The sequence below is a fragment of the Oncorhynchus masou genome, unplaced genomic scaffold, assembly GCF_036934945.1.
Source record: "Oncorhynchus masou masou isolate Uvic2021 unplaced genomic scaffold, UVic_Omas_1.1 unplaced_scaffold_2097, whole genome shotgun sequence".
NCBI lineage: Eukaryota > Metazoa > Chordata > Actinopteri > Salmoniformes > Salmonidae > Oncorhynchus > Oncorhynchus masou.
In genome coordinates, this window is record NW_027008576.1 from 1 (window position 1) to 72089 (window position 72089).

A 72089-nucleotide genomic window follows, 5' to 3' on the forward strand; every position below is an offset into this window, starting at 1 on the left:
CTGAAAATAAAAATAAAGAGAGCCGCACACTCTTGGAGCTCAGATGCAAAAATTGAATACCAACGTTTTCGACAGCCAAGCTGTCTTCATCAGGGTATAATCACAAACACTGCGGGATGACTCATTTTTATATAGTGTCAACGGACACAGGTGTCTGTAATCATGGCCATGAGTGGCCTAATATCATTGGTTAATAATCAAATATTAAAATGTCATACAAAGAACAGCATACAAACAAATGGATAGCATACGATCATAATTAATTTGACTATACAAGTTTACACACAATTACAATGGCAAAGTCACAATAATCACAAGAATGGCTTCAGATCAAAGTCTACGTTGAGACCCGAAGGGCGCAAGGGTCTTTAAATTAAAGATCCAGGCAGCCTCTCGTTTTAACAATAAATTATCAAGGTCACCCCTCTCCTAGGGAGGGTGACATGTTCGATGCCAATATAACGCAGAGCGAAATCAGTGGCCTGCCTCAGAAGTGTCCAAGATTGTCAGATCACCAACATATTAAGACCACAATTAGACATCTAAATTAACATTATTCCTGTGTTAATATTTCCAAAAAACATATGGATTCTTTAGACACTAAATCTCCTTAATCTGGATTATTTACTAAATGACAGAACTGTTTTGATGTCTGTTCGTGACTGACTTACATCATGCCCTGCTCTCAACCTGTGTTAGTACACACATATCATGTCCCCATCAGGACTCCATTGGTACCTGGTGTGTGGTTAAAAGCCACACCAGACTTCTGTGCTACCTCGGCTGCATTTCGACAAGCAGCCCAATTCTGTTATTTTTTTACCCCACTAATTGGTCTTTTGACCAATCAGATCAACACAGAAAAATATCTGATGTGATTGGTCAAAAGAACAATTAGTGGAATTACATATCATAATTGGTCCGCCTGTGTGAACGCAGACCTGTATACATGTGACCAGTGACCCAACAGCGCCCTCTAGTGTACACAACAAGTTAAAACATCCCTAGACAGACAACATACCCAACACATTAAATGACATAGCCAGGCAAGCCAAAATGGCTACTACAATGTAGGCTATAAAATGTGAAAACCAGTGCTTGTGGTATATACTACTGGTATAAATAGCTAATATGTCATTTGTAATATATTCAAATCATAAATCCAATATTTCCCTTTCACAGGCCATACTTATTGTCACAACTTCAAAACATTGCTGATTGTGAAAGTGGAGAAGGGATTTATAAGGAACTACTATGACTTATCATTAACGATTAATAAAACACACAAGTGGAAAAAGATTTAATCAAGTTATTTCAACACCGACTCAAAATATTCAATTGATCTCATATCTTGTCATAAGGCCAATGTTTTCATTCATTCCACAAGACTGTATGTAACGGATGTGAAACGGCTAGCTTAGTTAGCGTGCGCGCTAAATAACGTTTCAATCGGTGATGTCACTTGCTCTGAGACCTTGAAGTAGTAGTAGACTGTTGTTGATGTGTGCAGAGGGTCCCTGGTTCACGCCGGGTATGGGCGGGGACGGTCTAAAGTTATACTGTTACATGTACATACATACTGATGGCTTTTCAAATCACATCACCAGTTTCAAATGAAGCCATCTCCTACCAGGTCAAGTTGTTTGCATCTCACACATTATCTCGTGCCCATCATTTGAATTGCTTGAGTAAAGTGGGTTGTGGCTCTTTCAGAGGTCAACTACAAGAGGGCGTGACTGCATTTTAGAAACGTGCAGTGACCATTTTAGAAAGTGCAGTGACCATTCTATGACCTAAACGAGCGCGGTGGGGTCTCATGTTGGCCCCCTCTGCTAAAAAACATCTTTGCTGAGGAGGCAGGGATTGACAAGACCAACATTGACAATGTTTGTGGCTCTTTGTGGGAATCGGTTTTTGTTTTTAGCCCAGGAGACGAGTCCAGCATCTGTCTAACGACTGAAAATGAGTGACTTGCTTTGCTGAATACATTTAAAGGGATTGCGATTGTCATTTTTTCATTTTTTTCACTCAGGCAAGATAAGAACATTCTTATTTTTGACGGCCTTTTCTGTTCAGGGGCACAAAATAAGCTCGGGGGTTTGAACTTGCAACCTTCCGGTTACTACAACGCTCTAACCACTAGGCTACCCTGCCACCTCTACACTCTAACCACTAGGCTAGCCCCTCATGGGATAAAATAATATACTTACCCGTTTGTGTCTTCTTCAGATCATTCTTCTGCATTCCCATTGGTTGGTAACATTTAGATCAACCCAGCTGAACCAAACTGTGGCTCCAGGGTGGAAGTACCTGCCATAACCACAAGGTTCCTCTCCCTCACTCTCCTTGGCCATTTTCCTCTCTCAAAAGATTCCTGAGAATCTTTTAGTAGGTGGCACTTGTTTGCATGTTAAATGACGAGACAGAGGCATTGATGCGAGAAACCAGTCTTGTTCAGTACATCACAACACATAGGTGTCTCAAGCACCCCGGTAAAACACAAGAGTTGCAGTAATGAATATTTACCAACAGATGGCATCACTGAGCCATCTTACACCCATAACAGTGCTGACTTCTTGACTCCACCATCAGGAGCAGGTGAGTGTTCAGATCCAAGACAGGAACCACCAAACTGTAAGCATTTAACTATAAGTTCTACACCTGTTGTATTCCGCGCACGTGACAAATAACATTTGATTCGATGGTGACAGACGTCTCTTCTTCTGTAAACTCTTTAAATACTACTATTTGATCGATCCATAACTGCTAATTTCTCTCAATACGCAGAAATAAATCAATCGTATTTCTCCACTCATATTCATGTATAATTTTACTCCAAAAGAATGCTTACTTTTGCAAGGGTTAATATTATCTGAGGCTACAGTATGTGAGAGATTATGGTCTACCCAGATTTCAGTTAGAGGCTATGAGAGACACTGGTCTTTTTATTTTTTTTCTTTATTGCACCAGGCAAGTCAGTTAAGTACAAATTCTTATTTTCAATGACGGCCTAGGAACAGTGGGTTAACAGCCTGTTCAGGGCGGAACACTAGGTACCTTGTCAGCTCGGGGATTTGAACTTGCAACCTTCCGGTTACTAGTCCAATGCTCTAACCACTAGGCTACCCTGCCGCCTCTACGCTCTAACCACTAGGCTACCCTGCCGCCTCTACGCTCTAACCACTAGGCTACCCTGCCGCCCCACCCTGGTTTTCTGAGTGTGTAAACTGGCTGAGTTTTATTTTAGGACATGCACAATTTCCAGCGAGCTAATATAGTTTAAGATTGGGACATTAAGTTTACAACATTAGAAAACTAAAATGCAACAGGATCATATAGACTGAACAAAAAATATAAATGCAACAAGCAACTTCAAAGATTTGACTGATTTACAGTTCATTTAAGAAAGTCTGTCAATTTAAATAAATTCATTAGGTCCTAATCTATGGATTTCACATGACTGGGAATACAGATATGAATCTGTTGGTCACAGATACCTTAAAGAAAAGGTAGGGGTGTGGATCAGATAACCAGTCAGTATCTGGTGTGACCATTTGCTTCATGCAGCGCGACACATTTCCTTCGCATTGATCAGGCTGTTAAATTGAGGCCTGTGGAATCGTACACGTCGACCCAGAGCATCCCAAACATACTCAATGGGTTACATGTCTAGTGGTATGCAGGCCATGGAAGAACTGGGACATTTTCAGCTTCCAGGAATTGTGTACAGATCCTTGCGACATGGGGCCGTGCATTATCATGCTGAAACATGATGTGATGGCGGGTGGATGAATGGCACAACAATGGGCTTCAGGATCTCATCACGGTATCTCTGAGCATTCAAATTGGCATCGATAAAATGCAATTGTGTTTGTTGTCTGTAGCTTATGACCCCGCCCACACCATAACCCCACCGCCACCATGGGGCACCGTGTTCACAAACCACTCGCCCACACCATAACCCCACCTCCACCATGGGGCACCGTGTTCACAAACCACTCGCCCACACCATAACCCCACCGCCACCATGGGGCACCGTGTTCACAAACCACTCACCCACATCATAACCCCACCTCCACCATGGGGCACCGTGTTCACAAACCACTCGCCCACACCATAACCCCACCTCCACCATGGGGCACTGTGTTCACAAACCACTCGCCCACACCATAACCCCCACCGCCACCATGGGGCACCGTGTTCACAAACCACTCGCCCACACCATAACCCCACCGCCACCATGGGGCACCGTGTTCACAAACCACTCGCCCACACCATAACCCCACTGCCACCATGGGGCCCCGTGTTCACAAACCACTCGCCCACACAACACCATACACGTGGTCTGTGGTTGTGAGGCTGGACGTACTGCCAAATTCTCAAAAATGACATTAGAGGCGGCTTATGGTAGAGAAACTAACATTAAATTATCTGGCAACAGCTCTGGTGGACCTTCCTGCAGTCAGCATGCCAATTGCACGCTCCCTCAACTTTAGACATCTGTGGTATTGTGTTGTGTGACAAAACTGCACATTTTAGAGCAGCCATTTATTGTCCCCAGCACAAGGTGCACCTGTGTAATGATCATGCTGTTTAATCAGCTTCTTCATGTGCCACATCTGTCAGGTGGATGGATTATCTTGACAAAGGAGAAATGCTCACTAACAGGGATGTAAACAAATTTGTGTACAACATTTGAGAGAAATAAGCTTTTCTGTGTATGGAACATTTCTGGGATCTATTATTTCAGCTCATGAAACATAGGGCCAACAACATTTTACATTTGTATTTTTGTTCATTATGTCAGAATTGGGCCTATCTATCTATCTATCTATCTATCTATCTATCTATCTATCTATCTATCTATCTATCTATCTATCTATCTATCTAATCTATCTATCTATCCGTCCGTCCGTCCGTCCATCCGTCCGTCAGTCAGTCCTATCCCTCTAAAGAAGGTCCTCGTCCTTCCCTTTCACCATTCCCACCACTGTGCTCGTGTCAAAGAAGTCCTCTAGCTGAACTACTTCCTGTACTGACTAACTACTCTATCAACTTCTAGAAGGGTTCCTATCTCTCTAAAGAAGTCCTGTAGCTGAACTGCTTCATGTACTGACTAACTACTCTATCATCTTCTAGAAGGGTTCCTATCTCTCTAAAGAAGTCCTCTAGCTGAACTGCTTCATGTACTGACTAACTACTCTATCATCTTCTAGAAGGGTTCCTATCTCTCTAAAGAAGTCCTCTAGCTGAACTACTGACTAACTACTCTATCATCTTCTAGAAGGGTTCCTATCTCTCTAAAGAAGTCCTCTAGCTGAACTGCTTCAGTACTGACTAACTACTCTATCATCTTCTAGAAGGGTTCCTATCTCTCTAAAGAAGTCCTCTAGCTGAACTGCTTCATGTACTGACTAACTACTCTATCATCTTCTAGAAGGGTTCCTATCTCTCTAAAGAAGTCCTGTAGCTGAACTGCTTCATGTACTGACTAACTACTCTATCATCTTCTAGAAGGGTTCCTATCTCTCTAAAGAAGTCCTCTAGCTGAACTACTTCCTGTACTGACTAACTACTCTATCATCTTCTAGAAGGGTTCCTATCTCTCTAAAGAAGTCATGTAGCTGAACTGCTTCCTGTACTGACTAACTACTCTATCATCTTCTAGAAGGGTTCCTATCTCTCTAAGAAGTCCTCTAGCTGAACTGCTTCATGTACTGACTAACTACTCTATCATCTTCTAGAAGGGTTCCTATCTCTCTAAAGAAGTCCTCTAGCTGAACTGCTTCCTGTACTGACTAACTACTCTATCATCTTCTAGAATGGTTCCTATCTCTCTAAAGAAGTCCTGTAGCTGAACTACTGACTAACTACTCTATCATCTTCTAGAAGGGTTCCTATCTCTCTAAAGAAGTCCTCTAGCTGAACCTGACTAACTACTCTATCATCTTCTAGAAGGGTTCCTATCTCTCTAAAGAAGTCCTCTAGCTGAACTGCTTCATGTACTGACTAACTACTCTATCATCTTCTAGAAGGGTTCCTATCTCTCTAAAGAAGTCCTGTAGCTGAACTACTGACTAACTACTCTATCATCTTCTAGAAGGGTTCCTATCTCTCTAAAGAAGTCCTGTAGCTGAACTACTTAAAAATATATCCCATTTAGCAGACGCTTTTGTCCAAAGCGACTTACAAGTCGGCTGGGGCCACTACTTTTTTTTTTTTTTACATATGGGTGGCTCTAACGGCGCTTGGCGTTGCAAGCGCCATGCTCTACCGACTGAGCCACACAGGACCCTACTTCCTGTACTGACTAACTACTCAATCATCGTCTAAAAGGGAGCAGTTCAATTTCCAGGGCCCTCTTCCCACAGTGACACCCGAGGTTAGTGAAAGGGTACAGCATTCGTGATCTGAGAAGAAAGCAGGGGTTATTCTAGCATCAGTTGGGGGACAGTCCCGGGTAAACAGATAGTCGATGCGAGAGACTCTGGTGCCATCACCACTGGTCCAGGTGAAGCCCTCCTCTCTTGGATGCAGGGTTTTAACACAGTCAGTCAGTCAGTTTAATATCACTGCTACAACCCTTGGATGCAGGGTTTTAAAACAGTCAGTCAGTCAGTTTAAAAATCCATGCAACAACCCTTGCCAATAAAACACTTGACCTATCTACCTTACAATCCTCTCCTGCCCCCGTACACCAAAATATGCTCTGTTTGCTTTCCACCAAATAGCAAAGCTAATGTTTTAAAAATATTGGTGGAAATAACCACTTTTGACGGTAACCAACAACAAAATTCACCTGGTCATTCTGCCGCCAATTGGAAATTATAAATAAAATCAGATTAAGAGTTAAGTTGGAAGAATAACCTATCAAATAAGTACACATTCTGTGCAATTTGGAGATAATTGTATTGCCAGAAATTATTACCTTACATAAAATATATGTGGAAGCACTGCTGCCACAAATTAACTGGAGTACCCTGTAATGGCCACCTGGTGGCACCAGAGATCCATTTAGTTTCTTAAGGTGTGAAGTCTGGGGGTTGGGAACGTGGTCAGAACACCAGGGCTTGTATCGTTTATTTCTAGATTAAATACATTTACTGGTATGAACCATTACGAAAGTAAAGATGACAAAGCACAGTAAAGGGACGGCTTGTGTATTTAGTGCTCTTTCTCGTGAAACTTACATGCAACTCTGCAGTTTTAAAATAGCCACAGGTGGTCAGTCTAAATACAGAAGTTGAGAAATCCGAGTTGAACAAGTCATGGAAATATTGTTGACGAGAAACTTCTACGCTGTCCATACAGAACTCCTAAAAGCGATTTTACCAGCCTCCATTTTGAGGGAATCAGGAAGTGTGATTTTACCAGCCAATTTGAGGGAATCGGGAAGTGTGATTTTTAGCATATGACAGCAATCACCAACCTGTTGAATGATAGTAAGAGTGAAATGAAGTGATTGCTTCTCACTTTCTTAACAAGGTCGTTGGTTGATTAAATTAGGCCTACGTGTAGTATTTTACACAAACAAAAACATGGAAACAGGTAACGCAGAGATACAGTCACTACTTTACTGTTTAACGGCTACTATCCCACAACTATGAATAGTCACTACTTCTCCGTTTAAAGGCTATCATCCTACAACTGTAATACATTACTGCTACACTAGACTACATTTTAACATTAGTCTGTGTTTTTTTTTATTTTTCCTTTTAAAGTCCTTCGACTACAATAAAAATACGTTCACAGCTGAAGCATACACACTCGTTTTATTGTACACTTACAATTTCTAGTTTTTACAAAGATATTTATACACAATTCTTATTTTATTGAGTAAATGGTTACAGTAGTTATGCACACGATACAAACAATTCTTTATACAAGTCTTGAATCTTAAACCTCTTTTCACATGGTTACTGGTGTTGCATGTTCAAAGTAATGAATGATTACCTAAAATAGACAGTAAAAGGTTAAATGTCAGGTTTATTAACTAAAGTAAGCAGAACTGCAGACAGGCACTAAAGTACACTGGTCTCTTTGTACTACAGGCACAAAATGAACATGTCTCCTTGGCATCAGAACATAAGGTGTTTTGGTTGGTTATCTTTGTGTTAGCATTCAAGTTACATACAATTCTTCAGTTCCATACAGAAAATGTATCCACTTTTAGGACTCAAGCTTTTACAAAACGAAAAGGCAAAAAATGATTTGCATCTGAACACACATTAAATATCATTGAAAACTAACAGATGAACTTTGTCCCCTGGCTACGGCGCACAGCAAGCATGAGGAGGGCGTGTGTCGTGGAATAGATTAAACGTTAGACTAACTAACTGATATCTGAGGGGAACACATGACGCAAAGATGTTTTGACTTAAAGCTATTTTATCATCTTGTATTTTACAAGACAATCAAATATATTCTATAAGAATATCTAATAAATAAGTTTGAAATGCAGCATTGTTATAAAAATATAATCATCGATGACTCCTGGGTTTCAGCTCTTGCCTGTGTATTGGAAATCAATCAAATGCATACTGTTAGTAGATCATGAATGATTAGATGCAGCGTCTGGAGAACGTAACATGCAGGACAATGACAGTTCAGTATAACATGTACTGTTGAACTGAAACATTTCTGCCTTGAGAATACCTTTCTGAATATTGATAATGTAATTAACTACTTAAGCTTTTCTGACCATTCAACAGTAGCTCAACTCGTGTCAATGCTACAAGAGAGGGGGAGAGAGAGGAAGAGAGGAGAGGAGAAAGAGAGGGAGAGAGGAGGAAGAGGCGAGAGGAGGAAGAGGCAGGAGAGAGCGAGAGGAGAAGAAGAGGGAGAGGAGGAAGAGAGCGAGAGGAGAAAGAGAGGGAGAGGAGGAAGAGAGCGAGAGGAGAAAAAGGGAGAGGAGGAAGAAAGGAGGAGAAGAGGGAGAGAGCAAGAGGAGAAAGAGAGGGAGAGTGCAAGAGGAGAAAGAGAGGGAGAGGAGGAAGAGAGAGGAAGAGAAGCGAGAAAGGAGGAAGAGAGCTTAGGAAGAGAGCAAGAGGGAGAGAGGAGGAGAGAGAGGAGGAAGAATGAGAGGGAGAGAGCAAGAGGAGGAGGGAAAGGAGGAAGAGAGCGATAAGGAGAAGAGAGCGGGGAGAGCGAGGGAAAGATGGCGGGAGAGGAGAAATAGAGGGAGAAAGGAGGAAGAGGGAGAGCAAGAGGAGAGAGGGAAGGAGGGAGACAGGAGGGAGAGAGCGAGAGGAGAAAGAGGGAGAAAGGAGGAAGAGGGAGAGAGCAAGAGGAGAAAGAGGGGAGGGAGAGACAGGAGGGAGAAGCGAGAGGAGGAGAGGGAGAGAGCAAGAGGAGAAAGAGGAAGAAAGGAGGAAGAGAGGGAGAGAGCAAGAGGAAGAGAGCAAGAGGAAGAAAGGAGGAAGAGGGAAAGCAAGAGGAGAAAGAGGAAGAGAGCAGGGAGAGAGCGAGAGGAGAAAGAGAGCAGGGAGAAAGGAGGAAGAGAGGATGAAAGAGGAGGGAGAGAGAGGGAGAGAGTTGAGAGGGAGAGAGAGGAGGAATAGAGGAGAGAGGAGGAATAGAGAGGGAGAGAGGAGGAAGAGAGTGAGAGGAGAAAGAGGAAGAGAGGGAGAGGAGGGAAACAGTCAAGAGACCAAATTAGACCAAAGATCAGGTAAAAAGATCAAATGGGAAACATGGCCAAGAAGCCAATGACTTCTAGACTTCCTGGGCTTCCTTCTCACACAGATAGTGAAGCTTATTAAGTCAAGTCAAAGCTGGTAGAACTGAGACCACTGAACTCCTCATTTAATAAAGTATTTGTTTATTTCTAGAGGGTGTCTCATACAGAGCACGCTTTCCTTCTCGTTCCTTCTGAGGTTCACAGCTCACGTTTTCACAAAGAGCTATGTGAAAGCGATAAGAACAATTAGATGTTCCGTTAAAAACGCATTAATTACAAGAGCATAAAAATAAAACCGCGTGAAATCACTGTTGAGAAAAATATATAGCAAACACAAGGACACATAACATCAGCTGCTTTCCACTGTATGTCTCTGTGTGATAGAATCCCCTCAGTGGTGGTGCTTGGGGCCTGTGAGCGCAGGGCTGCACTTCATTCCATAAAGTGGTTTCCTCGCCTTCGTCCTTGTCGACTCTCCTTTACCGATGAGACAAACAACTGGTCAGGTGTAAACCAAAAAGACACGCAGTCCAATTCTCTCATTTTTTTCTCTCTCCACTAATTGGTCTTTTGACCAATCACATCAGATCTTCAGAGCTGATTGGATTAGACCGATTAGTGATTTTTTTAATCAGAATTGGGCTGCCTGTCGGCGCATCCTTAGTCGCTGCCATATAACTTTAATAGAAATTATCAGTGAGGTGAATGAAGGGAACAACTTCCTGGAATGAGACACGGCCCGGCTCAGGTCTCCGTCAGGGCTTTCTGACAGTGGTAGAGGAGGGGAGTCCGGCAGCTCAGGGACAGGGGAGCGCAGCCACACGGCCAGCGAGTCAGCGTGGACACGACAGTGAAGCAGACATGGCTGACCCTGACCTGGACCCTGAAGCACCCCGGCACGCCACGATGCCCTCCGACCCTAAAGGGAAAAGGTCAAAAGTAATAAACTTCCATTACCCACTTCATGATGAAGTGGTATTTTTTGTAAAAAAATATTTGACCTTTATTTTACTAGGCAAGTCAGTTAAGAACAAATTCTTATTTTCAATGACGGCCTAGGAACAGTGGGTTAACTGCCTGTTCAGGGGCAGACCGACAGATTTGTACCTTGTCAGCTCGGGGTTTGAACTTGCAACCTTTCGGTTACTAGTCCAACGCTCTAACCACTAGGCTACCCTGCCGCCTCTACGCTCTAACCACTAGGCTACCCTGCCGCCTCTAGGCTCTAACCACTAGGCTACCCTGCCGCCTCTACGCTCTAACCACTAGGCTACCCTGCCGCCTCTACGCTCTAACCACTAGGCTACCCTGCCACCTCTACGCTCTAACCACTAGGCTACCCTGCCGCCTCTACGCTCTAACCACTAGGCTACCCTGCCGCCTCTACGCTCTAACCACTAGGCTACCCTGCCGCCTCTACGCTCTAACCACGAGGCTACCCTGCCGCCTCTACGCTCTAACCACTAGGCTACCCTGCCGCCCCTCCATTCTAACCACTAGGCTACCCTGCCGCCTCTACGCTCTAACCACTAGGCTACCCTGCCGCCTCTACGCTCTAACCACTAGGCTACCCTGCCGCCTCTACGCTCTAACCACTAGGCTACCCTGCCGCCTCTACGCTCTAACCACTAGGCTACCCTGCCGCCTCTACGCTCTAACCACTAGGCTACCCTGCCGCCCCTCCATTCAACCACTAGGCTACCCTGCCGCCTCTACGCTCTAACCACTAGGCTACCCTGCCGCCCCTCCATTCTAACCACTAGGCTACCCTGCCGCCTCTACGCTCTAACCACTAGGCTACCTGCCGCCCCTCCATTCTAACCACTAGGCTACCCTGCCGCCCTCCATTCTAACCACTAGGCTACCCTGCCGCCTCTACGCTCTAACCACTAGGCTACCTGCCGCATTAACAACAGTGTATGACAGAAAGATGTACAATAACAGTATTATGATAGGCATGAGATTTTCTAAAATGGTCAGGGCTGGGATAAAACATTAAGATGAGGCGTGCCACCTGCTGACCTATGATGTCGACAACGTGGAGGTGTAGTTTGCCCTTCAGCACGTCCAGTGTGGCCGTCAGAGGTTCTCGGTGTTCTGTTGTTACCAGTCGAAGGTTCTGCTTCAAGTCATGAGAGAAAGACAACCACATTTTCCCATAATCCCCTGTGGACACAGTCAAAGGCCTGTATAAACACAAACAGGAAGGAGAATGTCAACAGTGTGCACACACAGGAAGTAGTAGTGGCTAACAGAGGCCCACTAGGCACTAGGTGTAGATCTGAGATGTAAGCAATAGGGTGGTAGCTCCATCTTGCCCTATGATAGACACTATGGCAACAATTCCATCTGACCTGTGAAGTGAGGGGCGGGAGTTGACCTGTAGGGGGAGTTGAGTGAAGGGGGGGGGGGGGAGGAGTTGACCTGTGAAGTAGGAGCGGGAGTTGACCTGTGAAGTAGGGGGGGGGGATGGGGGGAGGAGTTGACCTGTGAAGTAGGGGCGGGAGTTGACCTGTGAAGTAGGGGCGGGGTTGACCTGAAGTAGGGGCAGGAGTTGACCTGTGAAGTAGGGGCGGGAGTTGACCTGAAGTAGGGGCGGGAGTTGCCTGTGAAGTAGGGGCGGGAGTTGACCTGTGAAGTAGTAGGGCGGGAGTTGACCGTTGACCTGAAGTAGGGGCGGGGTTGAGTAGGGGGCGGGAGTTGACCTGTGAAGTAGGGGCGGAGTTGACCTGTGAAGTAGGGGCGGGAGTTGACCTGTGAAGTAGGGCGGGGTTGACCTGTGAAGTAGGGGCGGGATTTGACCGTAGGGCGGGATTGACCCTGTGAAGTAGGGGCGGGAGTTGAGAAGTAGGGCGGGAGTTGACCTGAAGTGAGTTGACCTGTGAAGTAGGGCGGGAGTTGACCCGGGAGTTGACCTGTGAAGTAGAGGCGGGGTTGACCTGTGAAGTAGGGGCGGTTGACCTGTGAAGTAGGGCGGGAGTTGACCTGTGAAGTAGGAGGACCTGTGAAGAGGGGCGGGGTTGACCTGTGAAGTAGGGGGGAGTTGACCTGAAGTAGGGGCGGGAGTTGACCTGTGAAGTAGGGCGGGAGTTGACCTGTGAGGGGCGGGAGTTGACCTGTGAAGTAGGGCGGGAGTTGACCTGTGAAGTAGGGGGAGTTGCTGTGAAGTAGGGGGAGTTGACCTGTGAAGTAGGGGCGGGAGTTGACCTGTGAAGTAGGGGGAGTTGACCTGTGAAGTAGGCGGGAGTTGACCTGTGAAGTAGGGGGAGTTGACCTGTGAAGTAGGGGGGGGGATGGGGGGGAGTTGACCTGTGAAGTAGGGGCGGGAGTTGACCTGTGAAGTAGGGGGAGTTGACCTGTGAAGTAGGGGGAGTTGACCTGTGAAGTAGGGGGGGATGGGGGGAGGAGTTGACCTGTGAAGTAGGAGCGGAGTTGACCTGTGAAGTAGGGGGGGGATGGGGGGAGGAGTTGACCCGGGAGTTGACCTGTGAAGTAGGGGGGAGTTGACCTGTGAAGTAGGGGGGATGGGGGGGAGGAGTTGACCTGTGAAGTAAGGAGTTGACCTGTGAAGTAGGAGCGGGGTTGACCTGTGAAGTAGGGGGGAGTTGACCTGTGAAGTAGGGGGGAGTTGACCTGTGAAGTAGGGGGGGGGATGGGGGGGAGTTGACCTGTGAAGTAGGGGCGGAGTTGGAAGTAGGAGCGGGAGTTGACCTGTGAAGTAGGGGGGAGTTGACCAAAGTAGGGGGATGGGGGGAGGAGTTGACCTGTGAAGTAGGGGGGATGGGGGAGGGTTGACCTGTGAAGTAGGGGGGAGTTGACCTGTGAAGTAGGGGCGGGAGTTGACCTGTGAAGTAGGACGGGAGTTGACCTGTGAAGTAGGGGGGAGTTGACCTGTGAAGTAGGGGGGGAGTTGACCTGTGAAGTAGGGGCGGGAGTTGACCTGTGAAGTAGGGGGGATGGGGGGAGTTGACCTGTGAAGTAGGGGGGGAGTTGACCTGAAGTAGGGGGGGGAGTTGACCTGTGAAGTAGGAGCGGGAGTTGACCTGTGAAGTAGGGGGGAGTTGACCTGTGAAGTAGGGGGGATGGGGGGAGGGTTGACCTGTGAAGTAGGGGCGGGAGTTGACCTGTGAAGTAGGGGGGAGTTGACCTGTGAAGTAGGGGGAGTTGACCTGTGAAGTAGGGGGGGGGATGGGGGGAGGAGTTGACCTGTGAAGTAGGGGCGGGAGTTGACCTGTGAAGTAGGGGGGGAGTTGACCTGTGAAGTAGGGGAGGAGTTGACCTGTGAAGTAGGGGGGAGTTGACCTGTGAAGTAGGGGGGGATGGGGGAGGAGTTGACCTGTGAAGTAGCGGGGTTGACCTGTGAAGTAGGGGGAGTTGACCTGTGAAGTAGGGGGAGTTGACCTGTGAAGGGGGATGGGGGGGGAGTTGACCTGTGAAGTAGGGGCGGAGTTGACCTGTGAAGTAGGGGGAGTTGACCTGTGAAGTAGGGGGAGTTGACCTGTGAAGTAGGGGGGATGGGGGGGAGGAGTTGACCTGTGAAGTAGGGGCGGAGTTGACCTGTGAAGTAGGAGCGGGAGTTGACCTGTGAAGTAGGGGGGAGTTGACCTGTGAAGTAGTAGGGGGGATGGGGGGAGGAGTTGACCTGTGAAGTAGGGGGGATGGGGGAGGTTGACCTGGGGAGGAGTTGACCTGTGAAGTAGGAGCGGGAGTTGACCTGTGAAGTAGGGGCGGGGGGGAGTTGACCTGTGAAGTAGGGGGGGGGGGGGGGGAGTTGACCTGGAAGTAGGGGCGGGAGTTGACCTGTGAAGTAGGGGCGGGAGTTGACCTGTGAAGTAGGGGCGGGAGTTGACCTGTGAAGTAGGGGGGGAGTTGACCTGTGAAGTAGGGGCGGAGTTGACCTGTGAAGTAGGAGCGGGAGTTGACCTGTGAAGTAGGAGCGGGAGTTGACCTGTGAAGTAGGGGGAGTTGACCTGTGAAGTAGGGGCGGGAGTTGACCTGTGAAGTAGGAGCGGGAGTTGACCTGTGAAGTAGGGGGGAGTTGACCTGTGAAGGGGGGGAGTTGACCTGTGAAGTAGGGGCGGGAGTTGACCTGTGAAGTAGGAGCGGGGAGTTGACCTGTGAAGTAGGGGGGGAGTTGACCTGTGAAGTAGGGGGGGGATGGGGAGGAGTTGACCTGTGAAGTAGGGGCGGGAGTTGACCTGTGAAGTAGGGGGAGTTGACCTGTGAAGTAGGGGGGAGTTGACCTGTGAAGTAGGGGGGGGGGGGAGTTGACCTGTGAAGTAGGGGCGGAGTTGACCTGTGAAGTAGGAGCGGGAGTTGACCTGTGAAGTAGGGGGGGATGGGGGAGGAGTTGACCTGTGAAGTAGGAGCGGGAGTTGACCTGTGAAGTAGGGGGGTGGGGGAGGAGTTGACCTGTGAAGTAGGGGGAGTTGACCTGTGAAGTAGGGGGGGAGTTGACCTGTGAAGTAGGGGGGGGATGGGGGGAGGAGTTGACCTGAAGTAGGAGCGGGAGTTGACCTGTGAAGTAGGGGGGGATGGGGGAGGGTTGACCTGTGAAGTAGGAGGGAGTTGACCTGTGAAGTAGGGGGAGTTGACCTGTGAAGTAGGGGGGATGGGGGAGGAGTTGACCTGTGAAGTAGGGGCGGGAGTTGACCTGTGAAGTAGGGGGAGTTGACCTGTGAAGTAGGGGGGGGAGTTGACCTGTGAAGTAGGGGCGGAGTTGACCTGTGAAGTAGGGGGGAGTTGACCTGTGAAGTAGGGGGGAGTTGACCTGTGAAGTAGGGGGGAGTTGACCTGTGAAGTAGGGGGGGGATGGGGGAGGAGTTGACCTGTGAAGTAGGGGCGGAGTTGACCTGTGAAGTAGGAGCGGGAGTTGACCTGTGAAGTAGGAGCGGGAGTTGACCTGTGAAGTAGGAGCGGAGTTGACCTGTGAAGTAGGGGGAGTTGACCTGTGAAGTAGGGGGGATGGGGGGAGGAGTTGACCTGTGAAGTAGGGGCGGGAGTTGACCTGTGAAGTAGGGGGGGGAGTTGACCTGTGAAGTAGGGGGAGGGTTGACCTGTGAAGGGGGCGGGAGTTGACCTGTGAAGTAGGGGCGGGAGTTGACCTGTGAAGTAGGGGCGGGAGTTGACCTGTGAAGTAGGGGGGAGTTGACCTGTGAAGTAGGGGGGGAGTTGACCTGTGAAGTAGGAGCGGGAGTTGACCTGTGAAGTAGGGGGAGCGGGAGTTGACCTGTGAAGTAGGGGAGCGGGAGTTGACCTGTGAAGTAGGGGGAGTTGACCTGTGAAGTAGGAGGGGAGTTGACCTGTGAAGTAGGGGGAGTTGACCTGTGAAGTAGGGGGGAGTTGACCTGTGAAGTAGGGCGGAGTTGACCTGTGAAGTAGGGGGGGATGGGGGGAGGAGTTGACCTGTGAAGTAGGAGCGGAGTTGACCTGTGAAGTAGGGGGGGGGGGATGGGGGAGGAGTTGACCTGTGAAGTAGGAGTAGGGGGGAGTTGGAAGTAGGGGGAGTTGACCTGTGAAGTAGGGGGGGATGGGGGGAGGAGTTGACCTGTGAAGTAGGGGCGGGAGTTGACCTGTGAAGTAGGGGGAGTTGACCTGTGAAGTAGGGGGAGTTGACCTGTGAAGTAGGGGGGGTGGGGGAGGAGTTGACCTGTGAAGTAGGGGCGGAGTTGACCTGAAGTAGGAGCGGGAGTTGACCTGTGAAGTAGGGGGAGTTGACCTGTGAAGTAGGGGGGATGGGGGAGGAGTTGACCTGTGAAGTAGGGGCGGAGTTGACCTGTGAAGTAGGGATGGGGGGGAGTTGACCTGTGAAGTAGGGGGGATGGGGGAGGAGTTGACCTGTGAAGTAGGGGGAGTTGACCTGTGAAGTAGGGGGGGGATGGGGGAGGAGTTGACCTGTGAAGTAGGGGGGAGTTGACCTGTGAAGTAGGGGGGAGTTGACCTGTGAAGTAGGGGGGATGGGGGGAGGAGTTGACCTGTGAAGTAGGATGGGGGGGAGTTGACCTGTGAAGTAGGGGGGAGTTGACCTGTGAAGTAGGGGGATGGGGGAGGAGTTGACCTGTGAAGTGACCTGTGAAGGGGAGCGGAGTTGACCTGTGAAGTAGGGGGGGGATGGGGGAGGAGTTGACCTGTGAAGTAGGGGCGGGAGTTGACCTGTGAAGTAGGGGGGGGACCTGGGGGAGGAGTTGACCTGTGGGGGGAAGTAGGGGCGGGAGTTGACCTGTGAAGTAGGGGCGGGAGTTGACCTGTGAAGTAGGGGGGGGATGGGGGAGGAGTTGACCTGTGAAGGGGCGGAGTTGACCTGTGAAGTAGGGGGGATGGGGAGGAGTTGACCTGTGAAGTAGGAGCGGGAGTTGACCTGTGAAGTAGGGGGGGATGGGGGGGGTTGACCTGTGGGTAGGAGCGGGAGTTGACCTGTGAAGTAGGGGGAGTTGTGAAGTAGGGGGGATGGGGGGAGGAGTTGACCTGTGAAGTAGGATGGGGGAGTTGACCTGAAGTAGGAGCGGGAGTTGACCTGTGAAGTAGGGGGGATGGGGGGAGGAGTTGACCTGTGAAGTAGGGGGGGGGGGAGGAGTTGACCTGTGAAGTAGGGGGGAGTTGACCTGTGAAGTAGGAGCGGGAGTTGACCTGTGAAGTAGGGGGGGATGGGGGGAGGAGTTGACCTGTGAAGTAGGGGTGGGAGTTGACCTGTGAAGGGGCGGAGTTGACCTGTGAAGTAGGGGGGATGGGGGGAGGAGTTGACCTGTGAAGTAGGGGCGGAGTTGACCTGTGAAGTAGGGGGGGGGATGGGGGAGGAGTTGACCTGTGAAGTAGGGGGGGGATGGGGGAGGAGTTGACCTGTGAAGTAGGAGCGGGAGTTGACCTGTGAAGTAGGGGGGGATGGGGGAGGAGTTGACCTGTGAAGTAGGGGGGGGGGAGTTGACCTGTGAAGTAGGGGGGAGTTGACCTGTGAAGTAGGGGGGGATGGGGGGAGGAGTTGACCTGTGAAGTAGGGGCGGGAGTTGACCTGTGAAGTAGGGGGGAGTTGACCTGTGAAGTAGGGGGGATGGGGGGAGGAGTTGACCTGTGAAGTAGGGGCGGGAGTTGACCTGTGAAGTAGGGCGGGAGTTGACCTGTGAAGTAGGGGCGGGAGTTGACCTGTGAAGTAGGGGCGGGAGTTGACCTGTGAAGTAGGGGGGAAGAAGCGGGAGTTGACCTGTGAAGTAGGGGGGGCCTCAGAAGTAGGGGGGAGTTGACCTGTGAAGTAGGGGCGGGAGTTGACCTGTGAAGTAGGGGCGGGAGTTGACCTGTGAAGTAGGGGCGGGTGAAGTAGGGGGGGAGTTGACCTGTGAAGTAGGGGCGGGAGTTGACCTGTGAAGTAGGGGGGGAGTTGACCTGTGAAGTAGGGGCGGGAGTTGACCTGTGAAGTAGGGGGGGAGTTGACCTGTGAAGTAGGGGCGGGAGTTGACCTGTGAAGTAGGGGGAGTTGACCTGTGAAGTAGGGGGAGTTGACCTGTGAAGTAGGAGCGGGAGTTGACCTGTGAAGTAGGAGCGGGAGTTGACCTGTGAAGTAGGGGGAGTTGACCTGTGAAGTAGGGGCGGGAGTTGACCTGTGAAGTAGGAGCGGGAGTTGACCTGTGAAGTAGGGGGGAGTTGACCTGTGAAGTAGGGGGGAGTTGACCTGTGAAGTAGGGGCGGGAGATGACCTGTGAAGTAGGGGGGATGGGGGAGGAGTTGACCTGTGAAGTAGGAGCGGGAGTTGACCTGTGAAGTAGGGGGGAGTTGACCTGTGAAGTAGGGGGGATGGGGGAGGAGTTGACCTGTGAAGTAGGGGCGGGAGTTGACCTGTGAAGTAGGGGGAGTTGACCTGTGAAGTAGGGGGGGAGTTGACCTGTGAAGTAGGGGGGATGGGGGAGGAGTTGACCTGTGAAGTAGGGGCGGAGTTGACCTGTGAAGTAGGAGCGGGAGTTGACCTGTGAAGTAGGGGGGATGGGGAGGAGTTGACCTGTGAAGTAGGAGCGGAGTTGACCTGTGAAGTAGGGGGGTGGGGGAGGAGTTGACCTGTGAAGTAGGGGGAGTTGACCTGTGAAGTAGGGGGAGTTGACCTGTGATAGGGGGGGGGGAGGAGTTGACCTGTGAAGTAGGAGCGGGAGTTGACCTGTGAAGTAGGGGGGATGGGGGGAGGAGTTGACCTGTGAAGTAGGGAGCGGGAGTTGACCTGTGAAGTAGGGGGAGTTGACCTGTGAAGTAGGGGGGATGGGGGGAGGAGTTGACCTGTGAAGTAGGGGCGGGAGTTGACCTGTGAAGTAGGGGGAGTTGACCTGTGAAGTAGGGGGGGGAGTTGACCTGTGAAGTAGGGGCGGAGTTGACCTGTGAAGTAGGAGCGGGAGTTGACCTGTGAAGTAGGGGGGGGAGTTGACCTGTGAAGTAGGGGGGAGTTGACCTGTGAAGTAGGGGGGGGATGGGGGAGGAGTTGACCTGTGAAGTAGGGGCGGAGTTGACCTGTGAAGTAGGAGCGGGAGTTGACCTGTGAAGTAGGAGCGGGAGTTGACCTGTGAAGTAGGAGCGGGAGTTGACCTGTGAAGTAGGGGGGAGTTGACCTGTGAAGTAGGGGGGATGGGGGAGGAGTTGACCTGTGAAGTAGGGGCGGGAGTTGACCTGTGAAGTAGGGGGAGTTGACCTGTGAAGTAGGGGGAGTTGACCTGTGAAGTAGGGGGGTGGGGGGAGGAGTTGACCTGTGAAGTAGGGGCGGGAGTTGACCTGTGAAGTAGGGGCGGGAGTTGACCTGTGAAGTAGGGGCGGAGTTGACCTGTGAAGTAGGGGGGAGTTGACCTGTGAAGTAGGGGCGGAGTTGACCTGTGAAGTAGGAGCGGGAGTTGACCTGTGAAGTAGGAGCGGGAGTTGACCTGTGAAGTAGGGGGAGTTGACCTGTGAAGTAGGGGCGGGAGTTGACCTGTGAAGTAGGAGCGGGAGTTGACCTGTGAAGTAGGGGGAGTTGACCTGTGAAGTAGGGGGAGTTGACCTGTGAAGTAGGGGCGGGAGTTGACCTGTGAAGTAGGGGGGGGATGGGGGGAGGAGTTGACCTGTGAAGTAGGAGCGGGAGTTGACCTGTGAAGTAGGGGGGATGGGGGGAGGAGTTGACCTGTGAAGTAGGAGTGGGAGTTGACCTGTGAAGTAGGGGGGAGTTGACCTGTGAAGTAGGGGGGGGATGGGGGGAGGAGTTGACCTGTGAAGTAGGGGCGGGAGTTGACCTGTGAAGTAGGGGGAGTTGACCTGTGAAGTAGGGGGAGTTGACCTGTGAAGTAGGGGGGGTGGGGGGAGGAGTTGACCTGTGAAGTAGGGGCGGAGTTGACCTGTGAAGTAGGAGCGGGAGTTGACCTGTGAAGTAGGGGGGAGTTGACCTGTGAAGTAGGGGGGATGGGGGAGGAGTTGACCTGTGAAGTAGGGGCGGAGTTGACCTGTGAAGTAGGAGCGGGAGTTGACCTGTGAAGTAGGGGGGATGGGGGAGGAGTTGACCTGTGAAGTAGGAGCGGGAGTTGACCTGTGAAGTAGGGGGGATGGGGGAGGGTTGACCTGTGAAGTAGGGGGGAGTTGACCTGTGAAGTAGGGGGGAGTTGACCTGTGAAGTAGGGGGGGGATGGGGGAGGAGTTGACCTGTGAAGTAGGAGCGGGAGTTGACCTGTGAAGTAGGGGGAGTTGACCTGTGAAGTAGGGGGGGGATGGGGGGAGGAGTTGACCTGTGAAGTAGGGGGGGGATGGGGGGAGGAGTTGACCTGTGAAGTAGGAGCGGGAGTTGACCTGTGAAGTAGGGGGGGGATGGGGGGAGGAGTTGACCTGTGAAGTAGGGGGGGGATGGGGGGAGGAGTTGACCTGTGAAGTAGGGGCGGAGTTGACCTGTGAAGTAGGAGCGGGAGTTGACCTGTGAAGTAGGGGGGATGGGGGAGGAGTTGACCTGTGAAGTAGGGGCGGGAGTTGACCTGTGAAGTAGGGGCGGGAGTTGACCTGTGAAGTAGGGGGGGGGATGGGGGGAGGAGTTGACCTGTGAAGTAGGGGCGGAGTTGACCTGTGAAGTAGGGGGGATGGGGGAGGAGTTGACCTGTGAAGTAGGAGCGGGAGTTGACCTGTGAAGTAGGGGGGGGATGGGGGGAGGAGTTGACCTGTGAAGTAGGGGGAGTTGACCTGTGAAGTAGGGGGGAGTTGACCTGTGAAGTAGGGGGATGGGGGGGAGGAGTTGACCTGTGAAGTAGGAGCGGGAGTTGACCTGTGAAGTAGGGGGGAGTTGACCTGTGAAGTAGGGGGGGGATGGGGAGGAGTTGACCTGTGAAGTAGGGGGGATGGGGGGAGGAGTTGACCTGTGAAGTAGGAGCGGGAGTTGACCTGTGAAGTAGGGGGGGGGGGGGGGAGGAGTTGACCTGTGAAGTAGGAGCGGGAGTTGACCTGTGAAGTAGGGGGGAGTTGACCTGTGAAGTAGGGGGAGTTGACCTGTGAAGTAGGGGGGATGGGGGGAGGAGTTGACCTGTGAAGTAGGGGGGGGGGGATGGGGGAGGAGTTGACCTGTGAAGTAGGAGCGGGAGTTGACCTGTGAAGTAGGGGCGGGAGTTGACCTGTGAAGTAGGGGGGAGTTGACCTGTGAAGTAGGGGGAGTTGACCTGTGAAGTAGGGGGGGAGGAGTTGACCTGTGAAGTAGGGGCGGAGTTGACCTGTGAAGTAGGAGCGGGAGTTGACCTGTGAAGTAGGGGGGAGTTGACCTGTGAAGTAGGGGGGAGTTGACCTGTGAAGTAGGGGGGGGGGAGGAGTTGACCTGTGAAGTAGGGGCGGAGTTGACCTGTGAAGTAGGAGCGGGAGTTGACCTGTGAAGTAGGAGCGGGAGTTGACCTGTGAAGTAGGAGCGGGAGTTGACCTGTGAAGTAGGGGGGAGTTGACCTGTGAAGTAGGGGGGATGGGGGGAGGAGTTGACCTGTGAAGTAGGGGGGATGGGGGAGGAGTTGACCTGTGAAGTAGGGGCGGAGTTGACCTGTGAAGTAGGAGCGGGAGTTGACCTGTGAAGTAGGGGGGGATGGGGGAGGAGTTGACCTGTGAAGTAGGGGCGGGAGTTGACCTGTGAAGTAGGGGCGGAGTTGACCTGTGAAGTAGGGCGGGAGTTGACCTGTGAAGTAGGGGCGGGAGTTGACCTGTGAAGTAGGGGCGGGAGTTGACCTGTGAAGTAGGGGCGGGAGTTGACCTGTGAAGTAGGGGCGGGAGTTGACCTGTGAAGTAGGGGCGGGAGTTGACCTGTGAAGTAGGGGCGGGAGTTGACCTGTGAAGTAGGGCGGGAGTTGACCTGTGAAGTAGGGGCGGAGTTGACCTGTGAAGTAGGGGCGGGAGTTGACCTGTGAAGTAGGGGCGGGAGTTGACCTGTGAAGTAGGAGCGGGAGTTGACCTGTGAAGTAGGAGCGGGAGTTGACCTGTGAAGTAGGGGCGGGAGTTGACCTGTGAAGTAGGGGCGGGAGTTGACCTGAAGTAGGGCGGGAGTTGACCTGTGAAGTAGGGCGGGAGTTGACCTGTGAAGTAGGGGCGGGAGTTGACCTGTGAAGTAGGGGCGGGAGTTGACCTGTGAAGTAGGGGCGGGAGTTGACCTGTGAAGTAGGAGCGGGAGTTGACCTGTGAAGTAGGAGCGGGAGTTGACCTGTGAAGTAGGGGGGAGTTGACCTGTGAAGTAGGGGCGGGAGTTGACCTGTGAAGTAGGGGGAGTTGACCTGTGAAGTAGGGCAGGAGTTGACCTGTGAAGTAGGGGGGAGTTGACCTGTGAAGTAGGGGCGGGAGTTGACCTGTGAAGTAGGGGCGGGAGTTGACCTGTGAAGTAGGAGCGGGAGTTGACCTGTGAAGTAGGAGCGGGAGTTGACCTGTGAAGTAGGGGGGAGTTGACCTGTGAAGTAGGGGGGATGGGGGGAGGAGTTGACCTGTGAAGTAGGGGCGGGAGTTGACCTGTGAAGTAGGGGGAGTTGACCTGTGAAGTAGGGGGGAGTTGACCTGTGAAGTAGGGGGGGGATGGGGGAGGAGTTGACCTGTGAAGTAGGGGCGGAGTTGACCTGTGAAGTAGGAGCGGGAGTTGACCTGTGAAGTAGGGGGGGAGTTGACCTGTGAAGTAGGGGGGAGTTGACCTGTGAAGTAGGGGGGATGGGGGGAGGAGTTGACCTGTGAAGTAGGGGCGGAGTTGACCTGTGAAGTAGGAGCGGGAGTTGACCTGTGAAGTAGAAGCGGGAGTTGACCTGTGAAGTAGGAGCGGGAGTTGACCTGTGAAGTAGGGGGGAGTTGACCTGTGAAGTAGGGGGGGGATGGGGGGAGGAGTTGACCTGTGAAGTAGGGGGGATGGGGGGAGGAGTTGACCTGTGAAGTAGGGGCGGAGTTGACCTGTGAAGTAGGAGCGGGAGTTGACCTGTGAAGTAGGGGGGATGGGGGAGGAGTTGACCTGTGAAGTAGGGGCGGGAGTTGACCTGTGAAGTAGGGGCGGGAGTTGACCTGTGAAGTAGGGGCGGGAGTTGACCTGTGAAGTAGGGGGGGAGTTGACCTGTGAAGTAGGGGCGGGAGTTGACCTGTGAAGTAGGGGCGGGAGTTGACCTGTGAAGTAGGGGGGGGGGGGGGCGGGAGTTGACCTGTGAAGTAGGGGGGGGAGTTGACCTGTGAAGTAGGGGCGGGAGTTGACCTGTGAAGTAGGGGCGGGAGTTGACCTGTGAAGTAGGACGGGAGTTGACCTGTGAAGTAGGAGCGGGAATTGACCTGTGAAGTAGGGGCGGGAGTTGACCTGTGAAGTAGGGGCGGGAGTTGACCTGTGAAGTAGGGGCGGGAGTTGACCTGTGAAGTAGGGGCGGGAGTTGACCTGTGAAGTAGGGGCGGGAGTTGACCTGTGAAGTAGGGGCGGGAGTTGACCTGTGAAGTAGGGGCGGGAGTTGACCTGTGAAGTAGGAGCGGGAGTTGACCTGTGAAGTAGGAGCGGGAGTTGACCTGTGAAGTAGGGGGGAGTTGACCTGTGAAGTAGGGGCGGGAGTTGACCTGTGAAGTAGGGGGAGTTGACCTGTGAAGTAGGGCAGGAGTTGACCTGTGAAGTAGGGGGAGTTGACCTGTGAAGTAGGGGCGGGAGTTGACCTGTGAAGTAGGGCGGGAGTTGACCTGTGAAGTAGGAGCGGGAGTTGACCTGTGAAGTAGGAGCGGGAGTTGACCTGTGAAGTAGGGGGAGTTGACCTGTGAAGTAGGGGGGAGTTGACCTGTGAAGTAGGGGCGGGAGTTGACCTGTGAAGTAGGAGCGGGAGTTGACCTGTGAAGTAGGGGGGAGTTGACCTGTGAAGTAGGGGGAGTTGACCTGTGAAGTAGGGGCGGGAGTTGACTTGTGAAGTAGGAGCGGGAGTTGACCTGTGAAGTAGGGGCGGGAGTTGACCTGTGAAGTAGGAGCGGGAGTTGACCTGTGAAGTAGGGGGAGTTGACCTGTGAAGTAGGGGCGGGAGTTGACCTGTGAAGTAGGGGCGGAGTTGACCTGTGAAGTAGGGGCAGGAGTTGACCTGTGAAGTAGGGGGAGGGGAGTTGACCTGTGAAGTAGGGGGGAGTTGACCTGTGAAGTAGGAGCGGGAGTTGACCTGTGAAGTAGGAGCGGGAGTTGACCTGTGAAGTAGGGGGGAGTTGACCTGTGAAGTAGGGCGGGAGTTGACCTGTGAAGTAGGGGCGGAGTTGACCTGTGAAGTAGGGTCAGGAGTTGACCTGTGAAAGTAGGAGTTGGCCTGTGAAAGTAGGAGTTGGCCTGTGAAAGTAGGAGTTGGCCTGTGAAAGTAGGAGTTGGCCTGTGAAAGTAGGAGTTGGCCTGTGAAAGTAGGAGTTGGCCTGTGAAAGTAGAAGTTGACCTGTGAAAGTAGGAGTTGACCTGTTGACCTAGGACTAAAAAATGTTATTGGTCAGATGCTCCATTAAGTTCTGGGTCCATACGTGTTAAGAGGAGAGATAGAACTAGGATCGGAACCAGAACAAAGTGCTCCGACCTCTCTCTCTTTACAAGTTACGGACAAGTCTACGGGCCTAACTGTCCCCTCCTCTTCAGAAATTCAAAAGATGCCAACACCTGAGAAATCTTGATTTGTCCAAAGCACCGGAACTAATGCTGCTAGTTCTAAAGGAACCCTGTCGTTATAGAGTCATTAGCAGACGCTCTTATCCAGAACGACTTAGAGTAGTGACTGAGCGCTAACATGTTTTGCCACTTTGTTGTTGCATTATGACAGCTCTACAGTACCATTCCTGGTCACATAGGCTGCCCATGAGAGGTTAGGACCCAGGGTAACCTGTAAGACAGTGCTGATAGTTACAGATAGCAGTAGTTTTACCTGAGGAAGTGTTTCAGAGAGAGGCTCAGTGAGAACTGTGCTGCCTGGTGCTGGCCCAGGGGTCTCTGGTAGGACAGTAACCCAGCCAGCTCCACCTGGACTGAGGCTCTCTTCATGACAACAGTGTGCAGACAAACCGACACACTGTGACCCTTAACCTCCTTTAACGGACTACCTGAGATACAGGACATCTGAGGGGGAAAACAACATGATAGAGTCATCAGTTTGACATGATTTACAGGCTGCAAAAATTCCTGAAACTTTCACAAAGATCCATGGTTTTTCTAAATCCCGGTTGGAGGATCCCCTGGTATTTCTGTCTTGATTCCGGGATCTTCCAACCAGGATGTCTGACAAAAACAAGGGAACTTTGTTGTTAAGGCCAGTCTGAAAAATATATACCTCCAGTTCTTTGCAGGTGAGCTGCAGCGCCATCTGGTGGAGCGCTGAGTCATTGTTGTTGGATATGAAGACCAGCAACACTAAGGCATCCTCTTTATACACTCTACAGGCTGACAGAGCCAGGCTGGAGTCCTGGTCCGAGCAGAGGGGGGTGAACTCAGAGCGGGCCAGCCCAGAGAGCTCTGCTGGCAGGTGGGAGGTGAGAGGGAGGTCGCTGGGTCTCTCTAGTGCTGGAGCTGGGTGTAGATCTTGTTGTGTTTGTGGGTCTGTCTGTGTGTGTGTGGGCGGTACAACAGCCACCATGCCATTTCCCCTGATCAGAGAGAGGTCCTCCTGCCTCTACTCTCTGCTCCGTCCCCTCTACATGGGGGTTACCGTTGCTAGTGGTATGGTCCAGTGTTCTCTGGGAGGTCTGTTGAGGTGTGGTGGTGGTAGCAGCACCCCCTCTGAGGCCACAGTGGTCGAGTCCAGTAGGTTGCTAAGCAGAAGGTTGTCAACGGCAGCGCTGCGAGACGAGTGGGAGGAGTCAGAGGAGCCTTCGCTGGCGCCTGATGATGACTCCCCCTGGGTTTCCTTCTGAAGTGTCGGGCGCCGTCTCGGCTCGGCCCATCTGTTGGGGAGAGTACCAGCCGATATTTAACAGCACTCAGCAGCCATCCGACAGCACTCAGCAGCCATCCGACAGCACTCAGCAACCATCCGACAGCACTCAGCAACCATACGACAGCACTCAGCAGCCATCCGACAGCACTCAGCAGCCATCCGACAGCACTCAGCAACCATCCGACAGCACTCAGCAACCATCCGACAGCACTCAGCAGCCATCCGACAGCACTCAGCAGCCATCCGACAGCACTCAGCAGCCATCCGACAGCACTCAGCAGCCATCCGACAGCACTCAGCAGCCATCCGACAGCACTCAGCAGCCATCCGACAGCACTCAGCAACCATCCGACAGCACTCAGCAACCATCCGACAGCACTCAGCAGCCATCCGACAGCACTCAGCAGCCATCCGACAGCACTCAGCAGCCATCCGACAGCACTCAGCAGCCATCCGACAGCACTCAGCAGCCATCCGACAGCACTCAGCAACCATCCGACAGCACTCAGCAGCCATCCGACAGCACTCAGCAGCCATCCGACAGCACTCAGCAGCCATCCGACAGCACTCAGCAACCATCCGACAGCACTCAGCAACCATCCGACAGCACTCAGGCAACAAATAAGAATTTGTTCTTAACTGACTTACCTAGTTAAATAAAGGTTAAATAAAAAATTAAACAGTACTCCGGCGTGAGCTGATAGCTAAAGCACCTGTATGTTTCTGTTTTGAAGTCTAGGCCAGGTTACTGTAAAGCACTTTGACAACTATTGATGTAAAAGGGTTTAAATAAAGCCTTAAATACGTTTGATTGATTGGCAATGATTAATGAACAACCAAACAGTAGAAGGTAATCTCACCAGACACACAGAGTTGTGGGACCCCAGGCCAACAAAGAGCGACGAGGCCAGCTGCCGTTTCTCCTGGTCAGGCTCAAGTCCAGAGGAGGGTTTCTGTGTCTGGGAGGGTGGGCTCTGAGGGGACAGCAGGGGACTGGGCAGCTCCACTAGGGGGGTTGGGGTCTCACCTGCACTCTGCTGCTGGGCCAGGTACCCATCCTTTCCCCACACCCTCTTCACCCCCTCCAACTTCAGAGTGGTAGAGCTGAAATAACATTGGGATACTAACCTGGGTCTTCTACAAGATTATATCAAAGAACATGTCATCAGTCTGGTTTAAATTCCTCTGACAATCTACGGTAAATGTCGACATTCCTCAAGGCTCTGTTCTTGGACCAATACTGTTTTCATTATACACTGAGTCTAGGGCTTTGCGGTGACCATTATGACCATCAGGTCATAATGGCCTGGTACTCAGGGCTCTACTGTCTCTCCATCAGGTCCTAATGGCCTGGTACTCAGGGCTCTACTGTCCCTCCATCAGGTCATAATGGCCTGGTACTCAGGGCTCTATTGTCCCTCCATTAGGTCCTAATGGCCTGGTACTCAGGGCTCTATTGTCCCTTCCATGACATAAGTGGAAATGCAATAGAAAATCACATCTAAAACTTATCATTAAAACAGTTGGCCTATCTTACTGTTAAAACTCACCTCACTGTGATGATCAATTTGAAGAAAGAAGTTCAACAGCAGGTTGAAACAGTGTAAAACATGGTCATTGTGGATGTTGTTCCAAAGCCTAACAACAACTAAATGGACAGCGCTTTCTAAAGGTGATCGATTAACTCAAATCAACCATAACCATATTAGAGCCCGAGTCCAAATATTATGATTGTGCCTTTTATAACATAAATAGCCTAGCTATTATGACACAATACCATAAATAGACTAGCGCATATTACACAATACCATAAATAGCCTAGCGCATATAACACAATACCATAAATAGCCTAGCGCATATAACACAATACCATAAATAGCCTAGCGCATATTACACAATACCATAAATAGCCAAGCGCATATAACACAATACCATAAATAGCCAAGCGCATATTACACAATACCATAAATAGCCTAGCGCATATTACACAATACCATAAATAGCCAAGCGCATATTACACAATACCATAAATAGCCAAGCGCATATAACACAATACCATAAATAGCCAAGCGCATATTACACAATACCATAAATAGCCTAGCGCATATTACACAATACCATAAATAGCCTAGCGCATATTACACAATACCATAAATAGCCTAGCGCATATTACACAATACCATAAATAGCCTAGCGCATATTACACAATACCATAAATAGCCTAGCGCATATTACACAATACCATAAATAGCCTAGCGCATATTACACAATACCATAAATAGCCTAGCGCATATTACACAATACCATAAATAGCCTAGCGCATATTACACAATACAATAAATAGCATAGCGCATATTACACAATACAATAAATAGCATAGCGCATATTACACAATACAATAAATAAAGCGCATATTACACAATACAAGAAATAACCTAGCGCATATTACACAATAGCCTAGCTATTATTACACAATACAATAAATAGCCTAGCGCATATTACACAATACCATAAATAGCCTAGCGCATATTACACAATAGCCTAGCTATTATTACACAATACCATAAATAGCCTAGCGCATATTACACAAACCTGACTCAAGATGTCTTTGGTACTTAATTGGTTGAGCCTATACTCCAAAATTAAACAAATTGTAGAACGTATCTTGTACGTACATACAAAGCGATGCTGTTGGTTCTTTGATGGTGCAGGGCGGTTTACAGCGTTAGCCTACAATTAAAGTGAATTTCTGTACTTGATGTCGAATAGCCTCGTAAAATGAATTGTTTTTATAATTAAAAATTGGGTGACACCGTTACCTTTAGCTACAGAATACATCACCACCATACTTTTCAATCACCTCCTCTCCTTTCTAGTCCGCGCAGACGGGCTGTCAACAGTTTAGTGAGATAAAACGGTTGAGCATGTCGCGCTAGCGAGAGCATCCTCTTCAAAAAGGGGTTGGGTCGTGGAGTGAAATAAGGGTTTTATTGTATTTATTTCTCAGCTGCTCATATTAAGCACATGCTCCTCCTTAAACATGCTCCTCAGTTTTATTTTTAGTGAAATATGTTTTGTTTTTTGCGAAAACATCTTACTATCGATGTTCTCGAACAGATTTCACTTGGTTTCTCAAAGTTAAGCAGGAATAAGGTTTGAGAGCCCATGGCATACAGAGTTTTGGGCGAAATATCACCTGTCGCGCTGGCGAGAGCATCCTCTTCAAAAAGGGGTTGGGTCGTGGAGTGAAATAAGAGTTTTATTGTATTTATTTCTCAGCTCATATTAAGCACATGCTCCTCCTTAAACAGCAGGGTAGCCTAGTGGTTAGAGCGTTGGACTAGTAACCGGAAGGTTGCGAGTTCAAACCCCCAAACTGACAAGGTACAAATCTGTCGTTCTGCCCCTGAACAGGCAGTTAACCCACTGTTCCCAGGCCGTCATTGAAAAATAAGAATTTGTTCTTAACTGACTTGCCTAGTTAAATAAAGGTTAAAAAAAAAAAAACAGGGTTGGAGAGCTCATGGCATACAGAGTTTGGGTGGAACATCACCTGTGGCACAGCGAAGGCATGCTCCTCAAACAGTGCTTGATGCATGGAGTGTAATCTTATATTGATTTCTCAGGCTGTTCATATGAAGCACACGCTCCTCAGTACACACGCTCCGCTATAAAACCGAAGTAGCCTACAAAACGGACCGGCGGGAACGAGCGAGGCCTCCATTCGTTATTCATGTTCATAAAGACGACATTGCTTTCCCCCTGTTCCTGTACATTTCATAAAATCGGCCATTCTAAAAATAGGAACTAATTTCACATACGGCAGCGTAGCCTAGTGGTTAGAGCGTAGAGGTGGCAGGGTAGCCTAGTGGTTAGAGTGTAGAGATGGCAGGGTAGCCTAGTGGTTAGAGTGTAGAGGTGGCAGGGTAGCTTAGTGGTTAGAGTGTAGAGATGGCAGGGTAGCCTAGTGGTTAGAGTGTAGAGGTGGCAGGGTAGCTTAGTGGTTAGAGTGTAGAGGTGGCAGGGTAGCCTAGTGGTTAGAGTGTAGAGGTGGCAGGTAGCCTAGTGGTTAGAGTGTAGAGGTGGCAGGTAGCCTAGTGGTTAGAGTGTAGAGATGGCAGGGTAGCCTAGTGGTTAGAGTGTAGAGGTGGCAGGGTAGCTTAGTGGTTAGAGTGTAGAGGTGGCAGGGTAGCTTAGTGGTTAGAGTGTAGAGGTGGCCTAGTGGTTAGAGCGTTGGACTGGTAACCGGAAGGTTGCAAGTTCAAACCCCGAGCTGACAAGGTACAAATCTGTCGTTCTGCCCCTGAACAAGGCAGTTAACCCACTGTTCCTAGGCCGTCATTGAAAATAAGAATTTGTTCTTAATGGCCTAGTTAAATAAAGGTAAAAATAAAATGTAAAAAAATACAAGATTAAATTGAGAATAGTCTGACGGGTGTAAATATAATCACTTGATTGAGAGAAGAGGGTGTGCAGCCTGAGGTAAGGAAACAGAGAGCTTCTTTTTTTTTACTACTTTAGTCAAGAACTGCAACGCTGCTGGGGTTTTTCACGCTCAACAGTTTTCCGTGTGTATCAAGAATGGGTCACCAACCAGAGGACATCCAGCCAACTTGACACAACTGTGGGAAGCACTGGAGTCCACATGGGCCACTATCCCAGTGGCTTTCAACATCTTGTAGAGTTCATGACCCCCGACCAATTGAGGCTGTTCAGAGAGCAAAAGGTGGTGCAACACTATATTAGGAAGGTGGTGTTCCTAATATTTTGTAGACTCAGTGTATAAGCTACTTATTGGTTCAACTAACATGGAATACTAATATAACCCAAAGCCCCAAAGGTGAGTTACTCCATCTGAGCTATACACTGACAACCATAGAGACTTGTGTTTTTTTTTTTTTGCATAGTTGAAGCCAAATTCAGTTGTCTTATTTCATCATCATTAGTGGACACTGTGAGAGTGATGAGAACATACCCTTCTTGGTGAGATAGCTCAGTGCTGTTTCCAGACAGGCCTGAGCTCATGGAGAGCAGAGTAGGAGACCGTCTGTCTGTGATGCTGCAGGACGACAGACTGACCGGCAGGGACAGACCATAGGGCTCCAGGCTCAGAGCTGAGAAAGAGATGGGAAGACACTTTATGTATCCTCAAGAGTAGTCATTTGTCATACAGCAGCCAGTGTTACCAGCAGCCAGTGTTACCAGCAGCCAGTGTTACCAGCAGCCATGTTAAAAAACAACAGACAATAACAATGAATATGTAGAGGGTTAAATGGACTGGATTTGACATGTCTGGGTAGTGAAATGTCTTTTGTGTCAAAAAAACAAAACAACAGCATGAAATAATTGATATACACACACACACTCCATTTAGCAGACACTTTTTCCAAAGCGACTTAGTCAGTCAGCCAGTCACAGCCACCCAGACACAGTCAGCCAGCCAGTCACAGTCAGCCAGCCAGTCACAGTCAGCCAGCCAGTCACAGCCAGCCAGACAGTCAGTCACAGCCAGCCAGCCAGTCACAGCCAGCCAGCCAGTCAGCCAGCCAGTCACAGTCAGCCAGCCAGTCAGCCAGCCAGCCACAGTCAGCCAGCCAGTCACAGTCAGCCAGCCAGTCAGCCAGCCAGCCACAGTCAGCCAGCCAGCCACAGTCAGCCAGCCAGTCACAGCCAGCCACAGCCAGCCAGCCAGCCAGTCAGTCACAGCCAGCCAGCCAGTCACAGCCAGCCAGCCAGCCAGTCACAGCCAGCCAGTCACAGCCAGCCAGCCAGCCAGTCACAGCCAGCCAGCCAGCCAGTCACAGCCAGCCAGACAGTCAGTCACAGCCAGCCAGCCAGCCAGTCACAGCCAGCCAGTCACAGCCAGCCAGCCAGCCAGTCACAGCCAGCCAGCCAGTCACAGCCAGCCAGCCAGCCAGCCAGCCACAGCCAGCCAGCCAGTCAGCCAGTCACAGTCAGCCAGCTATTTTACCAACATGTGATCACAGGAAGTGATTATAAAAATTATAAATAATTACAAATTTTTCATTGTAAAACAACAAAAGTGGAGGATGTCAACTTGTTACCTTTCTCCTGGACCAGGTCCTCCTGCCTCTGATGAGGAGATTTGTAAGGAGCTGCCCCAGCAGCCAACGCCTCAGACACATAGCCATCCAGGAAGGACAGGGACGAGTCTACCTGAGGAATGAAACACCACCACAGCCAACTCAGACAGGAAATGATTAGATCAACTGCAAATATTAAAGTAGTTCAATACTTTGGGATGTCTGCTCTTGGCCAGAGAGATAACCAGGTTGAACAAAGCTTAAATAAAGAGCATAAACATTTTGTTTTATAGAGCCAATGACGTTCCGTGGGGTAGCAGTGCAAGTTTTGCCAATAGATGGCGGTGTACCTCCAGGCTTTCTAGCCTGCCGTCGGCTGGCAGTACCCTGGCTCGGAGCTTTGTATCCTGGCTAAGGATCATCAGTTCCTGGGCCTTTTGCCGGAGCACCGTATTCAGAGACCCAGAGTACCTGCATTTACATCAAATTACAGAGTGACTTAGTCTGTGCATTCATCTAAAGCAGGTCAAAAACACATATCACATTACAAGACTCTTCTGACATCTTCAGAAGATCCACTACGAGCAAAACCAGCTAGTGAGAAGTGTGAGCATAGGAAATAAGCCTGAAATTCAGCCCGGTTTTGTGCTAACAACCCACTCTGTGTCATATATTTATTTTTTTTACAAGGCAAGTCAGTTAAGAAAAAATTCTTATTTCCAATGACGGCCTAGGAACAGTGGGTTAACTGCCTGTTCATGGGCACAACGACAGATTTGTACCTTGTCAGCTCGGGGATTCGAACTTGCAATCTTTCGATCACTAGGCTACCCTGCCGCCCCATATAGAGGTGGCAGGTAGCCTAGAAATTAGAGCGTTGGGCCAGTAACCGAAAGGTCGCTGGTTCGAATCCCTGAGCCGACAAGGTAAAACAAAAAAACATGCCGATGTGCCCTTGAGCAAGGCACGTGATCCTAATTGCGCCTGTAAGTCGCTCTGGATAAGAGAGTCTGCTAAATGACTCACTACTGTAAGTGACTCTGGATAAGAGAGTCTGCTAAATGACTCACTACTGTAAGTAACTCTGGATAAGAGAGTCTGCTAAATGACTCAAATCTCAAAATGTGACACCGAGTGGAATGTTAGCCCAAACAGGCCGAGTGGAATGTTAGCCCAAACAGGCCGAGTGGAATGTTAGTCCAAACAGACCGAGTGGAATGTTAGTCCAAACAGACCGAGTGGAATGTTAGCCCAAACAGGCCGAGTGGAATGTTAGCCCAAACAGGCCGAGTGGAATGTCAGCCCAAACAGACCGAGTGGAATGTCAGCCCAAACAGACCGAGTGGAATGTCAGCCCAAACAGACCGAGTGGAATGTCAGCCCAAACAGGCCGAGTGGAATGTCAGCCCAAACAGACCGAGTGGAATGTCAGCCCAAACAGGCCGAGTGGAATGTCAGCCCAAACAGACCGAGTGGAATGTCAGCCCAAACAGACCGAGTGGAATGTTAGCCCAAACAGGCCGAGTGGAATGTTAGCCCAAACAGGCCGAGTGGAATGTTAGCCCAAACAGGCCGAGTGGAATGTTAGCCCAAACAGGCCGAGTGGAATGTTAGCCCAAACAGACTGTGGGACACAGAGAAGACAAGTACCTCTCACACACATCCCTGGCCAGGGCCACAGACACTGGGCTGGAGCACAGCTTGGTCATGGCCCCCAGTACCCAGCTCCTGGTCTCAGTGGAGGTGTGTCTCTGGTCCAGTAGTCTGGCCAGCAGTCTCATCACACTGCCCGGGTCAGATTCCTCCTCTCTCAGGTAGGAATACTCACCCAGCACCTACAGTAGGTGGGAGAAGAAGAAGGGACCAGGGAAAATCACAGAGGTGATCAGGAAGTTACATTTCTGTGGTTTGGGGTAAGTCTATTTGAATGTTGATATCAGAAAGTAGGAATTCATTATTCATCAGGAATAAATCACAACCCTGCTTCATTTAAGAAACAATCTAAATAAAATTGCTCTTTAAAATGTCATCCATTGAAACTGGAAACAAGAGGTAAATCGTTTTAGCAGTATCCAGGATACTGACCCAGCTGATGACCTGTAGGAAGCGTTGGGGCAGCTTGGCCGTCTCCCCTGTAGTAAGGACACGTAGGAGTCCACAGCAAATAGCCTCAGCTGCCTGTCCTCCACATTATCAACACCTGGAGCAGCAGAGGCAGGCATTAACACCTGGGATCAATTACGCCATGTAAACCATGGATGGGGTCAATTCCATTAAATTAAGGCCATTTGGGAAGTAAAACTCACATTTTAATTCTAATTTCCCTACATTTTTTTTTATGTGAAAAACGTAAATGTCAAGTTTGCTTCCTGAATTGAAATGGACAAGACCTCAACCTGACATAAATGGAATTAAATGTCAATCACTTTAGTACCACCGGAAACCACAACGAACCAGGTTCAGCGGGTCCAGTGGTTTATGTACCTTCAGCCAGTAGTCTCAGGAAGTTGTTAGGGATGTCAGGCTGCATCACGTCTCCCCCCAGAGAGAACACAGAGGTCATAGTCTGGATGAACCAGACGTTGTCTGGGGCATACGTAGAGTGTTTATAGGAACAACAGACCATTGGGATTGGGGTCATGAATAAAAGAGCAACAACAGAACAGATACAAACTGGCCTCTACGAGTGGCGCAGTGCTTGAGACGTCACTACAGCCTGCGGTTCAATCCCAGGAGGAGGAGGGAACGGGGTTCCCTCTAACAAATTGGGGAGGCTGGCTTCCGGGTTAAGTGAGAGGGTGTTAAGAAGCGCAGCTTGAGGGTTATGTTTTTGGATGACGCATGACTCGACCTTCGCCCCTCCAGTGCCCGGTGAGATGAAACAAGATCGCAATTGGATATCATGAAATTGGGGAGAAAAATGGGGTAAAATTACAACAACAAAAAAAGAACAGACACAAAACTGTCTGTCCCATTAACATCATAGTCTCAGGTTCAGCAGTTCTGGGTTTCTCCAGATCTCACTGATACACTTGTTAGCCAGGCCTGCAATCAACAGAGAGAAACCCAACAGCAATATCATGAACGCCTTTGATTGTAGCTCCTAGCTCGTTCTAAGTAAACCCATTTCCATAGCATGATGTTCCCACGGTCAAGACTCAATAAGGAAAGGATATTTTTCAGCTAGTTCTGCTACTTTCCCCACGAGGTCTATAGTGCTGTAGTCGTCACTGGTCAGCCTGAGGAACTCAAGCATCTTCTCGACGATCACTGTAACGTTCTGGGCATTGGTGATCCGGAAGAGTAACTCTAGTGTCTGTTGGGGAGAGGAGGGGGCATACTGATTGACACGTCAAGAAGGGTTGTCAAATTCTGGAAACGTTACCAAAGTTCCCAGGTTTTTTTTCTCCCCCAAAAAATCCCAGTAGGAGGATTCCAAGTTCACTCACTACTTATTCCGGGAATCCTCCAACTGAGATCTATTGAAAACCTTGGAACTTTGGGGAAAAACGTTTGGAATTTTGCAACCCCACCTATGAGTACAGTAAATGTCAAAGCCCTGCCACACCATGGCATCTCCTGCCTCACTCACCTTGCGCTTAATGATGATGTCAGAGTGGTCCATACACTATGATGACTGATGTTGCACTTAATGATGATGTCAGAGTGGTCCAGACACTATGACGACGGACCTCGCGCTTAAAGATGATGTCAGAATGGTCCAGACACTATGATGACTCACCTTGAGCTTAATGATGTCAGAGTGGTCCAGACATATGATGACTCACCTTGAGCTTAATGATGTCAGAGTGGTCCATACACCATGACTGACCTCGCACTTAATGATGATGTCAGAGTGGTCCAGAAACCATGATGACTCACCTCGCGCTTAATGATGACGTCAGAGTGGTCCAGACACTCTATGATGGTCATCTGGTGAGGCAGGGCCAGGTTAGCATCCTGCTGCACCACGTACGTCAGAGCCTTCAGACCTGAGATCACACACACACAAACACATTATTCACCATAGGAGTGTCCAGCAGGCAAGTTCTTTCAATTACGTCAATACAACTGAAGTACAATAGAGTTGTGGTTTGTAAACTGGTTTTAATGGATGTCCTATGATCACTATTAACATCATGTAAAAAAAAAAAAAAAAAAAAGATTAGGCCCAACTTCTGACCACACTGAACAGCGTAGGATCTTACCCAGATATTTGAGGTTGATCTTAGGCGATAGGACAAAGTTCCCGATACATTCTGCTGCTTTCTCCAACAGTTGTGACTTTGGATGAACTGTATAGATGGTCTTCACACACTCAAATAAAATGGCTGAAAAATAACAAGGAAGTAGGAAGTTAAACCCAAAGAATGGGGGGGGGGGGTGCAACAATGTCTGTGCAGATGTGTTCTGACAACTCTCGTAGAGGACACCTTAAGTAATACCGTACCGTAAGTAATGTTGTGATTCATCTCTGCTCTTCTTAACGACTCCTCCAGTACATCATACATCATCTCACTAGTGCTGTAAAAACCCAGAGGAACATCTTAGTTACAAAACGGAGTTGCCCTTCTGAGTCTACAACAAACTCTCACCTAAATAGACAACGATTATAGGGACAGGGTCTCCCAGACAACAGCTGAACTAAAAAGCTTAATGGACAATCTCCATACCAAGTGCTTCTAATTCCAGGGCTAACAGGCCCAGAGTTCTACTCAATCAGGTGACACCAGAATGTGAAGGGGGAGGTGTGGACGGAAACACATCTAGAATGATATGCTATATTACTGTACCCCTGGTCTTCCTTCCCCAGGTAGGCCAGTATCCTGAGCAGCTGTATCTGAAGCCAGGGAGCAGGAACACTGTGGTAGTTGAAGTCCAGGGGGAGTTTACCTCCAACCACCTGCCTCAGGATGGTCACCATGCTCCCGGTCAGATCCTTATAACTCTCTGGGTTCTCCTGGAGATATTGGGGAAACAGCAAGTTGCTTATAGTCTTATAGGATACCACATTGGCTAGTGTAGTCTGTACTTACGTGGCACAACTAAAAACAAAATGTTTGTGATTTATGTAATCAATGTGAAAATGAATTGGTAGAACAATTCCACTGTTAGTCTATTTGATTACCCAAGTTTTTAGTTTTTAAATTTAACTAGGCAAGTCAGTTAAGAACATGTAAGAACACATTCTTATTTACAAATCACAGCCTACCCCGACCAAACCCGCTGGGCCAATTGTGCGCAGCCCTATGGGACTCCCAATCACAGCCAGATGTGATACAGCCCGGATTCAAACCAGGGACTGTAGTGATGACCTCTTGCACTGAGATGCAGTGCCTTAGACCGTTGCGCCACTCGGGAGCCTAGTTATCTCAAGTCTTTTTTTTTCTCCCCAGTGATATGGATGAAGAAATGATGCCATTATGACAGGAAGTACCTTGATGAGCTGTCGGTAGATGTGTAGAGAGGCTGTCATGACTCCGGGGTCTTTGTCACACAGGGCCTTCCTAAACTTGCTGTGGATATGTTGCACCTGGTTAGGTGCGATCAGGTAGAACTTGTACAGAGCCAGGACTGCTTTCCTCCGGATGATCTCCCTGTGGACAGATAAGTTGGTCCTAATTGCTCTGAGCACTGTGAAACTGCACTTACCCTACCGCCTATTTGATTGTAAATATCCTTTGCTATTTATTTAACATTTTTAGATGTGATATGTTTTATGACCTGCTGCAAGATGTATTGCCTCTCTGAGGACATTAAGTTTCAGAATCCACCCCCCCCAAAAAAAGGTTTCTGAAAATGGGTAAATGGCCCTACATCGGAGCGTTGTCATAACACAAAGCAACAGATATGTTGTGGGTTCAATGCCTACCGAGATTACACACCAAACGAATGACTCACTCACCTGCACTTTAAGTCACAATTGCCCATAAAGTGAGACTGAGAAAAGTATAAGGATCTGTATGTAATATTCAAGTCCTTACTTTGGATGCGTAAGTTTCTCCTCCACCACTGGCAGAATGGTAGGTATCATATCTTTGGGAAACATCTGACTGACGACAGTTAGAGCCATGCACACCTCGATCAGGTTGGTACTCTGCAGATCCTGTCAAAATAACAACACCACCAAGTCTATAAAACAACAACAGCAACGTCTTGCAATATTCATTCAACTACAGCATGTGGACACCCAAGGACAACAAAATCAGGGTTGAAAATGCACCTTTAGGACTGTGTTCACCAGGAGTAGCAGAAACTCATCGGTTTCATTAAGGAACAAGGATACCGCGAGGTAACCTGGAGACACAGATTAAATCAACAGAACTATTGGACACATTAGGGAAAAAAATAAAATAGTTTGAATTTTAATCAAATGTGTTACAGTAAAGCGAGGCTTTCTGAATCGTTACCAAATCAAAATGATAATTCCAGGAGAATATATCATACCGATTATTTATATAAATATCATATGAACACATAACATCCTATGAATATGTACAGCACCAGTAAAAGGTTTGGACACACCTACTCATTCAAGGGGCTTTTCTTTATTTTTTACAATTTTCTACATTGTAGAATAGTGAAGACGTTAAAACTATGAAATAACACACATGGAATCATGTAGTAAACAAAAAAGTGTTAAACAAATCAGAATATATTTTATATTTTATATTCTTCAAAGTAGCCACCCTTTGCCTTAAACGACAGATTTGCACACTCTTGGCATTCTCTCAACCAGCTTCATGAGGTAGTCACCTGGAATGCATTTCAATTAACACGTGTGCCATTTCCAAAGTTAATTTGTGGAATTTCTTTCCTTCTTAATGCGTTTGAGCCAATCAGTTGTGTGGTGACAAGGTAAGGGTGGTATGCAGAAGATAGCCCTATTTGGTAAACAACCAAGTCCATATTTTGACAAGAACAGTTCAGATAAGCAAAGAGAAACAACAGCAGCCAACACATGCTCAGCATATGTGGGAACTCCTTCAAGACTGTTGGAAAAGCATTTAAGGTGAAGCTGGTTGAGAGAATGCCAAGAGTGTGCAAAGCTGTCGTTTAAGGCAAAGGGTGGCTACTTTGAATAATCTTAAATATAAAATATATTAAGATTTGTTTAACACTTTTTTGGTTACTACATGATTCCATATGTGTTATGTCATAGGTTTGATGTCTTCACTATTACTCTACAATGTAGAAAATAGTAAAAACAAAGAAAAACCCTTGAATAAGTCAGCGTGTCCAAACTTTTGACTGGTACTGTATGTCTATGGAACGCACCCATCCTCTGAATGTGTATGGAACGTACCCATCCTATGAATGTGTATGTGTATGGAACGTACCCATCCTATGAATGTGTATGTGTATGGAACGCACCCATCCTCTGAATGTGTATGTGTATGGAACGCACCCATCCTCTGAATGTGTATGGAACGCACCCATCCTCTGAATGTGTATGGAACGCACCCATCCTATGAATGTGTATGTCTATGGAACGCACCCATCCTATGAATGTGTATGTGTATGGAACGCACCCATCCTATGAATGTGTATGTGTATGGAACGCACCCATCCTATGAATGTGTATGTGTATGGAACGCACCCATCCTATGAATGTGTATGTGTATGGAACGCACCCATCCTATGAATGTGTATGTGTATGGAACGCACCCATCCTATGAATGTGTATGTGTATGGAACGCACCCATCCTATGAATGTGTATGTGTATGGAACGCACCCATCCTATGAATGTGTATGGAACGCACCCATCCTATGAATGTGTATGGAACGCACCCATCCTATGAATGTGTATGTGTATGGAACGCACCCATCCTATGAATGTGTATGTGTATGGAACGTACCCATCCTGTGTATGTGTATGGAACGCACCCATCCTATGAATGTGTATGTGTATGGAACGCACCCATCCTATGAATGTGTATGTGTATGGAACGCACCCATCCTATGAATGTGTATGTCTATGGAACGCACCCATCCTATGAATGTGTAAATGTGTATGTGTATGGAACGTACCCATCCTATGAATGTGTATGGAACGTACCCATCCTATGAATGTGTATGTGTATGGAACGCACCCATCCTGTGTATGTGTATGGAACGCACCCATCCTCTGAATGTGTATGGAATGCACCCATCCTCTGAATGTGTATGGAACGCACCCATCCTCTGAATGTGTATGTCTATGGAACGTACCCATCCTATGAATGTGTATGGAACGCACCCATCCTATGAATGTGTATGTGTATGGAACGCACCCATCCTATGAATGTGTATGTATGTGTATGGAACGCACCCATCCTATGAATGTGTATGGAACGTACCCATCCTATGAATGTGTATGTGTATGGAACGCACCCATCCTATGAATGTGTATGTGTATGGAACGCACCCATCCTATGAATGTGTATGTGTATGGAACGCACCCATCCTATGAATGTGTGTGTGTATGGAACGCACCCATCCTATGAATGTGTATGTATGCACCCATCCTATGAATGTGTATGGAACGCACCCATCCTATGAATGTGTATGTGTATGGAACGCACCCATCCTCTGAATGTGTGTGTGTATGGAACGCACCCATCCTCTGAATGTGTATGTATATGGAACGCACCCATCCTATGAATGTGTATGTGTATGGAACGCACCCATCCTATGAATGTGTGTGTATGGAACGTACCCACTCTCTTCTCCAGGACACTGCCCTGCTGGGCCAGCTTGATGGCGTGAATGTAACTGAAGGACGCCTGGTAACCCAGCATCTCACAGTAGATGGCTCTCACCATTATTTCCTTCATCTGACGCTGAAATTACATTATTATACGTCAACGTTACTTCACGTGGCAACCATTCGACTGAGAAGAATGTCCAAATATTCAACACAAGTGTTAAAATACCGTGTTTTGGTTCCCCTCTGGTGCAATTATTAAGAAAGCCGTTGCCAGGGTAACACATTCCACATATAATACAAGTAAACACATCTATAAAATCTGCCTCAGTGATGACAGATTCATGTCGCTAAAAACAAAGGGAGTGCCAGCGTGATTCGATTTTTTTTTTTTTTACGGACACATTGCAATGCCTCTCTCTCTCTTTGTGTTGCTCTGTGTGAAGGGAAGACGAAGTGAGACTTACCATGGTGGTGTTGGGAGACGCTACCTGCTCCTTGATTGACTCCAGTTCCTTTTTAATAAGTTTTTCCTCCTCCTGGAAATAAAGACAAGGGGAATGTTTGTAAAGAGTTGAGGGTCAGGTGTCGTGGGGCCTGCATGGGCTCTGGTCTTTGTTTGCTCTTTTCCATATTATCTCTGATAAGATACACAGGAAAGGGCTGGAAAAAATAGCCCATATTAATATATGCATCCTTAGAAATAAGGTTTATGAAATCAATAACTTGCTAACATCAGATAACATTCATATATTAGCCATGTCTGAGACTCACTTAGATAATTCATTTGATGATACAGCAGTAGCAATACAAGGATATAACATCTATAGAAGAGACAGAAATGCTTATGGGTGAGGTGTTGCTGTATATATTCAGAGCCATATCCCTGTAATGCTTAGAGAAGATCTTATGTCAAGTGTTATTGAAATGTTGTGGTTGCAGGTTCACTTGGCACTTCTAAAGCCTTTTATTTTGTGGTGTTGCTATAGGCCACCAAGTGCTAACAGTCAGTATCTAAATAATGTGTGAAATGCTTGACAGTGTATGTGATGTGAACAGATAGGTCTACTTTCTTGGGGACCTGAATATTGTCTGGTTTTCATCCAGAGGAATCTTCTCACTGTAACCAGTGCCTGTAATCTGGTTCAGGTTATTAATCAACCTACCAGGGTGTTTACAAACACTACAGGAATATAATCGTCCACATTTTTACTAATACAGTAGAACCTTTTTTCTAAAGCTGTATCCGTACCCATTGGATGCAGTGATCACAATATAGTGACCATATCCAGGAAAGAAAAAGTTCCAAAAGCTGGCCTTAAAATAATGTATAAGAGATCACACAATAGATTTTGCTGTGACTCTTATGTGGATGATGTTAAAAATATTTGTTGGGCTGATGTGATTAATGAGGAGCTTCCAGATGCTGCACTTGATGAATTTATGGATTTTCTTCTTCCAATTATTGATAAACATGAACCTGTTAAGAAACTGACTGTTAGAACTGTTCAGGCTCCATGGATTGATGAGGAATGTAAAAACTGTATGGTTGAAAGAGATGGGGCAAAAGGAGTGGCTAATAAGTCTGGCTGAACATCTGACTGGCTGACTTACTGCAAATGGAGAAATTATGTGACTAAACTCAACAAAAAGAATAAACTTTATTATGAAGCAAAGATCAATGATATAAAGATTGATGGAAATAGACTTGAGTACTTTAAATGAAATGAAAGACAAATTCAACTCCATCTTTTGTCGAATCAGATGGCTTACTCATCACAATGATGTTGACAATTATTTTAATTATTACTTCATTGGCAAAGTGGGCAAACTTAGGCAGGAAATGCCAACAACAATGAAGTCATCGTACTCCAGCATTAAACACAATTATGAAAGAAAAGCATTCCAAGTTTGAATTTTGTAAAGTTAGTGTGAGAGGTGGAAAATGTATCGTTATCAATCAATAATGACAAACCTCCTGGCATTGACAACTTAGATGGAAAGCTACTGAGGATGGTAGCTGAGTCTATAGCCACTCCTATCTGTCATATCTTTAATCTGAGCCTAGTCTTTGTCCTCAGGCCTGGAGGAATCTAAAGTCATTCCTTTACCCAAGAGTGGTAAAGCTGCCTTTACTGTTTCTAACAGCAGACCTATCTAGAAGAAAAAGAAACACACACCTATTAAGACGAGGTGTTGGCTAGCGGAGTAGAAACTTGAAAATAAAAATACAAGAGAGCCGCACACTCTAGGAGCTCAGATGCAAAAAATGTAATACCAACGTTTCGACAGCCAAGCTGTCTTCATCAGGGTATCAGGGAGCCCTGATGAAGACAGCTTGGCAGTCGAAAACGTTGGTATTAAATTTTTGCATCTGAGCTCCTAGAGTGTGCGGCTCTCTTTATTTGTATTTCTAACAGCAGACCTATCATCTTGCTGCCAGCACTTTTAAATATGTATTTTTTATTTTACCTTTATTTAACTAGGTAAGAACAAATTCTTATTTTCAATGACGGCCTAGGAACAGTGGGTTAACTGCCTGTTCAGGGGCAGAATGACAGATTTGTACCTTGTCAGCTCGGGGATTTGAACATGAAACCTTTCGGTTACTAGTCCAACGCTCTAACAACTAGGCTACCCTGCCTCCCCTCTTAGCAAACTGTTGGAAAAAATTGTGTGTTGACCAAATTCAATGCTATTTCTGTAAACAAATTAATAGACATTCTGAGAAGGGCACTCAACATGTACTGCACTGGCACAAATGACTGATGATTGGTTGAAAGAAATTGATAAAAAGATTATGGGAGCTGTACCGATTTCATTGCAGCCTTTGATATTACTGACCATAACCTGTTGTTGAGAAAATTTCAACCTCTGCCATATTGTGAATTCAGAGCTATCTAATAGAACTCAAAGGGTTCTCTTTAATGGAAGCTTCTCTAATGTCAAACATGTAAAGTCTGGTGTACCGCAGGGCAGCTCTCTAGGCGTTCTACTCTTTTCTATTTTTCCAATTACCTGCCGCTGGCATTAAACAAAGCATGTGTGTCCATGTATGCTGATGATTCAACCACAGCTAATGAAGTCACTGAAACCCTTAACAAATAGTTGCATTCTGTTTTGGAATGGGTGGCCAGTAATAAACTGGTCCTGAACATCTCTAAAACTAAGAGCATTGTATTTAGTACAAATCATTCCTTAAAAGTGCTAGACCTCAGCTGAATCTGGTAATGAACGGTGTGGCTGTTGAACAAGTTGAGGAGACTAAATGACCTTAGATTGTAAACTGTCATGGTCAAAACATATAGAGTCAATGGTTGTAGAGACGGGGAGAGGTTTGTCTGTAATAAAGAAAGTATCTGCTTTTTTGACACCACACTCCACAAAGCAAGTCCTGCAGGTTCTAGTTTTATCGTCTCTTGATTATTGTCCAGTCATATGGTCAAGTGCTGCAAAGACGTGTTTGTGTAACTGACTGACACACAATGTGTTTAATATAAATTTTAAAGTATTTTGTCTGCAATGTCTTTTTCGTTGTGTCAGACCACAGTATTAGCGTCAGCTAAAGTGAGGATCCTAATAAATCAACATCAATTAGTCTCGCAGTCTCAAGCATAGGCTTGACGTTGAATAGAATTTGGGGGATCCGTGGACACTAGTAAATAATTACAGTTTTGTTTCAGAGAGGTTAATTGTGGCTAGACAGGTAGCTGTGGGCACTAGTTAATACACCACCAATTGTAGCGAAAGTGTACAGATAGCTAGCCACCTAATTTGAGCTATGCTACTGCTGTCAGCATCGATGCTGACCATAATGTGTAAGACAACTGGCCAGAGAGCTGGCTAAGGTACTCACATGTTTGGATGTCAATTCGGTGATTCCTTTGATCAGATTCCCTAATTTGGAGGAGGGAGAAAGTTTCCCAGCTCCTGCCTGCGAGTCTAGCGAAAGGAGGCTCGGGAGAGCAGACAGAGTCTTCTCGACAACATCACTCATGGCGACGCTCAAAGCAGGCCGCAAACAGCTAGCTTCTTGCTCGTAAAGTACACCTAGTGAATCATTTGCGCATAACACTGATATCGTCTTTAAAAAATAATGCACACCTGTTTATCTACAGTTGAAACTAGCATTCATGTTTTGTTTTTTAACGTAACGTTAGCTAGCTCCAGTCAGCCATTGTTTTGATTCAGCAAGTTCCGTTTGGTGATGTCACGTCCGGTCTTTTCTACAAAATTTGATTGGAGTCGACCGAAGCGCCAATAACCGCCTACCTTCAGTAAATGGCAAGTTCGAGTGCATCAGTTTGGTCAAGTTTGTGACCATCGTTGTTCACTGCTTTTCAAATTGTGTTGAATTGTGGTGATAAAAAATTGTCCGACTTGCATGTCACCCCCCTTAAATGATTTAGATGCACTATTGTAAAGTGGCTGTTCCACTGGATGTCAGAAGGTGAATTCACCAATTTGTAAGTCTCTCTGGATAAGAGCGTCTGCTAAATGACTTAAATGTAATGTAAAATGTAAATGTCGACTCCATGAACTTACAAAAATCATGTAATCAAAGGTCATAAAGGTTTTACTGCAGTCACTGCAAATTTGCAGTTGCTCTTGGGGGTGGCAGGTAGCCTGGCGGGGTAGGAGCATTGGGCCAGTAACTGAAAGGTTGCTGGATTGAATCCCATAGCTGACAAGGTAAAACATATTTTGTTCTGCCCCCTGAGCAAGGCAGTTAAGCCACTGTTCCCTGGGCGTTGATGTCGTGGATGTCGATTACAGCAGCCCCCCCCCGCGATCACAGCAACCCCCTCGATCACAGCACCCCTCTGATTCAGAAGGGTTGGGTAAAATGCAGAGAAGACACCTTTCAGTTGAAGGCATTCAGTTGTACAACTGATTAGGTATCCCTTTTTCCCTTTCACCAACTTCATCCTGCAGACATCGACGAGGCCACAGTGGAGAGGGTTAAAATCTTCAAGTTCCTCGGACCAGCACATCACTGACAGCTTGCAATGTTCCCTTCACACAGACAGCATGGTGAAGAAGACGCAATAGCACCTCTTCGACCTCAGGAGGCTGAAGCAATTTGGCTTGGCCTCCCGACCCACGGGCTGTTCACCCCGCTACCATCTAGAAGGTGGAGACATCAAAGCTGGGAGACTGAGAAACAACTTCTATATCCAGGCCATTAGACTGACAGTAGTCCCCACTAGCCAGCCTCGTCCCAGTACCCTACCCTGCACCTAAGAGACTGCTGCCCTATGTACATAGAGTCATTGAACATTGGACACTTTAATGGGGCGGCAGTGTAGCCTAGTGGTTAGAGCGTTGGACTAGTAACCGAAAGGTTGCAAGTTCAAATCCCCAAGCTGACAAGGTTCTGTCGATCTGCCCCTGAAAAGGCAGTTAACCCACTGTTCCTAGGCCGTCATTGGAAATAAGAATTTGTTCTTAACTGACTTGCCTAGTAAAATAAAGGCTAATAAAATAAATAACTTCTACACATTGTTTCACCCACTTTATACAGTGCATTCGGGAAAGTATTCAGACCCCTTGACTGTTTTCACATTTTGCCTTTCTCTAAAATGGATTAAATAAAACATGTTCCTCATCAATCTACACACAACGCCCCATAAGGACAAAGCGAAAACAGGTTTTTAGAATTTTTAGCAAATTTCTTAAAAATAAAATAAACAGGAAATACCTTATTTACATAAGTATTCAGACCATTTGCTATGAGACTCGAAATTGAGCTCAGGTGCATCCTGTTTCCTTTGATAATCCTTGAGATGTTTCTACAACTTGATTGGAGTCCACCTGTGGTAAATTCAATTATTGGACATGATTTGGAAAGGCACCCAACTGTGTATATAAGGTCCCACAGTTGACAGTTCATGTCAGAGACGAAAGAGCCTTGGAAGTAATGGTGGAAGTTTTGTGCAATTCTCTCGGTGTGAGGACTGTTGGTGAGAATGAGTGGACGATGGTGAAGAAAAATTGAGTAAAAAAGGGGTAAGATTGGAAATGAACAGCAGTTTATGGTTGGAGTGCGATTCATAGGCAAGGATGTTTGTTTTTTGGATGACCCCTTTGCAGTCTCGAAGATGGTGAAGGATGAATTGGGTAAAGTGTATTCGGTCGGAGTGACCAGGAGAGGTATGATGTTGTGTGTCGAAAGCGCAACAGGAGAAAGCTCTGTGGCTCTACAAAATGTTGACGTATGATGTGGAAAGCTATGATTTTCAGAGTAGGGCACCGGTTAAATGTGTCATCGCTGGTGTCTCATTGGTCACAGGCTGTGGTTAAATGTGTCATCTCTGGTGTTTCGTTGGACACAGGCTGTGGTTAAATGTGTCATCTCTGGTGTCTCGTTGGTCACAGGCTGTGGTTAAATGTGTCATCTCTGGTATCTCGGACACATAGGCTGTGGTTAAATGTGTCATCTCTGGTGTCTCATTGGACAAAGAGACTGTGGTTAAATGTGTCATCTCTGGTGTCTCGTTGGTCACAGGCTGTGGTTAAATGTGTCATCTCTGGTGTCTCGTTGGACAAAGAGACTGTGGTTAAATGAGTCATCTCTGGTGTCTCGGACACATAGGCTGTGGTTAAATGTGTCATCTCTGGTGTCTCGTTGGACAAAGAGACTGTGGTTAAATGTGCCATCTATGTGGTTTAGGGATATCGTTCCAGGAGTGGTAAATGCACGTCGCTTGAATTGAATGATGGACGGAAAGAAGGAGCAAAGCCTATCGGTTTTACTGTTTGATGAAGTGGTTCTCCTGTCTTATGTAAAACTTGGGTATGTGAGATATGAGGTGAGACCATATATGTACAGAAGCCGCTGCAGAGTTACAATTGTAAAAAGTTTGGACACGTGGCAAGTGTTTGTCGAAGGAATAAATATGTGGTAGTTGAAGAGTCGGATGAAGCATGTTGCTGTAATGGTGATGGGAATCACGTTCCCGAGATCCCTGTAAGGATGAAGGAGGTGTAGTAGCTGGGATCAGGGCTATCCAGCAGGTCTCCTATGTGGAACACAGGAGGTTGGTGGCAGCTAAATTGGGAAAACGGGCTCAAGGTAATGACTGGAGCGTCATTAGTGGAATGGTATTAAATACATCAAACACATGGTTTCCATGGTTTCCAGGTGTTTGATGCCATTCCATTTGCTCCGTTCCAGACATTATCATGAGCCGTCCTCGCCTCCTGTGATGTAGAGGCAGTGAAAATATCTGAAGGAGTAAGTAGAGGGGATGGTGGTAGATGTCCCACAGTCTGCTATTCAGCTCGTAGGATCCTGACACACTGACAGTGAAGAAGGTGGACTTCACATTTCAGATCAGGCATCTCAATTCCGTGTTTCCTTGGGCGTCCTTTTTATAAATTTAAGAGGAGTTTACAGTGCAAGGGATAAATTACACTAGTCAAACTATTTTTTTTTTTTGAAATCGAAGAAGCTGGACATCATTGTGAAGGCGGCAAGCAGGGGTTTCAGGTTACACCTGAAACCCCACCTCTTCAAGGAATACCTAGGATAGGATAAGTAATCCTTCTCACCCCCCCTTAAATGATCTAGATGCACTATTGTAAAGTGGCTGTTCCACTGGATGTCAGAAGGTGAATTCACCAATTTGTAAGTCGCTCTGGATAAGAGTGTCTGCTAAATGACTTAAATTAAATGTAAATTTCTGGATCTTCATGACTTTATAGACAAAATGTTCTAGGGAGTATTGAATGAAGAGGCTCCCACCTCCCAGGTTCCTGAGCCTGGGTAGGGATCTGAATATACATTTAAATCTGACAGAAGGAGTACAGGTTTTTGTTTTTGTTTGAAATTCAGGGTAGTAAGTGTGAATTTGGTTATTGTTTCTGGTAATTAGTATGAATTTGTTCATCCAAAACACATTTTGTTTTTGAGGTATTTTTTACCATCCCGTACAGTAGGTGGCAATCTTCAAGTCGTTCCACAGATTTTCAATGGGGTTCAAGTCTGGGCTCTGGCTGGGCCACTCAAGGACTTACACATTCTTGTTTTGCAGCCATTCCAGCGTTCCTTTGGCTGTATGCTTAGGGTCATTGTCCTGTTGGAAAATAAATCTTCACCCCAGTCTAAGGTCGTTTGCACTCTGAAACAGGTTCTCATCAAGGAATTGCCTGTATTTGGATCCATTCATTGTTCCCTCTATCCTTACCAGTCTCCCTGTCCCAGCTGCTGAAAAGCATCCCCATAGAATGAGGCTGCCACCACCATGCTTTACAATAAGGATGTGGTTAGACGTGTGATGTGTTGTGCCTGCTTTTCTCCAGACATAGCGCGAGGCCATTAAAGGCCAAAGAGTTACATTTTTGTCTCATCAGATCACAGAATATTTTGGCTTATCCACTCAGTCTTTCTGCAAACTCCAGTTGTGCTGACATGTGCCTTTTTCTCAAGTGTGGCTTCCGTCTGGCTAACTCTCCCATTAAGCCCAGATTGGTGAATTGCTGTAGAGACTTGTTTTTCTGGCAGGTTCTCCAATTTCAGCCAAGGAACGCTGAAGTTCTGTTAGAGTGATCATTTGGATCTTGGTCACTTCCCTGACCAAGATCATTCTTGGCCGGTTGCTCAGTTTGATCCTGACAGCCAGCTTTAGGCAGAATCTGGTTAGTTCCATATTTCTTCCATTTCCCAAATGATGGAGACCACTGTGCTCTTGGAGATGTTCAACACTCTAGAAATTCCCCAGATATCTGACTCATCACAATTCTATCTCTGAGATCAACAAACAGTTCCTTGGACTTCCTGGTATAGTTTCTGCTCTGACATTAACTTCTTCTTTGTGAATACTTAAGTAAATTTGATTCTGTATTTAATTTTCTATATATTTGCAAAAATTTGTAAACATGTTTTCACTTTTTCAATGGTGTATTGTGTGTAGATGGATGGTGGGGGAAATATATTTAATCCATGTTTGAATTCAGGCTGTAACACAATGTGGAATAAGTCAGGGGGTATGGACACTTTCTGAAGACACTACAGTGCCTTGCGAAAGTATTCGGCTGGAGCCCCCCTTGAACTTTGCGACCTTTTGCCACATTTCAGGCTTCAAACATAAAGATATAAAACTGTATGAAGAATCAACAACAAGTGGGACACAATCATGAAGTGAACGACATTTATTGGATATTTCAAATTTTTTTAACAAATCAAAAAACTGAAAAATTTGTGCAAAATTATTCAGCCCCTTTACTTTCAGTGCAGCAAACTCTCTCCAGAAGTTCAGTGAGGATCTCTGAATGATCCAATGTTGACCTAAATGACTTATGATGATAAATCAATCCACCTAATCAAGTCTCCGTATAAATGCATCTGCACTGTGATAGTCTCAGAGGTCCGTTAAAAGCGCAGAGAGCATCATGAAACAGTTTTATATCTTTATGTTTGAAGCCTGAAATGTGGCAAAAGGTCGCAAAGTTCAAGGGGGCCGAATACTTTCGCAAGGCACTGTATATATATTTATATTCCGACCTCTGACATTGCTCGTTCTGATATTTCTTAATTTATTTTCTGCATTATGTGTGTATTGCTTTTTTTAATTGCTAGGTATTGCTGCACTGTCAGCGCTAGAAACAAACATTCTGCCTCAACTGTGATACCATCTGTGTACGTGACCAATCAACTGTGATACCATCTGTGTACGCGACCAATAAACTGTGATGATACCATAAACTGTGTACGCGACCAATAAACTGTGATACCATCTGTGTACGCGACCAATAAACTGTGATACCATCTGTGTACGCGACCAATAAACTGTGATACCATCTGTGTACGCGACCAATAAACTGTGATACCATCTGTGTACGCGACCAATAAACTGTGATACCATCTGTGTACGCGACAAAAAACTGTGATACCATCTGTGTACGCGACCAATAAACTGTGATACCATCTGTGTACGCGACCAAAAAACTGTGATACCATCTGTGTACGCGACCAATAAACTGTGATACCATCTGTGTACGCGACCAATAAACTGTGACCGCCTGCATTGTGAGGCTCTATTGTTTGACCCAGGTGAATGTGACAAAGACGTGACTGAAACAGGAACAAACTTTTCCGCAATTAATGTATACAGTGGATATGTACAAATGAATGTGATTTGAGGCCCTCTCTCTCACTACTTGGCTGTACAATGTACACACATACACTGTGTACAAAACATTATGAACACCTGCTCTTTACATGACAGACTGACCAGGTGACTCCAGGTGAAAGCTATGATCCCTTATTGATGTCACTTGTTAAATACACGTGAATCAGTGTCTATAAAGGTGAGGAGCCCGGTTAAAGAAGGGTTTTGAAGCCTTTTGAGACATGGATTGTGTACTGTATATTGTCATTATGTGATATGGGGGTTGTAGACATTTTTATTTCGACATTATAAAGAAAAACTTTTATAAACTACGGCAACACTGGCATGTTGCACGGAGCCTTACTGTTGGAAAACTACTTCAGTGACCGACGGTTCGGCTGTCCCGACTTCACTCTGCGACTTGTCAACAGTCGGTTGCTTTCAACTTACCCCTCAAACAAGCACAATATGTATTTTATTCCAAAGGAAATCCAATGATGGACCTTTTAAGCATTTTATACAATTTTCTTTAAAATGGGCAACCACAACAACATGAATAAAGAAACAACTAATGTTGTATTACCTTGGTGTAGTATAGGTGAATAGACAGCATAGAATGTGACAAGCTGACCAATTGAAAAGGTGAACTATTTTACTATGGGGCTTTCTGATTTTGCTGTTGTTTACTCGTGTTGTTGTTGTTGCCTGAGGAAGATTTTAATGTGGACAACAAATTTTAATTTCAGATATTGTTGTAGGCAGAATTGACTTAACCAAAAGTACCGGGGCTAAGCTCCACCTGTGCTTTGTCTGGGTCGAGGGCGGCCCCTGCAAGACAGGCATTGTTACATCACATGTTGGCAGATGTCTTTTCACACTTTTTTGCTGACAAGTGAGTTCCACACAAATTACATTGAACTCCTTTCCCAGGGAGTCCTACGAACCGTCAGGTATCCCTTCACTCTGAAGTACCTGCCACAGTATTCTTTGCACTGATATGGTTTCTCCCAACTGTGAGTCTACATTAGCGTGGGTATCGCTTTCTTAGCAAGGGAGGAGAATTCCCCACCTGGGTGGACTGTGAAAGGATCACGTTCAAATGCAATGATATCCTTGGGCAGACATGCTGTAGTCTTCCAATCTGGTGGAGAAGATGTCCCTCAGCTGCTTAATGAAATGATCAGCTCTGTGACGATGCTGCGGCCTGGTCCCTCCGCCTGTCGTTTCTTCAGTGTGCTGAAGTCTTCCATCACCTCTGTGACGATGCTGCGGCCTGGTCCCTCCGCCTGTCGTTTCTTCAGTGTGCTGAAGTCTTCCATCACCTCTGTGACGATGCTGCGGCCTGGTCCCTCCGTCTGTCGTTTCTTCAGTGTGCTGAAGTCTTCCATCACCTCTGTGACGATGCTGCGGCCTGGTCCCTCCGCCTGTCGTTTCTTCAGTGTGCTGAAGTCTTCCATCACCTCTGTGACGATGCTGCGGCCTGGTCCCTCTGTCTGTCGTTTCTTCAGTGTGCTGAAGTCTTCCATCACCTCTGTGACAATGCTGCGTCCTGGTCCCTCTGTCTGTCGTTTCTTCAGTGTGCTGAAGTCTTCCATCAGCTCTGTGACGATGCTGCGGCCTGGTCCCTCCGCCTGTCGTTTCTTCAGTGTGCTGAAGTGCAGTAGCCTTCCAGAGGACAAGTCCAAATCCAACAACTCAAAGCTTCCTACTAAAGGCCTTTCCACCAAGTCCACAACTGTTTTCCCTCTTCCTTGTAACTGCAGATTTAACCCGTTTTAAGTTACGGAATATGTCCTAAAAAAAGCTACATTAGTGAGGAATTCCTCAATTTCCAGAACACGAAGGTGGTCAGCTGCTGCCCTCATTTGGCTTTTCTGACAAAATCCACAACCTGGTCCTGCAGCTCACAGAATGGCTCTAGAGCTTCTCCTTTACTCAGCCAGAACACGTTGTTGTGAAACAGGAGATTATCCTGGATGGCCTCCTCTGATTCTGTCACTAGCTTGTTTTTCCTTTCCTTTCTTTTCTGATCTTTGCTAACTTTAATACTGTCACGGCTGTTGAAGGATGAGGACCAAGGTGACCAGCGTGGTGAGCGTACATTTTTACGTTATTTAAGAAATGACGCTGACAAAACAAATCGTGAAGCTTAAGGCTCTGTGCCATCAAACAAAGTTAACTTCCCACAAACACAGGTGGGAAAAAGGGTACCTAAGTATGGTTCCCAATCAGAGACAACGATAGACAGCTGTCCCTGATTGAGAACCATACCCGGCCAAAACAGAATGCCCACCCCAACTCACTCCCTGACCAAACCAAAATAGAGACATAAAAAGGATCTCTAAGGTCAGGGGCGTGACAGTAGCCCCCCACAAAGCGGCCGCAAAACCTAAACCTATAGGGGAGGGTCTGGGTGGGCATCTACCCGCGGCGGCGGCTCAGGTGCGGGACGCAGACCCCGCTCCACCGCCGGCTCATCCCACTTTGGTTTCACCTCTGGTGCGGAGACCCTCGCCACCGACCCCGGACTGGGGGCCCTCGTAGCGGGCCCCGGACTGGCGACATCGTCGCTGGAGGCTCCGGACTGGAGGACGGCACAGGACTCACCAGGCCTCTTCCTTAGCCGAGGCACCGGATTCACTGGGCCGTGGAGGCGCACTGGCGGTCTCGAGCGCAGAGCTGGCACCACCCGTTCTGGCTGGATGCCCGCTTCCACCCGGCACATGCGGGACGCTGGCACCGAGCACACCGGCCTGTGAATGCTCAGCCTCGACACAGTGCGCATTGCCCCATAGCACGGGGCCTGACCAGTCACATGCTCGCCACGGGGAGTTGGCTCAGGTCTCCAACCTGACTCAGCCCCCCAAAAAACATTTTTTGGGGCTGCCTCTCGGGCTTCCTTGCCAGCCGTGTTCCCTCAATGTTGCCTCTCCTCCTTCGCTGCCTCCAGTTCCTCCTGTGGACGACGATACTCCCCAGCCTGCCTCCAGGGTCCCTTACCATCCATGATCTCCTCCCATGTCCAGGAGTCCTCTTTACCACGTTGCTTGGTCCTTTGTTGGTGGGAAGTTCTGTCACGGCTGTTGAAGGATGAGGACCAAGGTGCAGCGTACATTTTACGTTATTTAAGAAATGACGCCGACAAAACAATCAACAATACAAACCGTGACGCTTAAGGCTCTGTGCCATCAAATAAAGTTAACTTCCCACAAACACAAGTGGGAAAAAGGGTACCTAAGTATGGTTCCCAATCAGAGACAACGATAGACAGCTGTCCCTGATTGAGAACCATACCCGGCCAAAACATAGAAATAGAAAATCATAGAAACACAAAACATAGAATGCCCACTCCACATCACACCCTGACCTAACCAAATAGAGAATTAAAACGTCTCTCTAAGGTTCAGGGCGTGATAAATACCAAGATATGTGATCCGATTGGTGATTCCACTTCTAGTTTTTTCTACAAAACTTCAATTGTCCAATCAATCATAGACATCATTGACATATAGTATGTAAAAACAAATACGTATTTATTTTTGTATTTACTTCAAATCACAGACAAATCTGAAAATAATTTATATTATTTTGTATATACACTGAACTATAATATAATAATTACACAAAATTATCCAAATATGATCATCAGAACAATTGAATGAACAGGAGTACATAACTCTAAGAATTTAAATAAGTGAGTAACTACTGAAACTGCATATGAGGACTCACAATGGGGAGAAACCATTTCAGTGCAAAGACTGTGTGACAAATCACAAAGTGTTTTGTAATCATGTGAACATCATGTTATCTAGTGTCTGTCATGTGAACATCATGTTATCTAGTGTCTGTCATGTGAACCTCATGTTATCTAGTGTCTGTCATCTGAACCTCATGTTATCTAGTGTCTGTCATGTGAACATCATGCTAGCTAGGTGTTATCTAGTGTCTGTCATCTGAGCATCATGTTATCTAATGTCTGTCATGTGAACATCATGTTATCTAATGTCTGTCATGTGAACATCATGTTATCTAGTGTCTGTCATGTGAACATCATGCTAGCTAGGTGTTATCTAGTGTCTGTCATGTGAGCATCATGTTAGTGTAACAGTATAGCTTCCGTCCCTCTCCTCGCCCCAACCTGGGCTCAAACCAGGGACCTCTGCACACATCAACCACAGTCACTCACGAAGCATCGTTACCCATCGTGCCACAAAAGCTGTGGCCTTTGCAGAGCAAGGGGAACAACTACTTCTCGGTCTCAGAGCAAGGGGAACAACTACTTCTCGGTCTCAGAGCAAGGGGAACAACTACTTCTCGGTCTCAGAGCAAGGGGAACAACTACTTCTCGGTCTCAGAGCAAGGGGAACAACTACTTCTCGGTCTCAGAGCAAGGGGAACAACTACTTCTCGGTCTCAGAGCAAGGGGAACAACTACTTCTCGGTCTCAGAGCAAGGGGAACAACTACTTCTCGGTCTCAGAGCAAGGGGAACAACTACTTCTCGGTCTCAGAGCAAGGGGAACAACTCTCGGTCTCAGAGCAAGTGACGTCACCGACTGAAACACTATTAGCGTGCACCACCGCAAACTAGCTAGCCATTTCACATCGGCCACATTAGCTAGGTGTTATCTAGTGTCTGTCATCTGAGCATCATGTTAGCTAGGTAGTTTATTAGGCTACAGATTAAATAAATGAGCTTCACTGTCTCGTGAAAGTGCACGGCGGCGATGAGCTTGATGCTACTTTCCAATAAATATCGAGGGTCTTATTCTGGTGACATGTTGATATGTTAGAATATTCTTGCTCTTATCCATAATAATCTCATCCCGTAAACTAGCCTAACCGCACTGTATCCGCGATCTGAGGAGAAACCTTTGCTATTTAACCCAACAGTTTAATTTGTTGTTGTAACAAAACAAATCAGTCGAGTTGAAAATAAGACGGAAAACACATTGAACTGTAGATTTTATTTATTCAGTACATGAAAACTTAAGCTAAAAAGTACATAGTGTGCACTACGTCATCACGCACTAATTTATTTTATTTTATCCACAAGTCAATTTGGTGGAAACCCCCCTGGTGGGGGAAATGGGTATATTTTCTTCATGCGGATTTTTAGAATATTCGCATTGAAAAATCTGTCGCCATAGTTTATGACGTCTATGATTGTACTCAAGCAGAGTGGAATATGTCTGTCTCTTATGTACAACTGGCTTGATCTATCTACCACGGAATTCACTTTTCACCGTTTTTTCCCCCTCTTCTGTGTCATTTTCCTCTTCTTTAAGCCCAGATCTAAAATTGAAAAATAGAAATATAAAATTACTGAAATGTTTTTAAAAAAATTGACAATTACATAAATTATGAACCAAAAGTAACAAATGATGCTGTTCTAATGAAATAGAATGGAGAGGGCATGGGCATCAGTGAAAGACAAAAAGACGAAGAAGAAGAAACTAGTATAAGACAAACATTAGCAGGTGTTACAGGTTCTAGGTTGGTTAGCATGTTAGCTTTAGCACACTGATTGGAGTCACCTCGTTAGTCAGGATGTGTTTCACCTGTGCTGGAACCAGCTGGTCGTTAGGACCCGCTGGCCCAGTGCATCAGCTAGAGAGGATATGTTGATCAAGCTACACCCTCACATTAGCGCTTCCACTTTAGTTAGCCAAAAATAGTTTTGTTTTTTTCCCTTGTTTGTTTGGCTCCATATTCATTTTACTCCATATCCTAAATTGGAGTGGGTTGCTTTCCTTTAGTTTTACCTCTGAGGTAAATGTTGTGTGTCTCTTATAACCCTCTTATTAGTTGCGTGCCAACTTTCGGTGGGTGTCTTTCAGAACCCCTTTTGAAATCCATTTCTGTTTTGTTTTAGGTGTGAAAGTAACTTTCTGTGAATGACAACATTTTGTGTGTGGTCCCATGACCCTGAGCAGAAGGCCGTGCCGTCAGGAGACAGGCGCAGAGTGGGGGGGTACCTGTACAGAGTCAATGTGGAGGCTATATACAGGGGGGTACCGGTACAGAGTCAATGTGGAGGCTATATACAGGGTTACCGGTACAGAGTCAACGTGGAGACTATCTACAGGGGGGTACCGGTACAGAGTCAACGTGGAGGCTATATACAGTGTTACCGGTACAGAGTCAATGTGGAGGCTATATACAGGGGGTACCGGTACAGAGTCAATGTGGAGGCTATATACAGGGTGTACCAGTACAGAGTCAATGTGGAGGCTATATACAGGGGGTACCAGTACAGAGTCAATGTGGAGGCTATATACAGGGGGTACCAGTACAGAGTCAATGTGGAGGCTATATACAGGGGGTACCGGTACAGAGTCAATGTGGAGGCTATATACAGGGGGGGGTACCGGTACAGAGTCAATGTGGAGGCTATATACAGGGGGTACCGGTACAGAGTCAATGTGGAGGCTATATACAGGGGGTCCCGGTACAGAGTCAATGTGGAGGCTATATACAGGGGGTACCGGTACAGAGTCAATGTGGAGGCTATATACAGGGGATACTGGTACAGAGTCAATGTGGAGGCTATATACAGGGGATACTGGTACAGAGTCAATGTGGAGGCTATATACAGGGGGTACCGGTACAGAGTCAATGTGGAGGCTATATACAGGGGGTACCGGTACAGAGTCAATGTGGAGGCTATATACAGGTGGTACCGTTACAGAGTCAATGTGGAGGCTATATACAGGGGGTACCGGTACAGAGTCAATGTGGAGGCTATATACAGGTGGTACCGGTACAGAGTCAATGTGGAGGCTATATACAGGGGGTACCGGTATAGAGTCAATGTGGAGGCTATATACAGGGGATACCGGTACATTTTGTGTGGTCCTTTTGGGAATGTAACCCAGGTGATAACCCCTATCCCTCACCCTGAGAGTGTGGTCCCATGACCCCGAGCAGAAGGCCGTTCCGTCAGGAGACAGGCGCAGAGTGCTGACACGGTTCTCGTGTCCAAACAGGATGGACACCCTCGTCCCCTTCAAGACATCCCACACGTTGATGGTGTAGTCGTTGTAGCCACCGAACAGTAGCCGGCCTGGAGAAGAAAAAGCACGTCCTCTCTCAACCAATAGAAACGTAACACGTCATTTTTTGACGAGAAGGTTCACGTGAAAGTAAGCTATTCTTAATTCAACAGCAAATAACATTGAATTTAATTCAGTGCAAATCATTATGGGTTTAATTAGTGAAATTGATCAGTGAAATCATGTGTTTTATGTGGCGAGTAGAATAAGGGCTTTATTCGCTATGGATTGACTCGATCCCTAAGGGTATTGCGTCTTACCACTGAGAGAGAAGTCCACACTGGAGGCACCAAATATGATGCTCTCTTTGGAATAAATGGCCACTTCTCTGTCTGCCCTCAGGTCATAGAGACGACACTGAAACAAACAATGCTTGTTAATGTTTAGATTTATTTTTATTTATTTTTTCCGCAAATGGGGTAAATTATTATTATTATTTTCTACAAAGAAATGACTTCGTGAACTTTGACATAGAAAGGCAACATGCGATCAACATGCGATCAACATGTGATCAAGCAGTAAATGATATGGATGATGCCTTACTGTAGCATCATCGGAGCCTGAAGCAAATGCATCTCCACTGGGGTAGTACCTGATGCCAAGGCAGGAGACAAACGCCAGGTAATATAAGAAACCCACGCAAACGGGAGGGTAGAGTACTCCCACTTAAGAATTTAATACATGTCACTGTCAGTGTTGACAAGTGCTATAAGTCGCTTTGAATAAAGTCATATCTTGTGACCTCACCTGACGCTGTTGATGTCTGATTCGTGGGTTTCGAAGGACTGGATGCACTGGCCTGAGCGCATGTCCCATACATTGGCCTTCTTGTCACAGCCCTGCATGAGACACACATAGAGGATTCTGGATTCACACAGGTCGCCCTCACAAAAGAGGGTTTAACTTCAAGCGTATTTCAGGGTTAAATAAAAGTAGAAAATAATCAACATTATGTAAAATGCAACACAGTCTCTCTGCAGTCTGGACCACACATGCCTCCTAGAGGCAGGGGAGGGAATCTCAAGCCCACCACTATTTCATCACTATGGTGTCCTTTCATCTGTTTCTGCTTATCATTTAAAATCTATCTCTTGGAATAAAATACAAATATGAAAGGAATGTTGTATGTTACAGTAGGACTGTTTTTTTGTATATATATTTTTTTTTTAAGTGAAAAGAGGAGGGAGAAATAAGGCTTATAGAAGCAGTCATGCTGGGGGGGTTTTTCTCACAATTTCTCATTGTGAGACTAAGTGAAATACTACTAGTTGTCTCCTCACTCCAGAGACGAAGGTGTTCCCGGTCTCAGAAGGAGCTAGGTCGAGACATAGAACATCGGCGGCGTGTCCATGGAAACTCTGTAACAGCTGACCACTCTCCACATCCCATAATGCACAGGTTCCGTCTCCGCTCGACGTCAGGATCTGGAAGACAAGGGGTTCGTCACAAACTGCATCTTGAGATCGCAACACAATACTAACTGCCACTGAGTCATCCATTGAATGTAATGAAAACTAGACTTAAGGTTAAGATTCACCCCATAATCTACATCCAGGACTGGTTTCATAAACCTATATTAGTCTAATTTCAGGACTAAAAATAATTGTCACTGCAGGTTCTATATTGAATATGTCAGGGAAAACGGCTCCCAGAGAGCCAAGTACAACCACACTACTACCTATAGCAGGGTCAGAGTGAAACCACTGTTCAGATTCAGAATTCAGAATTCTCTGACACGGCCCCATAAATAGAAGAGTCTTGGCCGAGGCTAAAACATGTGACTAACTATATCCAATGGGGAGCATTTGACTGTTGTGAATTATTAAACAAGCGTAGAAGTTCTTTCCAAGTACAGTACAGTATGACAGGCTGTGATTTCCCATAATGTATCTGCATAATGTAAGTTCAAATCCCCGAGCTGACAAGGTACAAAATCTGTCGTTCTGCCCCTGAACAGGCAGTTAACCCACTGTTCCTAGGCTGTCATTGAAAATAAGAATTTGTTCTTAACTGACTTGCCTAGTAAAATAAGGGTAAAATTAAAAATTAAAAAATTTAAATGATAGGAAAGTCAACTGATTTAGCAGTATTCAAGTAATTCAATGAGTTATAGAAAGGAACGAATACAGAAACCTTGATAAAGACGAAAACAAAATATACAAATGTACAACAAATAATCATTACATCAGACGAAGGAAGAAGATGAAGAGGTGTCTCGTCTAACCTGCATGTCTGAGTTGGTGAAGCTACAGGCAGATAAGTAGTTGGTGTGCATGGCGACAGACTTCTTCTTCGCTGCCAGGTTCTCATTCTTGTCCAAGGACAGAGGGTACACGGAGCACTTGTTGTCCAGACCACTGAAATCCAATCAATTGATCAATCAAATTTCTCTCTGATCTCAATTTATAACGTTTTTAACATCAACAATTGTGTGTTACAGTAACCGGGCACAGACCCCAAAGGGGAGGAGAAGCACAGTGGCACAGTGGAGAAATGGAACGTCTGGGTGGAGTATAGGGACTTACCCACAGGCTACTGCACATCCAGGAGTACAGGGACTTACCCACAGGCTACTGCACATCCAGGAGTATAGGGACTTACCCACAGGCTACTGCACATCCAGGAGTACAGGGACTTACCCACAGGCTACTGCACATCCAGGAGTACAGGGACTTACCCACAGGCTACTGCACATCCAGGAGTACAGGGACTTACCCACAGGCTACTGCACATCCAGGAGTATAGGGACTTACCCACAGGCTACTGCACATCCAGGAGTATAGGGACTTACCCACAGGCTACTGCACATCCAGGAGAATAGGGACTTACCCACAGGCTACTGCACATCCAGGAGTACAGGGACTTACCCACAGGCTACTGCACATCCAGGAGTATAGGGACTTACCCACAGGCTACTGCACATCCAGGAATACAGGGACTTACCCACAGGCTACTGCACATCCAGGAGTATAGGGACTTACCCACAGGCTACTGCACATCCAGGAGTATAGGGACTTACCCACAGGCTACTGCACATCCAGAGGGGGCGTAGGCACAGGCCATAACCCAGGTGCACGGCATGGTCACTGCGTGCTCCTAGAGGACACGACATTATAAAGGTACAATCAGCAATATAACATCATGGTCACCGCGTGCTCCTAGAGGACACGACATTATAAAGGTACAATCAGCAATATAACATCATGATCACCGCGTGCTCCTAGAGGACACGACATTATAAAGGTACAATCAGCAATATAACATCATGGTCACTGCGTGCTCCTAGAGGACACGACATTATAAAGGTACAATCAGCAATATAACATCCTGGTCACTGCGTGCTCTAGAGGACACGACATTATAAAGGTACAATCAGCAATATAACATCATGGTCACCGCGTGCTATAGGGACTTACCCTAGAGGGCACGACATTATAAAGGTACAATCAGCAATATAACATCATGGTTACCGCGTGCTCCTAGAGGACACGACATTATAAAGGTACAATCAGCAATATAACATCATGGTCACCGCGTGCTCCTAGAGGACACGACATTATAAAGGTACAATCAGCAATATAACATCATGATCACCGCGTGCTCCTAGAGGACACGACATTATAAAGGTACAATCAGCAATATAACATCATGGTCACCGCGTGCTCCTAGAAAACAATTGGCGTGTTTGAGGGCATAAGTATTCATCAAGGCGCCGAGGCGCCGAATCTCTGATCTTGATCACACAATAGTTATTTTGTATGCAATGTGATTTGATCGGTGATTCTGCACAACTGCAATGTTATCCATCTCAAATACACGAGGGAGACTTCAACACCATGACATCATCAAACTCAGTGGGGAAACATCTTGCTTACAGAAATAAGCAACCACAACAACAACAACAACAACAACAGAATTCAAATCTGCCAAGGAAATATTGTGTCTTCTTATTGCCAATGTTGGCACGCTTCTAAGGGAAGGCTTAAAATAAAACTTGCTATGAAAACCCATTGTCCGCGGCCCAGACGGCAACCAATAACAAATGTGCTTCCGGGACTGTGTTTGTTGTGTGAGATTGTGAGATGCAGGACTCCCTCGCAAAAGAGACCTTGGTTTAAATGGGATTCAAAGGTCAAATAAATACAAATATAGTGCACTACTTTTGACTAGGGCCAATAGGGCACTAGTCAAAAAGTAGAGCACTATGTAGGGAATAGGGCGCCATTTGGAACGTACACTAAATATCAGCTCAAAGAACTCTAACTATTTCTCCAATCAGTTGTCAGTTCTATAGCCTTTATTTAACTAGGCAAGTCAGTTAAGAACAAATTCTTATTTTCAATGACAGCCTAGGAATAGTGGGTTAACTACCTGTTCAGGGGCAGAATGACAGTTTGGAACATTGTCAGCTCGGGGATTTGAACTTGCAACCTTCCGGTTACTAGTCCAATGCTCTAACCACTAGGCTACCCTGCCGCCCTGGGCTACCCTGCCGTACTGCTTATGGAGGGAGAAGAAAGATTCCCTACCTTGTTCGTGGTGAAGGCATCCCATACAATCACTTTCCCATCCTGAAAATAAGTTAAGATTGGAAAAATATTAGAAGAAGCACACAAGCGTAAGATTCTCTACATTTCCAACAAAATATGGCATTCATTTAATAACCACTGAAAGCAGTGCATATTATCTGAAACAACCCCCCCCCCCAAAAAAAAAAAAATCTGCCCTATGGACCATAAGTATATCAAGGGTGGCGACTGGCATGAATCCATCTGTTTAGGAGGAACTTACCAAACCTCAAATTCCCCAATGACAAGCTTACAATCCATTTCAGGACCATGGACAGTGACCGCCTGGAGTGACGACTGCATGAACGCATCTGTTTCGGACTTCAGGAAGATTGTACAATAATCCAACACTCACCTGTGATGAGCTGACGATCCTCCTCTTGTCCTTACACCAGTCCATGCAGAGAACTTTGTTGCCATGTCCCTTCAGAGTACGCCGGGTCTTCATGATAAACTGGCCCAGTCCATCCACCTTCTCTGCCACCTGGTGTACTGTAGTAGGGACCAAGATCCTACGTTAGTGTACTGTAATAGGGACCAAGATCCTATGTTACTGTACTGTAATAGGGACCAAGATCCTACGTTAGTGTACTGTTGTAGGGACCAAAATCCTATGTTAGTGTACTGTTGTAGGGACCAAGATCCTACGTTAGTGTACTGTAGTAGGGACCAAGATCCTACGTTAGTGTACTGTAATAGGGACCAAGATCCTATGTTACTGTACTGTAGTAGGGACCAAGATCCTACGTTAGTGTACTGTTGTAGGGACCAAAATCCTACGTTAGTGTACTGTTGTAGGGACCAAGATCCTACGTTAGTGTACTGTAGTAGGGACCAAGATCCTAGGTTAGTGTACTGTAGTAGGGACCAATATCCTATGTTACTGTACTGTAGTAGGGACCAAGATCCTACGTTAGTGTACTGTAGTAGGGACCAATATCCTATGTTACTGTACTGTAGTAGGGACCAAGATCCTACGTTAGTGTACTGTAGTAGGGACCAAGATCCTACGTTAGTGTACTGTAGTAGGGACCAATATCCTACGTTAGTGTACTGTTGTAGGGACCAAGATCCTACGTTAGTGTACTGTTGTAGGGTTCAAGATCTTACGTTGGTGTACTGTAGTAGGGACCAAGATCCTACGTTAGTGTACTGTAGTAGGGACCAAGATCCTACGTTAGTGTACTGTAATAGGGACCAAGATCCTACGTTAGTGTACTGTTGTAGGGACCAAATCCTACGTTAGTGTACTGTTGTAGGGACCAAGATCTACGTTAGTGTACTGTAGTAGGGACCAAGATCCTACGTTAGTGTACTGTTGTAGGGACCAAGATCCTAGGTTAGTGTACTGTAGTAGGGACCAATATCCTACGTTAGTGTACTGTAGTAGGGACCAAGATCCTACGTTAGTGTACTGTAGTAGGGACCAAGATTCTACGTTAGTGTACTGTTGTAGGGACCAAGATCCTACGTTAGTGTACTGTAGTAGGGACCAAGATCCTACGTTAGTGTACTGTAGTAGGGACCAAGATCCTACGTTAGTGTACTGTAGTAGGGACCAAGATCCTACGTTAGTGTACTGTAATAGGGACCAAGATCCTACGTTAGTGTACTGTTGTAGGGACCAATATCCTACGTTAGTGTACTGTAATAGGGACCAAGATCCTATGTTACTGTACTGTAGTAGGGACCAAGATGCTACGTTAGTGTACTGTTGTAGGGACCAATATCCTACGTTAGTGTACTGTTGTAGGGACCAAGATCCTACGTTAGTGTACTGTTGTAGGGTTCAAGATCTTACGTTGGTGTACTGTAGTAGGGACCAAGATCCTACGTTAGTGTACTGTAGTAGGGACCAAGATCCTACGTTAGTGTACTGTAGTAGGGACCAAGATCCTACGTTAGTGTACTGTTGTAGGGACCAAAATCCTACGTTAGTGTACTGTTGTAGGGACCAAGATCTTACGTTAGTGTACTGTAGTAGGGACCAATATCCTACGTTAGTGTACTGTTGTAGGGACCAAGATCCTAGGTTAGTGTACTGTAGTAGGGACCAATATCCTACGTTAGTGTACTGTAGTAGGGACCAAGATCCTACGTTAGTGTACTGTAGTAGGGACCAAGATTCTACGTTAGTGTACTGTTGTAGGGACCAAGATCCTACGTTAGTGTACTGTAGTAGGGACCAAGATCCTACGTTAGTGTACTGTAGTAGGGACCAAGATCCTACGTTAGTGTACTGTAGTAGGGACCAAGATCCTACGTTAGTGTACTGTAATAGGGACCAAGATCCTACGTTAGTGTACTGTTGTAGGGACCAATATCCTACGTTAGTGTACTGTAATAGGGACCAAGATCCTATGTTACTGTACTGTAGTAGGGACCAAGATGCTACGTTAGTGTACTGTTGTAGGGACCAATATCCTACGTTAGTGTACTGTTGTAGGGACCAAGATCTTACGTTTGTGTACTGTAGTAGGGACCAATATCCTACGTTAGTGTACTGTAGTAGGGACCAAGATCCTACGTTAGTGTACTGTTGTAGGGACCAAGATCCTAGGTTAGTGTACTGTAGTAGGGACCAATATCCTATGTTAGTGTACTGTAGTAGGGACCAAGATCCTACGTTAGTGTACTGTAATAGGGACCAATATCCTATGTTACTGTACTGTAGTAGGGACCAAGATCCTAGGTTAGTGTACTGTTGTAGGGACCAATATCCTACGTTAGTGTACTGTTGTAGGGACCAAGATCCTAGGTTAGTGTACTGTAGTAGGGACCAATATCCTACGTTAGTGTACTGTAATAGGGACCAATATCCTATGTTACTGTACTGTAGTAGGGACCAATATCCTACGTTAGTGTACTGTTGTAGGGACCAAGATCCTAGGTTAGTGTACTGGAGTAGGGACCAATATCCTACGTTAGTGTACTGTAGTAGGGACCAAGATCCTACGTTAGTGTACTGTAGTAGGGACCAAGATCCTACGTTAGTGTACTGTTGTAGGGACCAAGATCCTACGTTAGTGTACTGTAGTAGGGAGTAGGGACCAAGATCCTACGTTAGTGTACTGTTGTAGGGACCAAGATCCTACTTTAAAGTGGTAAATTCTGGACCAATATCCGACATTAGGGCATTGTTGTAGGGGATCAATCTAATGTTTCAGGGAATCAATCAAATGTTGTAGGGATCAATCTAACGAATCTAGAGTGGTAAATTATAGGGGACTAGCATTAGCTATCGTTAGTGTACTGTTGTTATAGGGACGAAAATCCCGACGTTTGCCTGTGGTTACCATAATCCATCGCATGGTGTTGGGGATGAACGTGCAGTAAACGGTTAGAGATGTTACATTAATCTCTTTGATCTCAACCAGATCGACCAGCCAAGCATAAATCACCGATGAATACGAATAATGGTACAAACCGCCATCTGGGCTAGGCTATAATAAAACGGTGCTTTTGAGTGTCAATGGCAAATACAAGGATACATCTCAACCACAGCCTAGGCTATATGTGTAATTGCAGATGGAAATGGACACATAGCCATTCTATGCATCTTGTCATCTGAACAAATCCGACAAGTACAAAAAATAAAACATGGACGAGCAAATGGCTACAAATAAACCATTTACAAATTATGCAAAAAATAATGCATTTTCTTCAAATGACCGATTCAATGCACTGTGGCCTAATAATAGCAATACGACAAATGTACAATATATATCTATTATATATATACATTCTAATATTATGGTCGTGTTTACATGTGTCATGCAATTATATTTGGGAGGCAGATTATGTTTTCATTCGCGGGGCCTTCCCCTCTCCTCTCTCATTTTCAGCACCACTCACGTTCGACATCGTGCAGTTTCGCTCTTTCGTCCTCCAGCTTCGTTTTCAACGTATCCGATTCTGCTTTTAGGTTAGTGAGAGTCTCATTCGGTTGAACCTCCTGTGTAGCCATTTCAGGGTTTATGGAAAATCTCATATATTCCCGTTGTCAGAGAAGCGTCGGGGCGGCAAAAAGGTTCTTTGCAAACTGAAGGCTCGCAGCTGATTCAGCTGTCATGACGTCAGATAAAAGATGATCTCTCAGTTTTCTAGTAGGGAAGCTGCCGCTATTAGGGAAGCTGTCTCCAGTAGGGAAGCTGCCGCTATAAGGGAAGCTGTCTCCAGTAGGGAAGCTGCCTCTAGTAGGGAAGCTGCCTCGAGTAGGGAAGTTGTCCCTAGTAAGGAAGCTGCCTCTAGTAGGGAAGCTGCTTCTAGTAGGGAAGCTGTCTCTAGTAGGGAAGCTGCCTCTAGTAGGGAAGCTGCCTCTCGTAGGGAAGCTGCCTCTAGTAGGGAAGCTGCCTCTAGTAGGGAAGCTGCCTCTAGTAGGGAAGCTGCCTCTAGTAGGGAAGCTGTCTCTATTAGGGAAGCTGTCTCTATTAGGGAAGCTGTCTCAAGTAGGGAAGCTGCCTCTAGTAGGGAAGCTGCCTCGAGTAGGGAAGCTGCCTCTAGTAGGGAAGCTGCCTCTAGTAGGGAAGCTGCCACTGGCAGTGGTGCTAGAGAGGTTTGGACTAACTCCGGTCCTACTGTATCAAAGAGAGGTTTGGACTAACCCTGGTCCTACTATATCAAAGAGAGGTTTGGACGAACCCTGGCCCTACTGTATCAAAGAGAGGTTTGGACTAACCCTGGTCTTACTGTATCAGAAAGAGAGGTTTGGATGAACCCTGGTCCTACTGTATCAAAGGCAGGTTTGGACTAACCCTGGTCCTACTGTATCAAAGAGAGGTTTGGACTAACCCTGGTCCTACTGTATCAAAAGAGGTTTGGACTAACCCTGGTCCTATTGTATCAGAAAAAGGTTTGGACTAACCCTGGTCCTACTGTATCAGAAAAAGGTTTGGAATAACCCTGGTCTTACTGTATCAAATAGAGGTTTGGACTAACCCTGGTCCTACAGTATCAAAAAGAGGTTTGGACTAACCCTGGTCCTACTGTATCAGAAAAAGGTTTGGACTAACCCTGTTCCTACTGTATCAAATAGAGGTTTGACTAACCCTGGTCCTACAGTATCAGAAAAAGGTTTGGAATAACCCTGGTCTTACTGTATCAAATAGAGGTTTGGACTAACCCTGGTCCTACTGTATCAAAGAGAGGTTTGGACTAACCCTGGTCCTACTGTATCAAAGAGAGGCTTGAACTAACCCTGGTCCTACTGTATCAGAAAGAGAGGTTTGGACTAACCCTGGTCCTACTGTATCAGAAAGAGGTTTGGATTAACCCTGGTCCTACTGTATCAAAGAGAGGTTTGGACTAACCCTGGTCCTACTGTATCAAAGAGAGGTTTGGACTAACCCTGGTCCTACTGTATCAAAGAGAGGTTTGGACTAACACTGGTCCTACTGTATAAGAAAGAGGTTTGGACTAACCCTGGTCCTACTGTATCAGAAAAAGTTTTGGACTAACCCTGGTCCTATAGTATCAGAAAACGGTTTGGAATAACCCTGGTCCTACTGTATCAGAAAGAGATTTGGACTAACCCTGGCAATACTGTATCAAATAGAGGTTTGGACTAACCCTGGTCCTACTGTATCAAAGATAGGTTTGGACTAACCCTGGTCCTACTGTATCAGAAAAAGGTTTGGACTAACCCTGTTCCTACTGTATCAAATAGAGGTTTGGACTAACCCTGGTCCTACAGTATCAGAAAAAGGTTTCGAATAACCCTGGTCTTACTGTATCAAATAGAGGTTTGGACTAACCCTGGTCCTACTGTATCAAAGAGAGGTTTGGACTAACCCTGGTCCTACTGTATCAAAGAGAGGTTTGGACTAACCCTGGTCCTACTGTATCAAAGAGAGGTTTGGACCAACCCTGGTCCAACTGTATCAGAAAGAGAGGTTTGGACCAACCCTGGTGCTACTGTATCAAAGAGAGGTTTGGACTAACCCTGGTCCTACGGTATCAAATAGAGGTTTGGACTAACCCTGGTCCTACAGTATCAGAAAAAGGTTTGGAATAACCCTGGTCTTACTGTATCAAATAGAGGTTTGGACTAACCCTGGTCCTACTGTATCAAAGATAGGTTTGGACTAACCCTGGTCCTACTGTATCAGAAAAAGGTTTGGACTAACCCTGTTCCTACTGTATCAAATAGAGGTTTGGACTAACCCTGGTCCTACAGTATCAGAAAAAGGTTTGGACTAACCCTGGTCCTATAGTATCAGAAAACGGTTTGGAATAACCCTGGTCCTACTGTATCAGAAAGAGATTTGGACTAACCCTGGTCCTACTGTATCAGAAAGAGGTTTGGACTAACCCTGGTCCTACTGTATCAAAGAGAGGTTTGGACTAACCCTGGTCCTACTGTATCAAAGAGAGGTTTGGACTAACCCTGGTCCTACTGTATCAAAGAGAGGTTTGGACTAACACTGGTCCTACTGTATAAGAAAGAGGTTTGGACTAACCCTGGTCCTACTGTATCAGAAAAAGTTTTGGACTAACCCTGGTCCTATAGTATCAGAAAACGGTTTGGAATAACCCTGGTCCTACTGTATCAGAAAGAGATTTGGACTAACCCTGGCAATACTGTATCAAATAGAGGTTTGGACTAACCCTGGTCCTACTGTATCAAAGATAGGTTTGGACTAACCCTGGTCCTACTGTATCAGAAAAAGGTTTGGACTAACCCTGTTCCTACTGTATCAAATAGAGGTTTGGACTAACCCTGGTCCTACAGTATCAGAAAAGGTTTCGAATAACCCTGGTCTTACTGTATCAAATAGAGGTTTGGACTAACCCTGGTCCTACTGTATCAAAGAGAGGTTTGGACTAACCCTGGTCCTACTGTATCAAAGAGAGGTTTGGACTAACCCTGGTCCTACTGTATCAAAGAGAGGTTTGGACCAACCCTGGTCCAACTGTATCAGAAAGAGAGGTTTGGACCAACCCTGGTGCTACTGTATCAAAGAGAGGTTTGGACTAACCCTGGTCCTACGGTATCAAATAGAGGTTTGGACTAACCCTGGTCCTACAGTATCAGAAAAAGGTTTGGAATAACCCTGGTCTTACTGTATCAAATAGAGGTTTGGACTAACCCTGGTCCTACTGTATCAAAGAGAGGTTTGGACTAATCCTGGTCCTACTGTATCAAAGAGAGGTTTGGACTAACCCTGATCCTACTGTATCAAAGAGAGGTTTGGACCAACCCTGGTCCAACTGTATCAGAAAGAGAGGTTTGGACGAACCCTGGTGCTACTGTATCAAAGAGAGGCTTGAACTAACCCTGGTCCTACTGTATCAGAAAGAGAGGTTTGGACTAACCCTGGTCCAACTGTATCAGAAAGAGGTTTGGACTAACCCTGGTCCTACTGTATCAAAGAGAGGTTTGGACTAACCCTGGTCCTACTGTATCAAAGAGAGGTTTGGACTAACCCTGGTCCTATGGTATCAAAGAGAGGTTTGGACTAACACTGGTCCTACTGTATCAGAAAAAGGTTTGGACTAACCCTGGTCCTACTGTATCAAAGAGAGTTTTGGACTAACCCTGGTCCTATTGTATCAAAGAGAGGCTTGGACTAACCCTGGTCCTACTGTATCAGAAAGAGAGGTTTGGACTAACCCTGGTCCTACTGTATCAGAAAGAGGTTTGGACTAACCCTGGTCCTACTGTATCAAAGAGAGGTTTGGACTAACCCTGGTCCTACTGTATCAAAGAGAGGTTTGGACTAACCCTGGTCCTACTGTATCAAAGAGATGTTTGGACTAACACTGGTCCTACTGTATAAGAAAGAGGTTTGGACTAACCCTGGTCCTACTGTATCAGAAAAAAGTTTTGGACTAACCCTGGTCCTATAGTATCAGAAAACGGTTTGGAATAACCCTGGTCCTACTGTATCAGAAAGAGATTTGGACTAACCCTGGCAATACTGTATCAAATAGAGGTTTGGACTAACCCTGGTCCTACTGTATCAAAGAGAGGTTTGGACTAACCCTGGTCCTACTGTATCAAAGAGAGGTTAGGACCAACCCTGGTCCAACTGTATCAGAAAGAGAGGTTTGGACCAACCCTGGTCCTACGGTATCAAAGAGAGGTTTGGACTAACACTGGTCCTACTGTATCAGAAAAAGTTTTGGACTAACCCTGGTCCTACTGTATCAAAGAGAGATTTGGACTAACCCTGGTCATACTGTATCAAAGAGGTTTGGACTAACCCTGGTCCTACTGTTTCAGAAAAAGGTTTGGACTAACCCTGGTCCTACTGTATCAAAGAGAGGTTTGGACTAACCCTGGTCCTACTGTATCAAAGAGAGGTTTGGACTAACCCTGGTCCTACTGTATCAAAGAGAGGTTTGGACTAACCCTGGTCATACTGTATCAAATACAGGTTTGGACTAACCCTGGTCCTACAGTATCAGAAAACGTTTTGGAATAACCCTGGTCCTACTGTATCAAAGAGAGGTTTGGACTAACCCTGGTCCTACTGTATCAAAGAGAGGTTTGGACTAACACTGGTCCTACTGTATCAGAAAGAGGTTTGGAATAACCCTGGTCCTACTGTATCAGAAAAAGGTTTGGACTAACCCTGGTCCTACTGTATCAAAGAGAGGTTTGGACTAACCCTGGTCCTACTGTATCAAAGAGAGGTTTGGACTAACCCTGGTCCTACTGTATCAGAAAGAGGTTTGGACTAACCCTGGTCCTACTGTATCAGAAAGAGGTTTGGACTAACCCTGGTCCTACTGTATCAAAGAGAGGTTTGGACTAACCCTGGTCCTACTGTATCAAAGAGAGGTTTGGACTAACCCTGGTCCTACTGTATCAGAAAGAGGTTTGGACTAACCCTGGTCCTACTGTATCAGAAGGTCCTAGTATCAAAGAGGTTTGGACTAACCCTGGTCCTACTGTATCAAAGGGAGGTTTGGACTAACCCTGGTCCTACTGTATCAAAGAGAGGTTTGGACCAACCTTGGTCCTACTGTTTCAGAAAGAGAGGTTTGGACCAAACCTGGTCCTACTGTATCAAAGAGAGGTTTGGACTAACCCTGGTCCTACTGTATCAAAGAGAGGTTTGGACTAACCCTGGTCCTACTGTATCAAAGAGAGGTTTGGACTAACCCTGGTCCTACTGTATCAAAGAGAGGTTTGGACTAACACTGGTCCTACTGTATAAGAAAGAGGTTTGGACTAACCCTGGTCCTACTGTATCAGAAAAAGTTTTGGACTAACCCTGGTCCTATAGTATCAGAAAACGGTTTGGAATAACCCTGGTCCTACTGTATCAGAAAGAGATTTGGACTAACCCTGGCAATACTGTATCAAATAGAGGTTTGGACTAACCCTGGTCCTACTGTATCAAAGATAGGTTTGGACTAACCCTGGTCCTACTGTATCAGAAAAAGGTTTGGACTAACCCTGTTCCTACTGTATCAAATAGAGGTTTGGACTAACCCTGGTCCTACTGTATCAAAGAGAGGTTTGGACTAACACTGGTCCTACTGTATCAGAAAGAGGTTTGGACCAAACCTGGTCCTACAGTATCAGAAAAAGGTTTCGAATAACCCTGGTCTTACTGTATCAAAGAGAGGTTTGGACTAACCCTGGTCCTACTGTATCAAAGAGAGGT

The 72089-nt window shown here is 46.7% G+C and overlaps 1 protein-coding gene and 1 pseudogene across 1 annotated transcript; both read right to left on the reverse strand.

Annotated features, from left to right (window-relative positions):
* Window positions 1-10339: 10339 nt before the first annotated feature.
* On the reverse strand, window positions 10340-44879 carry LOC135532898 (AP-4 complex subunit epsilon-1-like; annotated as a pseudogene).
* A 10893-nt stretch (window positions 44880-55772) lies between these two features.
* Window positions 55773-66553, reverse strand: LOC135532900 (guanine nucleotide-binding protein subunit beta-5a-like). The gene is made up of 11 exons (XM_064960331.1): window positions 66328-66553; window positions 62828-62964; window positions 62434-62475; window positions 60924-61000; window positions 60129-60261; window positions 59185-59328; window positions 58652-58743; window positions 58448-58496; window positions 58165-58261; window positions 57749-57915; window positions 55773-56144 (listed from the first exon to the last, which is right to left on the reverse strand). The coding sequence occupies exons 1-11, from the start codon at window positions 66461-66463 to the stop codon at window positions 56133-56135; spliced, it is 1086 nt and encodes a 361-aa protein (XP_064816403.1). The 5' UTR covers window positions 66464-66553; the 3' UTR covers window positions 55773-56132.
* Window positions 66554-72089: the final 5536 nt, after the last annotated feature.

Excerpts from the sequence above, each read along its gene's own strand:
- LOC135532900 (XM_064960331.1), bottom strand. The coding sequence starts at position 66,463 with ATGAGATTTTCCATAAACCCTGAAATGGCTACACAGGAGGTTCAACCG. Across the intron at positions 58,744-59,184 it reads GGAACACCTTCGTCTCTGGA|GGCTGTGACAAGAAGGCCAA; the intron begins GTGAGGAGACAA and ends TGTCTCATGCAG. Across the intron at positions 58,262-58,447 it reads CAGGCTCCGATGATGCTACA|TGTCGTCTCTATGACCTGAG; the intron begins GTAAGGCATCAT and ends TGTTTGTTTCAG.